This window comes from Zingiber officinale, chromosome 1A (genome assembly GCF_018446385.1).
Source record: "Zingiber officinale cultivar Zhangliang chromosome 1A, Zo_v1.1, whole genome shotgun sequence".
NCBI classification, from domain to species: domain Eukaryota; kingdom Viridiplantae; phylum Streptophyta; class Magnoliopsida; order Zingiberales; family Zingiberaceae; genus Zingiber; species Zingiber officinale.
Genome location: NC_055987.1, coordinates 127,694,335 through 127,766,423, shown reverse-complemented (window position 1 = coordinate 127,766,423; position 72,089 = coordinate 127,694,335). Strand labels below are relative to the sequence as shown.

The window sequence follows — 72,089 nt, the reverse complement described above, 5'->3', positions numbered from 1 at the left end:
TAGAAGAAATTAGAGACAAGGTTGCAGCTCGTCTCACCTCATATCGACAACGAATGAGGCAAAATTATAATAGAAGAGTTATCCCAAGATTTTTTCAAGTAGGAGATCTAGTATGGAAGCGTGTTAAACCTATTGGGGATGTCAGCAAGTTAGCACCACAATGGGGAGGACCTCACAAAGTGATAGAAAAACTCGCATCAGGTTCATATTATCTCCAGGATACCGAAGGAAGAATCCTCGAGCATCCCTGGAGTGCAAATCATTTACAGCCTTACTGAACCCAACAAGATCACATCATCCAAGAATACATCTGAGGGAACAAATCCAAATTATTTGAAGCAAGTTCCCGGCGAACTAAGAACAAGTATGCTTATAGTTTATGTACTCTATTTTCCTTAATGGGTACAATGCAAGACAAAAGTCGCCCGAGAAATAAAGGTGGTTCAGATAGTTTGACAATTATTGGCCGAACCTTTGTGATCTGTTCAAGCAATCAACAAATGGGAACCTTAAAGAAGGACCTATCCAATTTCCTTAAAATAAAGCTCAGAAACATTAAACCATTACAAGGTTAGTGCAAGAACTTTATTTTTGCATAAAAACATAGTCGATCAGGAAATCTCATGGAGTAACTCGGATGGGTCTTCATGGGAAGAACCGGAGACTCTAAACTATCACAGAGCATAGTCGATTGGGAAATCTCATGGAGTAACTCAGACGGGTCTTCATGGGAGGAACCGGAGACTTTAAACTATCATAGAGCATAGTCGATCGGGAAATCTCATGAGACAGCCCGAACGGGTATTCATGGGAGGAACTGGAGACTTTAAACTATCACAGAACATAGTCGATCGGGAAATCTCATGGAGTAACTCGGACGGGTCTTCATGGGAGGAACCGAAGACTTTAAACTATCACAAAGTATAGTCGATCGGGAAATCTCATGAAGTAACCCGGACGGGTCTTCATGGGAAGAACCGGAGACTTTAAACTATCACAGAACATAGTCGATCAGGAAATCTCATGAAACAGCTCGGACGGGTCTTCATGGGAGGAACCAGAGACTTTAAACTATCATAGAACATAGTTGATCGGGAAATCTCATTGAGTAACTCGGACGGGTCTTCATGGGAGGAACCGGAGACTTTAAACCATCACAGAGCATAGTCGATCGGGAAATCTCATGAAGTAACTCGAGCAAGTCTTCATGGGAAGAACCGGAGACTCTAAACTATCACAGAGCATAGTCGATCGGGAAATCTCATGAAGTAACTCGGACGGGGCTTCATGGGAAGAACCGGAGACTCTAAACTATCACAGAACATAGTCGATCGGGAAATATCATGAAACAACCCGGACGGGTCTTCATGGGAGAAACCGGAGACTTTAAACTATCACAGAACATAGTCGATCAGGAAATCTCAAGAAACAGCTCGGACAAGTCTTCATGGGAGGAACCGGAGACTTTAAACTATCACAGAACATAGTCGATCGGGAAATCTCATGGAGTAACTCGGACGGGTCTTCATGGGAGGAACCGGAGACTTTAAACCATCACAGAGCATAGTCGATCGGGAAATCTCATGAAGTAACTCGGACGGGTCTTCATGGGAAGAACCGGAGACTCTAAACTATCACAGAGCATTGTCGATCGGAAAATCTCACGAAGTAACTCGGACGGGTCTTCATGGGAGGAACCGGAGACTTTAAACTATCACAGAACATAGTCGATCGGGAAATATCATGAAACAACCCGGACGGGTCTTCATGGGAGAAACCGGAGACTTTAAACTATCACAGAACATAGTTGATCAGGAAATCTCATGAAACAGCCCGGACAAGTCTTCATGGGAGGAACCGAAGACTTTAAACTATCACAGAACATAGTCGATCGGGAAATCTCATGGAGTAACTCAAACGGGTCTTCATGGGAAGAACCGGAGACTTTAAACTATCACAGAACATAGTCGATCGGGAAATCTCATGAAACAACCCGGACGGGTCTTCATGGGAGGAACCGGAGACTTTAAACTATCAGAGAACATAGTCGATCGGGAAATCTCATGGAGTAACTCGGACGGGTCTTCATGGGAAGAACCGGAGACTCTAAACTATCATAGAGCATTGACGATCGGGAAATCTCACGAAGTAACTCGGACGGGTCTTCATGGGAGGAACCAGAGATTTTATCATAAAAGCATAATCGATCGGGATTATATTGTTGAAGTGAATTCAAAGAAATACAGATTTCTTCACAAAAATCATTTGGTATTCCACGCTAAATCAAAAGTCGAGGTTCGAGGGGAACTCCATATATACATATATATACATTACACTTCCTATCTGGAGGCCTAATCATATGAGGCTTTTTATTTAAAATCATTCGGAGTATTATACTCAGCTAAGAACTTAGAAATCCCATGAAGTTCCTCACATAAAATCGCTCGGGATTACCCGTTCTTCTGAAGTATGAATGATACTTGGCACAAGCCTACCTGAATGAAATTCAGGGAGATTGTGAGAAATTTTACAGCTCAAAAATTATATGGTCAAGGAAGATATTATTAGCAAAGGAGTTTATTAGAACAAAACCTAACTCCGAGGAATAAGGAAGGAATTCTTGAACAGAGTAGCACTTATGCTTAGCTCTCAGAAGCATTTCAAAAAGAAGCAATCTCAAGCTAATACAAGCTGGAAAGAAAACAGGTAAATATCAAACTTTCTTTTGCTATTACAGTCACTTAATTATAGATTTTTCAGTTACAATTCCTTTCATTACAAAGTTTTTCATTGCAAGTTCTTTCATTACCAATTTTTTGAATACATAGCCCTGCTTACTTAAAATGACTCGTCAAATCTTCATGTAATTCTTTGTTTAGTCTGCGACGGCTTATGAATAAAGAAGGGGGTTCCCTAGGTAGATAACCACCCTCTCTCAGTTGTTGAAGAATTCCTGACACAGAATGATTCAAAGCTCCTACAATTTGATGAACATATTCTTTAACAAACGCCGGAGACTTTAGATAAGCTAGGCGCCACTCTTCCCATCGGTTCTCCTCCTGCTCTTTATAACTTTGAAAGTCGGCTTGTAGTTTAGTGTTATGATCTTTTAGAGCATCTCTCTCTAATTTCAGTTGTTCCAATTCCTTTTGGAGCAGCGATAACTCGACATCTTGAGTCTTTCTTTGTTCATGTTCCTGTAGAACAACAAAGTCATGTGAGGCTGAATCTTGAGCCTGCTCAGAAAGAAAGACATTATGAAGCCTCTCTACTTTCTCTAAGACAAGGCTTTTATGAGAAACATCTGAGAGAGCTTTTTCCTTCAAAGCAATTTCTAGTCGAAGACCAGAATGTAATCGGTCCACCTATAGCTCCAAGGTTCTCCTTTCAAGCTCTTTGTCTTTCAATAATTGTTGTGATTCCTGTAATTCCTACCCCAGTACCCTTAGTTGTTGATCTTGCGAGATTACTTTCTCTTGCAACTGAGTCATGTCATTGCGAGAAGGAGGGAGAGTAGCCTTCAACGTTTCTATTTGAGCTTTTATCTTACTGTTCTCCCGGTCCCGAGCCATAAGTAGCTGGTCTATGTGAATACTTGAAGCAAGGAACTAAACAGAACAATAATGAGGATTAGGGAAAATGACAAGTAGGTAGTAACCTATAATTAAGAATACATACAGCAATAGCTTGGCAACTGCGATTGTCAGCCCAATCTGAAATATTGATGTCCCTTAATTGCTCTTGGCTGTGTAACTAAGATTCAGCCAATAAGCCTTGTAACTTAAGAGAACCATAACTAGGGGGATCAGAAGTCTGCCCCATTTGGGAAGGTATACCTAGAGCTTGTCTGAATAAAGGTGAGGGAACTGAAGAAGAAGAAGGTAGGGAGGAAGAAGATGTAATAGAAGGAAAAGAAGTGGTAGAAACAATAGCAGTAGAAGAAGAGTTAAAGGGGATGGAAGATGGTAATGCAAGGGGTGCTGATTCAGTCGTCGAAGCACGAATCACTGAGGGCCCTGCGCTTGGAGAAGATCTCCGGCAAGGTGTTCGTTTTGCTCACGACCCAGAAGCTAAAGGAGGCAAAGCCAGTGCAAGAGGTTGAGAAGATACAGAGGGGATAATAGTCATCTCAGAAGCAGAAGCGGAAGAAGCTGAAACAATAGCAGAAGAGGAGGGGATGAGTAGAGCAGGTCTCATCATCCTAAGAGTAGGATTGGAGATAATATGGGTAGGGGATATTGGTGTCTTACCTCTCTGAAAAGAAATAGGCGCCGGAACAAGAGGAGCTTGCACAAAAGTACCAAAAAGGTCGCTGAAAGGAACATCCTCAGTAAGCCTTGGTTTTTTTACTAGGGTAATGAAGGGTTGTTCTTCTTCCTCTTCCATAGCCGCAACAGCTTCTGCTTCTTGCTCTTCTTTAGATAGTAGACCCAGGGTAGAAGAATTAGGATTAGCTCGGCAAGTTTGCAGCCATTCTTCTCTTAGATTATTCACAAAAGACTTAGTCATAGTAGTGTTCTTGTACATGAAAGCTGGAAGAAGAGCATCAGCTGAAACGAAAAAATTGGGCAACATTATAGAAGAGATATACCAATTGGTAAATGTAATGCAAAATGTTTATACCTACCAAAAGAGTCATCCAGGGGAGTGTCAATGTTGCTTATCCCAAAAGAAAACATCAAACCCTCCACAATCAAATGTGGTAAGCTGAATTTTTCCCCCTTTAGTTTAGATAAAGCAAAAGCAACAAAGGGATCATTGAGAAGATTGTTAGTACTAGGAATGGGAGGTAGATCATATGTCCATTGGATAGGAAAAGGGGGAGGAGAAGGAAGACAAATGAAGAAAAATTTGTGACGCCATTCCCCTTGAGGGGGAATCCGGTTGAACAAAATGGCCTTAGGGCGAGACTGAAATTTGAAGACACCTATGTCTACTTGGCGCAGAACGAAGAAATGATGAAAAAGACGAGGGGATAAAGGAAAATCTAGCAGTTTTGACACTCCAATGAAACTCATGAGGATAGAAAAAGACTGAGGTACAAACTAATTAAGGGGAATATTAAAGTAGATACTAACATCAGAAAAAAAAATGGATGAAGAGGGAATTGGAAACCTTGTAGAACTTGGTCCCGAAAAATAAATATACACCCTAGAGGAGGAAGATGAGGATTATCCTGAGGATTGGGGCGAACTATATAGGAAGGAAAACCATAGCTCAGTTGCAAATCCACCTCCTCTGTCTTGGTGAGGTCAGAGACACACGAAAGAAACCACGCCGGAGGAGAAGTAGCCATGGTAGAACCGTAGAAAGAAGGCGAATCGAGGAAAGCAAGAAAAAAAATCGGGAGACGAAAAAGAACATCTTAAACCCTTGTTTCTCCTTTCGATCCTATGCTAAAACCCCCAAATAAAGGTAGCAGAAGAAGTAGAATAAGGAAGAGTACTTGGAATTCTAACCGTCATAAATAGGTAAGGCCATCAACGGATAAAATCGAATTCAAAAAGAAGGAGGAATCCCAAGAAAAAGATGGTGAGTTGGGTAATCTTCCTCGGGAAACGCGATCGAGTTTCTCCCGATATGGACTTGATTCTTAACAGAATCAAACAAACGAGGAAAATCGGTCAGGTATCAGATTGATAAAATGATTTTAAATTATCTATCTGAGTAAAACAATCAACCTGGATAGGCGTAATACACCGGACAGGATGTGTAGGCATGAGTATGAATCGGTCGATCACGATAAACCGGCCGAGATAAATATTATCTTAATATGTCGATCAGAGGTTTATAATGGTAAGTCAGGTGACACTCGCCATGATAAATCAGAACGAAATCAGGTTAAGCATAATGCGTTAGATGACATTCATAAATACAAATATACATTGATCGAGTATAATAAATCGACCGATATTGAGAGTATTGCGATAAGCTGCACTAAATCGAATGGGACTTAATTAACTATAAAACACCGGACGATACTTGTCAATACTGGTATGCATCTACCGGTCACAATAGATCGGTTGAAATAAAGGATATTATAGTATATTGAGTGGAGTTTTATGGCGGCCAGCCGGGCGACATTCAACATACTTAGACAAAACAAACAATCACCATCAAGAGGAACAGATTTAACAATAAAGCGGGAAGTTCAACTTTACATAAGTTTACCAGGCTGTCACCACGAATCCTAGTCCACCTTACAATGGTTTGAATTCAAGTAAGAAAATCATTCTATTGTCAACTGGGGAAACAGATCAGGAGGCTTGTTATCGAGAAGTTTGCGACGGTTCAAGAAGTTGGGAGGGGGATCGCGAGATAAGAAGCTTTCTTCTCGTAATTGTTGCACCGCCCCTTCAGCTCCAGCAGTGAAGGCTGCCAAGATCGACTTCACGATTGGCCTATTGAACTCAGTAGAGTTAATCATGAGGGTGGCCCTATCCTTGAAGTGAGTGTCTTCATTAGCCTTGTAGACAACCAAAGTCGTTTGGGAAGTGTTCAGTTCGGCTTCTTTGGCGGAGACTTCGGTTTTAGCTGAATTTAGGGAAGTATTCAAGGAAGTTATTTCGTCATCCTTCAGCTGCAAGGCCTTAAGTTTATCAGCCAATGCCGACTCATAATCAGACTTTAACTTGTTGAGCTCAGCCGTCTGTTTTTCCAAATTGGAAGTTAATTCTTTGTTAAGATCCGTAGTTGATTTGAACTACGACTAGAGACTCTCAATTTGAACTTCAAGTTGTTTCTTGGAGACAGGGGAAAGCATGGCAGAAGACAACTCGGTAACCCGTTGTTTCAGTTTTTCGTTCTCAGATTTTAGCTTCTTGTTCTCATCGTATAAGTTGTGCATCAACCGAGACAGACCCATATTCTCTAGTCATCGCTGGGAACATGATAAAGGATCATAAAATAATAAAAGACAGATAATAAATAAATTTTGACTAACATACCTGGGTTTCCTTGTTAGAAAATCGATCAATTGCCTCAAGAGGAGAAAGCTCCCCAAAAAGAGATTGAATTTTTTCCCAAGCATTAGCAAAAGAACCTCCCAGTAAGATAGGGAGAACGGGAATGGCAGAAGAGCCTGTAGAAAAAGAAGAAGTTGGAATAGAAGGGGGAGCAAAAACTAGATAAGAAGAAGGTAAAGAAGGTAAAGATCCAGATGTGGGTACAGACAGAGGAAAGGTGAAAGAAGGGCCTTCAGGAGCAGTGGTACTAGAGAAAGGTGGAGCGGAGAAAACGAGAGAAGGATAAAGGTCAGCCAAAGTAAGTTCATCAGAAGGAAGGATAGTAGAAGTAAAGTCTTCTGAGATCAATTCTTCGGCGGAGAGGATGAGTCTCCTTTTGGGAGGAGGAGCTCTAGTGAGTTTGCGCCCCGGGTGTTTGCCAGGAGAAACTTCAGCTATCGATTTACCAGAGCTCACAGGAGATGTAAGCTCAATGATAGGAAGGGGAGTGGCTGATGAAGGAGCAACAGCCACTGGTGAAGAAATAGTTGGCAAAGAAACAATAGGGATTTCCGCAGGAAGGCCTTCGGGAGCCTCAGGAACCACCTGAGAGCTGGATACTTCAACCAAAGGAGTCGGATCTTCAACTGGAGGCGGCGGAGCAACGGCAGCAAGAAGCTCTTATTCTTTTGCATGAATTGCGTCCTCTTCCAGACGCAGCTCTTCATCGATTAAAGCAGAATAAAAATTGTCCACTACAGAGAGAGAAAAAATGGTTTAGTTAGTAAAAATCAATAAGGGAGAAGCAGGATTTTACCTAAAGAGCCCTGTGTAGCAGGCTTGACGGGGCTCAGACCAAATAAGTATAGAAGATCAACCCTCATCCACTTAGGGATAGAAAGTCGACGACATAATAATTTTTCACAATAAACCAGAAAAGAAGGATGAAGATGAAACTCCCTGACGTCGGGCAAAGGAGGTAAAGAAGATCTCCAGGCATGAGACCAAGGAATGAGCCCTAGAAACTTTATAAAGAAGAAACGGGATTTCCAAGCTTTAAGAGACGAGGGCATATCCTCAAAAAGAACCATCTTAGTCCGGGATTGGAAAAGAAAAACCCCGGGCTCCGAACATTTTGGGTAAGAAAACATAAAGAAATTTTGGGGAGTAGGAGGAATATCTAATAGATGAAATAGCATGTAGGTACCACATAGATAACGAAAGGCATTAGGGGCGAATTGTTGCAAAGGAATGTCAAAATACTGGCTCACTTCAATTAGGAAAGGAGGAATGGGAAACCTTAAACCCCCTATCAATTGATTCTTGAAAAAAGTCACGCAGTTAGCGGGGGGACGATGAGGATGATCATCTGGTTTCGGGATTAAGATGCTATATTCCCTGGGGATTTCATATTGATGACGGATGGAAAGCCTAGCATTTTTATCAAAGGAAGAAGAAATTTGGACGTACCAAGGAGTAATCGTTTCCTCAGCCATAGATCGAAGTAAAAGTTAGTGGAACAACAAGTTACTTACTGAAAGCAAGAAAGGAGATTGCCGGAAAGCGGTGAGCGCGAGGTTTGACCAAAGACTGCAGCAAGAAAAAAACGCTAAGGCAAGAAAGGAAGGGACAAAGTTGATAAGAAGACGAAGGGTTTAGGGTTTGGAAAATACACAACCGTCGTTAGATCAAACCACTTTTCTCTTAATAGACGTTGGGGATTATAGAAAAGGGGAAAATGTTCATGTGACATAGCAGAGAGAGAAGATGTGTGTTACATAACCATAAAGGAGCATTTATGTTGGACGCGACAAATCGAATCATGCTGGGGTTGGTAACACCTCGTCATACGCCTCCAACATTCTCTTACCAGTGAAAAGCCAATCACAAGCAAGGAAATTCTGAAGAGAAGACGTAGTTTACTAGGCATAATAAATGAAGAAGGATTGAGTTTGACTAAATCCACGTTAAGGACAAAAAAAAATGAGGAAAGTTATTTGGGCATAAAGCATGGTCCCGACTAATGTCATTATAAAGCATAAACTAGCATCGATCGAAATAATTTTACTTATAATATCGGTTGGCATAACGTCAGCTATAATAGGTAAGTATAACATCGACCGAGACAACCGTGTTTGTGAAAAACAAGCGAATATCGGTCGGCATAATGTCAGTTATAATAGATGAGTATAACATCGACCGAGATAACCTTTTTGTGATAAACAAGCGAATATCGGTCGGTATAACGTCAGTTATGATAGATAAGTATAACAACGACCGAGACAACCTTGTTTGTGAAAAACAAGCGAATATCGGTCGGCATAATGTTAGCTATAATAGGTAAGTATAGCATCGGTCAGGATAACCTCGTCTATGATAAATGAGAGAAGATTTGTCGAAATGACAATGTTTATGGTATACAAGTGGATATTGGGCAAAGCATCATGTCTATTCTTATGAATTAGAGGGATTCAATAGAGTTACCCAATTCAATACAAAAAATTGTTTGAATTTACATTTAGAATATGATCAAATACATAACATTACATTTCCCTCTCAAAACGTTAAACCTCGAAAGGACAACAAAAATCACAAACATAAGCTCTTGGGACGCTTAGCAAATTTCAATCCCACCAGAGTCAAACTTGCAGGGAGCAGAAGTGGAAATACTTTACCTGGCACGAAGTGAGCTTGCCCGGGCAACAGAAGTGGCAATATTTTGCCCGGGACGAAGGAAACTATGAAGCGGGGTGGTCTCAAGGGCAAGGGGAAGGGGACAGATCGATTCAGGCCCTGGTGCAAAGGTGACTGAAAGAGCCTCTCCCCTGTTTGAGCCCTAGAGCTCTGCTTCCAGAGCAACCAATCCTAGCCCGCGGGTAACATGGGCTACGCATTCGTAGCGACATCCATGGGCTATTGAGTTGGTCCTCCGTGAGTAATGAGAATTCCTCTGAAGCTCGTTGAGTCTCCAGAGCAGTTGCGCCTTCGGTTGGAGATTCTAAATCTCGAGAAACATTATTTTTTAGGATGGTTTCTCGAACCATGGAGTTAGCAGAAGCAAAAACTTGAATAAACTCATGTATAGATCTCGCCTTGCCCAACAAGAGTCGCCCCCAAAAAGGGGGATCTAAGGCCATACTCTTAGCGGGAAAAGCTAGCAAGGAGGGAAAAGAACTAAGGTAGGTGATGAACGAAGAGAGGCTTGTAGACCTATTTAAAGGATCAAAAGACCTAAGGAATCATAGTACTAAGGTTCACAGGATCACTGTACTCAGCTTCACAAGATAGGTGTACAAAAAATTCGTAAGATCACTTCAGTACTCGTAGCAGAGTCACGGGTAAAGAAGAAACAAAATCAAACATGTGTCTAGTCAGTCGGCTACACCTCCTTCGACTAGACTTGAAGGGAAGGCTAGTGATATGGGTTAGGTTTCATGGATCCCCGGGGAGGAAGGTCAATATTGGCCGAGATATACCTCGAAGGAGGAAGGTCAATATTGGCCGAGATATACCTCGAAGGAGGAAGGATAATATCGGTCGGGATATACCTCAAAGGAGGTAGACTAATATCGGCTGGGATATACCTCAAAGGAGGTAGACCAATATCAATCAGGATATACCTCCAAAGAGGTAGGCTAATATAGGCCGGGATATACCTCAAAAGAGGTAGACCAATATCGGACGGGATATACCTCAAAGGAGGTAGACCAATATCTGTTAGAATGTATACTAAAAGCCTAACTTTTGGTATAAAATATTTATCTAGAAATAAAGATCACATTGGTCAAATGTCTACATTTGTGATAAATGTAGTTGTTCAATTAATTTATATTGTAGACAACATGGTGTGTGGTGTCACACACAGAAGATCATGTTATCAGTACCTTATAAATTATAAACAGTAGCTCACGACCATGATGGAAAGGAACAAACTATTGGAAGGTCGTAGTGTAATTAGGTGTTAGTTTATCTTAACTATATAATTACACAAGTACACTAAGAGTGTATTGAGTAGGACCATTAGAGGTCGTTTCTTTTATACTGACTTTATAAAGGAACAAAGACCTCAGCTATTATGGAAGTGTGTGCTCTTAATCCTAATATAATAACAAGCACATATATTTGATATTTATTTCTTTAATTTATCAATGGGTGAGATTTAGTTCGATGAATCAATAAGCCCGATAAGTTGGGAAATGATATCACTTATAGTGTGTGTTATTGATTGTAGAAGGAAACTGTGTCCTAGTAATCTAGGTTGAGAATGTCCCCAAGAGGAGCTCATAAGGATTGCCATGTTAAACCCTACAGGTGGACTTAGTCCGACATGATGATGAAGTTGAGTGGTACTACTCTTGGAGCTAGATATTAATTAAGTGAGTTGTCAGTAACTTACTTAATTAGTGGACATTTGTTATCTTAAACACAGGGAGACTAACACACTCATGATAAGAAGGAGCCCAAAATGTAATTTGGGATTGGTGCGGTAGTTCAATAATAGTTCTCTAGTGGAATGAATTATTATTGATAAAATTAAGTTGTGTGTTCGGGGCGAGCACGGGATGCTTAATTTTATCGGGAGACCAAAACCAATTCCTCCTCTCGGTCCCTATCGTAGCCTCTAGTATATAGAGATTTATACCCACCGCATACCCACCTTCTTACCCATCCAATGGGGCCAGCCAAGCTAGCTTGGAACCCAAGCTAGGGCCGGCCAAGACCAAGTGGATGAGCCATGTAGGTGGTCGGCCAAAGCTTGGGTCCCAAGCTTAGGTGGTCGGCCACTAGAATATTAAAGAGTATTTTTATTAAAATTATTTCTTATGTGGATATCATGATTTTAAAAGAGAGTTTAAAAATTAAAAATTTCCTTTTATAGCTTTCTACAAAAGATTAAGAGAAGAGATTAATCTCTTTCCTTATTTGTAGTTTAAAAAGGATGGTTTTAATTTTTGGTAAAAACTTTCCTTATTTGTAAATCATCTACATGTTTAAAAGAGAGTTTAAAATTTGAAATCTTTCCTTATTTGTTGATTAAAGGAGGATTTTAAATTTTAAGAAAACTTTCCTTTTTAACCATGTTCATGATTTAAAAGAGAGTTTAAAATTAAATATTCTCTTTTATAAGTTTCTACAAAAGATTAAGAAAAGATTTGATATCTTTCCTTATTTGTAGATTAAAAGATATTTTAATTTATAGAGATAACTTTCTTTTTATCCACATGTTTAAAAGAAAGATTTTAATTTATTAAATTTCCTTTTTATAAACCAATCATGAAGGGATAAAATTATTGGAAAATTTTTTATAAATTTCCGGAAGCAAATAAGGAAGTTTTAATTGGTGTTTAAAATTTTATTTGCTTGGAGATATTATTTGTTATGGCCGGCCATTGTAATTTGAAAAGAGAAAATTGTTTTAATTAAATAAATTTTCCTTTTCAATAGCAAAAGAATTAAGGAAGTTTTTATTAAATTTTTCCTTATTTACCAAGACCAAGGATTATAAAAGAGGGGGTAGAGGAGGCTTCAAGGCTAAGGACTCTATTCTATTTTTCTCCCTCTTTTCCTTGGTGTGGTGATCAGCCCTTCCCTTTCTCTTCTCTCCTCTTGTTGTGGCCGAAATCTATCATCTCTTGGAGCTTGGAGGATGTGGCCGAATCAAGGAAGGAGAAGAAGGAGAGAAAGCATGCATCCCTTGGAGCTTGGTTGGTGGAAAATTCTTCATCCTTTGGAAGTTCTTGTGCTTGGCCGAAACTTGAAGGAAGAAGAAAGAAGGTGCCTAGGTGGTTCTCATCTCGGAAGATCGTTGCCCACACAACGTCCGAGGTTAGAAGAGGAATACAGTAGAAGATCAAGAGGTCTTTCTAAAAGGTATAACTAGTAATTTTTCTTTCCACATCATACTAGTTATTTTTGGAAATAATACTAAATACAAGAGGCATACGATTCTAGTGTTTCGAATTTGTTTTCGATATAGTGTTCTTTTGTTTTTCTTTTCCTTGTGATTTGATTGTTCTTTTCGGTTGACCTAAAGTTATTTTAGGAAATTAAATATTAGCTTTCCTTAAAAGGTTTTGTCTAGTCGGTGGTGGTTGCTCCCATATCCAAGAAGGCCATGTGTCTCGCCACGTCAGTACTGGGAACCAATTTTGGAAATTAATATTTAATGGAATTAATAACTTAGGTGATTTGGATCAAACGTGTTAAGTTCCGCAGGAGATCCAAGTCAAAACCTAAAAGAACAAATAGATTAAGTTTTGGATCAAACGTGTTAAGTTCCGCAGGCGATCCAAAATTTAATTTAAAAGAACACATGGTAGCTAGGAAAAGGTTCAGACCTTTGTACAAAATTTTTGTACAGTGGAACCTTTAGGTTTTCCAAGTAGCAACCAACAATATCAATCAGGATATACCTCCAAGGAGGTAGGTTAAGGTAGACCAATATCGATCAGGATATACCTCCAAGGAGATAGGCTAATATCGGTCGGGATATACCTCAAAGGAGGTAGACCAATATCAGCCGGGATATACCTCAAAGGAGATAGACCAATATCAATCAGGATATAACTCCAAGGAGGTAGGCTAATATCGGCCGGGATATACCTAAAAGGAGGTAGACCAATATCGGTCGGGATATACCTCAAAGGAGGTAGACCAATATCAATCAGGATATACCTCCAAGGAGGTAGGCTAATATCGGTCGGGATATACCCTTAAAGGAGGTAGACCAATATCGTTCAGGATATACCTCCAAGGTGGTAGGCTAATATCGGTCGGGATATACCTCAAAGGAGATAAACCAATAACGATCAGGATATACCTCCGAGGAGGTAGGCTAATATCGGCCGGGATATACCTCAAAGGGGGTAGACCAATATCGATCAGGATATACCTCCAAAGAGGTAGGCTAATATCGGCCGGGATATACCTCAAAGGAGGAAGACCAATATCGATCAGGATATACCTCCAAGGAGGTAGGCTAATATCGGTCGGGATATACCTAAAGGAGGAAGGCCAATATCGGTCAAGATATACTTCCAAATAAGTAGGGCACTGCCGACCGAGGCATACCTTGGAAGAGGTAGGCCAATCTAGGCTGGATAATACCTTGAAAAGAATATACCAATATTGATCGAGATTACATACTTAATAACAGACAGTCCAATATTAGCTTGGATAATAATAAATTTAGAGGGGGTACGGATAGATATTGCCCAAGAAGCCTCATGAGAGGTAATAATAATTGACTAAACATAGTTTAAGTTCAGTTTTAACCAATACAAGGAACAATATTATATTAGGTTATCCATGATGTAGCAAAAATAGGAGGGGCAAGTAGGAACGATAGATACACTTGGAAATAACTTGTGAAACAGGACAGAAGTAAACATTTCAAATCAAGTAGTTTAATGAAGATATTCGCAGTGCGTGATTATATAACAGGTTTTACATATTTGGTGGGAAATGTGTTTTTAGACTTTTCTGCAGGTACTAGACGACAAAGAAGGTACATCTGGGGTATAAAAAAGATTCCTTAAAAGTCATTTATCGCAAGTACGTCGCTTACGTCATCTTATAACAAATTCTAACAAACCGGGGTCCACTTCATGACTATGGAGGTTATATGAAGTGGTATAAAAAGGGGAATCCTCTCTGTTGGCCAGGTAAGTTCACATCATTGCGCACATTCATAACCTTAACCCTCAACTACTGTTCATCTTCTTTTTCTTTCTTCCTTCCACACCGAGAGAGATCACTGACTTGAGCGTCGAAGGGCCTAGCCAGGGATTCCCACCCCAGTCTTAGGTCACTGACGATATTGTTGGTTGGTCTCTTGTGCGCAGGAAGCCTCGGAAGCTCCGGATCTGGGTTCTCTTCGGTCGGATTTCTTTATCGCCATTGGGACTTTGCATCAGAAGGATATTCCGGGATTTCATCTTTTTGGATCCGCTTTGGTTTTCTCGGATCGGCGTTCTATAGGTATTATTCTTCATCAGCGGTAGGTTTTTTCTACCAGCTCTCCGTTTTGTCAAGCTTCTCAGACAGGATCAATTTTAAAAGTTAATTAAAATTTGAAATTAATTATGATTTCTAAAGCAATTTTCAAATTAATTGAGATTTTGAAATTAATTTTGATTTTTAAAATAATTTTCAAATTAATTGTGATTTTAAAAATAATTATGAAATTAACTATGATTTTAAAAATTATTATGATTTTAAAGATAATTATGAAATTAATTATGATTTTTTAAATAATTATGAAATTAATTATGATTTTTAAAATAATTATGAAATTAATTATGATTTTAAAAATAGTTATGTTTTTAAAGATAATTATGAAATTAATTATGATTTTAAAACTAATTTTGTAGATAAATATTTTAAATTTTGAAATTATTATGATTTTAAAAATAGTTATGATTTTAAAAATAGTTATGATTTTAAAGATAATTATGAAATTAATTATGATTTTAAAAATAGTTATGATTTTAAAGATGAAATTAATTATCATTTTAAAACTAATTTTGCATATAATTATTTTGAATTCTGAAATTATTATGATTAATTAGATTAAATTAATTTTGGTTGATTTAAATTCAACTAAGTTCAATCTAGATCCATCTCACTCGATTCTAAATTGTCAATCAGGAAACCTTATGTATTTTTGTGAGATGGTTATTTTTTAATTTAGATTATGTATAAGGATTAATTTACATTTGAGTTAGACTTAGGTTTTCCAATTAGCCAATTAAATACATATTTCTAAGATTAGCTCCCAGGCTGTGGCGAGATACTAGGCCTTCTTGGGTATGGGACAGTCCACCACTTCTAGGCAGAGTCTTTCAAAGAAAGTATATATTTAATTTTCTTTTTGGAACCCCTAGATTTAACTAATCAAGTGTAAATTACGCCTAGGTCCTTAATCTAGCCTACTCTAAACATATAATAAAAGTAGAAATAATTACGCAATCATCAAACAATTCTATTTGTTCATAAAGATAGTTTTTTGATTGGCTCCCCCTGAATCATAGCCTCGATATGGTCTATCAAGGTAATGGACTTGATCCTTAGGGGCCCAATAGTGTCCAAGTCTGACTTGATTAGTCAGATTTGACTTGGGGACCCATGCTTGGACTACTTTTCTATTTGATCAATTTACAAGTGATAAATACGACTTGTATTTGTGTTTGGCCTTAAATCCAAGTTCGGATTTATTATAAACAGCTCCTTGTTTTCCAAGAATCAGATCAAGATTCTTGGAACCCAATGCGAACCGTTCCAGCGTGTCCTTGATCTCTTTAACTTGAGTTTTCAAATTGGAGTTTTTTTCCTCAAGTTGTTGGACTTGAGTTGAACTTCAAATTTAAACTGGCTCAGTCAAAGGACTTGAGTTAGTCACTTCCTTAAGGGTTGTTACCTCCTTTTGAAGTGACTTAACCCGGATGTTGGATTTAGCTAATTTCCTTAACAAATAAGAAACTAACTTTTGTAAATAGTTTACTTGAGTACCGACGAATAGAGAATTTACAGTGGAGTTAGGCCCTTCGGAAACGGATACGGATCCGTGGCTTCGCTCGGACTCAGTTTTTGATTCGCTCTCAGTTTTAGACTCGAACTCAGACTCGGTTTCCACAATATTTGCTTATACCGGTAGAGCGAGAAAGCTTGTTTGGTCTTCTTCGTCGGATTTGGATTCGTCCAATGACTCGGACCATATTGCCTTCAACACACTCTTCTTTCTAGCCTCCTTTGTCTTGCTTGTACCTGCAACCAACGCAACACCTTCCTCGGCCAGAGTAGTATTAGTTTACTCAAATAATTCATATATTAAATCATGCTTACTTACTTTCGTATTGGAAGTACCTTCGTGTAGCTCAATCAGCTTCTGCCACAATTCTTTTGCACTTGAGAAGGGGTTGACGTGGTTCAGCTCATCATTGGTTAGTCTGCATTAAAGTGTGTGTGTTGCTTTGGCGTTTGCTTCTACCTTCTTTATGAGTGTTGCATCCCAGTTCTCGTATGGGATAGGTTTGCCAGCGTTGTCAGTTGGAAGATCCAAACCAATTTTGATGAACATCCAGATTTCAAAATGCATTTGGAGGTATGCCTCCATCCGACCCTTCCAGTAGCCGAAATCTTCTCTGGTGAAGAGCGGAGGTCGGGCTGTACTATAGCCTTCTTGGAGTGCCATAAAATCGACGATAAAACTTGCACACAAAATAAACAAAAAACTTGTCCCGGGAATAAATCCTCGATTAACAGTGCGGTTTAAAATAAGAATTAAATATGATCTCGAGTGATGTTGCACCAACTTCATAAAAATTTGATTATGAAAAATCGGATCAAAAGGCGGCAAAAATACCGACTCCGATCGACTCTGAAAAACTGAAATTCACCACGAAAGAATGCTTGATTGGTGGTTGTACTAAATCGAAGTGACTCCACTTTGATACCAATTGTTGAATCGAGAAGCACTAGAGGGGGGAGGGGGGTGAATAGCACTCATGGCTTTCACTTTTCGCATTCGAAAAATGTATGAGTAAAGAGCAGCGGAAATTAAAACAAACACGCACAAAAAGACCCAAGTATTTTTACTTGGTTCAGAGCCTTGGGCGACTCCTACTCCAAGGTCCACGCTCGTTGAGCGTTTACTTTGGGAAATCACTATAATATCACAAAGATTACAAGTATGAAGAAGTACAGCAATGATTTAAATAATACCGAAAATAAAGTTATAGAAATTGAAGCATCGGGTCGTCGAGGTATTGCTACAGCACGTCTGGAACGTCTCTTGGGCAATGCACAACTGAAAGATCACTTGAGAATTGTTGAATTAAGCTGTTGTTCGAATACCCCTTATAAAGCCCACTTAGGGCGCCCTCAATCCCCACGAGGGTGACTCCAAGCGCCAAGTCAGTCGCGCGGATGAGCGCTGAAGAAGTCTTCGCCTATCCTCTTGAAGGTGCCTCCATACACCTTGAAGGCGCCTCCAATGCTGTCCAAGGCACCTCAAGCGACCATGAGGGCGCCTCCAGCCTGCCGTCCGAGGCGCCTCAAGCCTCCATGAGGATGCCTCCAATGTGGCTTCCTGCGCAGCTTCTGCCTTGCACCCGAGGCGCCTCCAAGCTCCATGGAGGGCGCCTCAAGTACTGTTCATCTGAGGCATAATGTGCTCTTTTGTCCCTGCAAGATAGGTTAGTCCACAAAATAATAATATATCCTATAAAATAAAGTTATCACATAAATAACAAGAACAAGAACACCTGACAGCCACCAGACTGTCCGGTTCTGACTTCGAATTTCCGACCGAAAACCCTAGGTCAAACTGACGCCTACTGTTCCCTCCGCGGGGAACGCGCCCTCACCTACTCCACTCAGGAGAGAATACCTGATGCCAGTCCGGTCCTCCAGACCGACTCGACTTTCTGCCTAGGATTACCACCCCCTAAGATTTTTTGCCACCTAGGGTTACCTCCCCCTAGGACCTAAGGTTACCCCCCCTTAGGATTTTCCACCACCTAGGATTTCCACCCCCTAGGACCTAAGGTTGCCGCCCCTTAGAGATTTCCATCACCGAGGGTTACCATCCCCTAGGACCTAGGGTTACCACCCCATAGGGTTTTCCACCTGCCTAACCGCAGTTAAGACTTTTCTTCACCTAGGGTTACCACCCCCTAGGGTTTTTCACCTGTCTAACCACAGCTAGGACTTTTGCCTAAGAACACTTAGGACTTTCCTATAAAGCTCATTCAAGCACATTAGATAACAAGACAACTTAACTTGAACCCTTTGACATAATCAAAACATAAGTTCAATCGTCGGATGCTTCTTGCACCAACATATCCCACCCGACTGGCCCAGACCATCTGTCTGTTGACTGTCTTGACTCTGACCTTCATTGACCTCTACCGTGGCAGCGGGGCGGGGCCCCTCCTCATCACCACATCAGTAATGATATTAATGGTCATTTTCACGTTTAGGACACCAACTCGAGCATATAGGAACTGGTCCAATGTCGATTCGATGTTATTTGGTCCATCAGCCAATTTTGGTTAAAATCGGTTGATAAACTTTAGAGACCTTAAAAATTATAAACTTTAAATATTAATAAAGAGCATGAATGAAGGATCTCAAATAAAAGATGTGGCACATACACTCCCAAAATTAGCATCAAGTATAATAGTTGTACAAAACGTGCCTCGCAAGACATAATAAGAATATTTTTAAACAAACAAAGTACTAGGAGAACCCATATCAATACATCAATCATAACATGAAACATCTATTGTAAGTCCATAGGTGGTTGCTTAGAAGCATCAGTTGCATCACCGCTAGGAGGAAGTGATGGAGGAGGATGACTCGCCATCCATGAGCGCACTAGATCATGCAATGAAGCTATGCTTGTCTGCATATCAATTTGTCTGCCCGTAATATCCCTAAGCTTTGTACGCACCGTAGTCATATCATGTTCATGATCCATTTGTAATTCCTTAAATCGTGTATCGATGGACTCAAAAGCTGCCTGCAAGCGATCGTCTAGATCCTCCCAGGAGTCAAGATCATCTAACACCGTCGGAGCTGCGTGCTCCTCAGCCACACCACTAAGCTGATCGACGTGATAGTCATGGTCAGATTCCCACACCATAGTCCCATCGTGAGCCTCCTTCATCCCAGCCAAGGCAAAGTTGCATAGACGAATCCCATCATACTCAGTCAAAGATTTGATGTTGTTCTTGTCTCTAGTAACATCAAGGCCTATGGATGCAGCCATGCAGTAATGAGGTGTGGAAAAGGCATGTGGATCTTTTTTATGGATGGGTTTTTTGTAATGCACAATGCAATGAAACATGTTCAGACTCACATCTACATCTAACCTATAACGAAATACATAGAACATAAATAGATGACTCAATCTACTAGAGGCTAGAGCACGAGTGACTATCGACAATATGCACCCGACAATAACTTTATAGAGGATATTGTCGGGAGCTGATAGGCCTTGAGTAGATAAAATTCTCTTGTTCAAGGGTCTAGACTGATGGTAAAAGTGTTCGAACATGACATTTATGGTCAAGTGGGCAAGAGGCTCTGGAAGAGGCTCTCTATAGGTAGGATAGAAGATAAATTTGTTTTTGGCCAGATGACAACCTAAAAATGACCTCCAAATATCCAGTGTAAAGTCGAGATTGTGTTTGCCTACGCTAGTTTGGTACACTGGACCATCCCTAACAAGATGCATGTTATCATAGAATTCGGCTACTAGGTCTAGATGGATAGGAGTGTCGCAAAAATTAAAATTTTCTAATTTATAATGGATGACAATTTATAAGATTTCAGGACTCTTGCCACAAAAGAACTCTCTATGTAGATATCAGGCGGGAATGATTTTGAATAAGACTGATCACTAGAACTCTTTCCCTTAGAAGAAGTCCTAGATGGACCTTCACCAACCTCAATCTGCCTACGTTTGGGTCTACATGTATGCATGAATTCATCAATAATAGGATTAGTCACAATGATATGAATCAAAAGATAACATAATTTAACCATGGCCAAGATAATTACCTTAGGCCCATATATGTTGATGGATTAAGTCACTGAAGTGGGCACAGTCTGATCAAGAGACACCGTAGCTAACTAGAGGAGCTTCTGAGAATATGCTGAAACCTTAAGGAATGTGTGTGTGAGAGAGAGAGAGAGCAATGAGGAATAGTAGGGTAAGGGTTTGGGTTGGTAAGGAGAAAAACTAGTGATAGTACTACCTTAGGTCACTGGAGCACTAGGCGTCAGAGGGAAGAGGCACCAGTTGTCGGAGAAGATCGGAAGCGTTTAGGGTTAGGAGGGAGAAAAAAATTGAGAGTTAGTGCAAGCAGTCAAATGGATATTTAAATACACAAGTTAGCTTTAAAAATGTGTGTGACATGAATCGATTCGACTATCATTTCTAGTCAGTTGACTATTTTAGATCTTGATTTTAATAGAGAATAATTGATTCGACTGATTCATTTTATATGGTGTACAGAGATGATTCGATTTGACTGATTTCAGGGATCAATTCGACTGATTAAGTGTAACGCCCGAAAATTCTCAAAACTATATTAGAAATATTCTATAATTATTCTGGAATTTTTAGATATTTTTCCGGAATTTTTAGGATAGCGGAAGTAGCAAAAATAAATAGAAAACGAAAATAGCCTACGCGGGAATTGAACCCGAGACCTAGCGAACCCTATGACTTATAGATAGCTTTAGTAAACCAAGTGAACCCAGCAGGGCCGTGTTGAAAGAAAAGAGAGGTAATTAAATTTATATTAGAGTTGGGTGAAATTACCCACTTAATATAAATAGAAAATTTAAGTGGGGTTTGGTTTATTTTGTTTGGTTCGGCAATTTCTCCTCCACTCCAACCCTCACCGCCGACGCCCCTTCTCCCTCCTCTTTTTCTCTCGGCGCACCAAGCCTAGGGCCCTAGGAGCACCTCCCGGCAACACCAAGTGCACGAGGACGCTCCCCTCCGCGAGAGGAACGCATAGACGCGAGAAGATCGTCGAAAGGATCGTCTCCTCCGGAGACCTAGCGATTTGAATCGTAAGAAATTACGAACAGGAGGTAAGAAACCCCTCACCTGCAGTATAAGTAGCTTCATGTGAATTCCATGTATTAGTTTAGTAATATGTAGACTACCGACACAAAGGATGCGAATTAGCGCATACCAAGTGTTCGTTTTAGTTGTTTGGCACAGAAAAATGCAACTTAGGCATTTTAGTAGCTTAGATAAATGCAGTAGCAGCATTTTATAGTTTATTTAGTCTTGCTCCAGCTTTTACAGGACTAGATGTCCAATGGGTAGGCTCCCACAGTTGCCTCTAGGTTTAGATAACCTAGTTCTAGGTTTAGACAACCTAGTAAAAGCAAGACAAGAATTTATTAGCTCACGTTCAGTATTTTACTTTCAGTGGCACTGTACTGGATTAGATATCCATTGGGTTGGGCTCCCACAGTCGTCCCTAGGTTTAGCTAACCTAGTAAACCCTACTAGATTCAGAATTTGCAACCCCGGGTCTAGTTAGGGATGCGCGCACAGCAAGTACAGTAGCCGGGCCCAAACAGCAGCATGATTACTATTTTCACTTATTATGATAATAGCTTTCAAACTCTTAATCTAGTTATGTGAATATAGTGTTAGCTCAGTTTTAGTTTTAGTTTAGTTCTCCTAGTTGATACCATGAGATAGCTCCATGCTTAGATTTTATTATGCATGCCATGTTTCAGTATTTATACCATGTTTCAGTAATTATGCCATGTAACTTCAGTATGCCATGCTTTAACAAATTCAGTGCATGTTTTTAAATAGCATTCTTTCAAAAGCATATTGCATCGAATGCATGTTTTAGTGAGGTAGATGGTTTCTTACTAAGCGAAAGCTTATAGATACTTTCTTTTCCTTATACTGCAGATAAAGGTAAAGGAAAGATGGACTAGCAGAGGAAGCTGAGGGTCAATGCAGTGATGGTGTGTGTGGCAGGAACCTGGAATGAAGATCCTTAGGGAGTTAGCAAATTAAGAACTTAGTTTTCTTTTCTTCAGTACCTTTATGCACTTTTAGACCTTAGAATGTTAACCCATGGAAGATTTGTTTAAATTGTTAGTAATTATGTCAGAATGTTAGTTAATAGATGTTAGAACTTATTTCAAATGGTTTTAGAATTCTTATATGAGATTTTGGCACGAACTAGTGCTGAAATCAGAGGTCCAGTGCAAAATCAGAAACCCAGATCGATCTACAAATCGATCAGAATTGGGGTTGTGCCACTGGATCGGTCAGCTGACCGATCCAGTCGCGAACAGAGAGTTAGCAGAGAGTACACAAGCTCACTGATCGATCAGCCGACCGATCAGTGAGCCACTGGATCGGTCTACCGACCGATCAGTGTACTCCTGGATCGGTCGGTAGACCGATCCAGCCGCATACAGAAGCCATATAGCCACTGGATCGATCAGCTGACCGATCCAGAGTTTTTACCGTGCCAGTATCAAGCTGGATCGATCACTGGATCGATCCGACAGCTCAATCGATTCATGGATCGGTTGAAATGCCTGGTTACAACTAGCAGGACATCCGAGAGGCATAGATTATCTTCCCCAGCATGTGTACAACTCCTAGGTACACCTAGAATATTAAGTTCAGATTTTACAGTAATCAGTTTAGTAAAATTTTAATCAATTCAGATTTCCGCAATAGTAATTTAGCACAGCATAATGTAGCGATCGACCTTACAGCCTAGTCAGTAGAAGGCGGGTCATTACATTAAGTTTATGTGGTGTACAGAGATGATTCGATTCGACTGATTTCAAGGATTGATTCAACTGATTGAGTATATGACGTGCACAAAGATAATTTGATTCGACAGATATCGGGGATCGATTCGACTGATCCAATTTATGAGATGCATAAAGATAAATCAATTTGACTGATTTAAGGGATCGATTCGACTGTTTCAGTGTCTTTGGTGTACAAAGACTAATCAATTCGACTAAGACTATGTATCACTCAATTGATTCATTTTCTAAAGTGAATAGAGACTAATCGATTGACTGACACTATGTATTAGTGGATTGATTCATTTTCTAAAGTTCTCAAAGACTAACCTATTCGACTGAGATTATGTATCAATCGACTGATTCATTTTTAAACACGATTCGGGTACAATAAATGATGTTGTAAGCTCAAAGTAAATGAAAATTATATGATAATCACTGACCCACACCATATTTGAGATCTTTGAGCTTCCCTCTATGTGATAATCTTAAAATTTTTATTTTTCGGATAGGCGAAGTCCATCAGCCGTTTTGATCCAATGGCCCAAACTACATCGGATCGACATGTGCCCAAATCCTATGTGTTCGGGTCAGTCTCCTGAATATGTAAATGCCCTCAAACCTTATTACGATACAATGTATTTGTTGAACTCCGTGGATGTTTTGATGTGATCAACCAAGTTGGTTAGGTCCTGCTTTTGTATTTGATCCCTGTGTCTGAGTGTGCAGGAGCTTAGGAGCGCAGGAAGTCGAGCGGAAGACGCAGCTAGCGAGAAGGACGGCATGGGAAGGGAGCCAACGGGCTCAGTGCGTCCGAAGGATGAGAGAGCTACGGAAGAGTACACCGGTGGGCGAGAAGGATGTGCGCGGCGTTCGAGGGACGTTAAGCCGAGGAGGAAGGTTGCTTGAGGAGAAGGCCGGAAATTGGGTTCGGGTGAGCTCTATTTCGGTTGACCGAATCACCCAAACTATAGAAGCATCGAAAGCCAACGCAATGGAGCTGGAAAAGAAGCACAAGTGGAAAACCAGTTTGAAGGCGCCTTCATGAAGCATAAAGGTTCCCTCAACATGGAGGCGCCTTAAAGCTTGATGAAGGCGCCTTCAACAGGTCAGTTTTGACGGTTTGCGCTGCGGATAAAACTTTATCCGCTGACCGAGTTGGAGGCACCTTGAACCTTGTTGGAGGTACCTTGGACCCTCAGGATAGACTTTCCAGGAGCTATATAAAGGCCCCTGGAGCTAGGAATTATTCATTCAACTCAGTATTAGATTTCCTAGCAACTGTTGAGCTTTCTAAGTGTGTAAAAGGCTTCTCCGTCTTCAGAGAATGAGTTTTCTTACTGCGCTTTTCATTGCCTTGGATTAACAATCGTCTTGGTTGTAACCAAGTTAATTCCGGGTCTTCTCTATTTCTTTCTACTTAATTGTTTTATTTTATTGTTTCTATTTTTGAGTTGAAAATCCGAGGAGGGTATAATCTTTATTGGCAGGCAATTCACCCCCCTCTTACCTGCCTCCGCTGCACCTACAGTATTGAGAGTTACAAATTTTTTAACATTATTTGAACACAATAAATGATTGTCGTAAACTTAATGTAAATGAAAATTATATGATAATCACTGACTCACACCATATTTGAGGTCCTTGAGCTTTCCTCTACGTGATGGTATTAAAATTTTCATTTTTCGAATAGGTGAAGTCTATCAGTCGATTTTGGTAAAACCCGATTGATAACCCAAACAGCATCGGATCAACATGTGCCCAGATCCTATCTTCAGGCTAGTCTCCTGAATATGTAAATGCTCTCGAACCTCATTACGATACAACGATTTGAGAGTTACAGATTTTTTAACACAATTTGAGCACAATAAATGATGTCGTAATCTTAATGTAAATGAAAATTATATGATAATCATTGACTCACGCCATATTTGAGATCCTTGAGTTTCTTTCTATGTGATGGTATTAAAATTTTTATTTTTCAGATAGGCGAAGTCCATCAGCTGATTTTGATTAAAATCGACAGATGGTCGAAACTACATCGGATGGGCATGTGCTCGAATCCTATGTGTTCAAGCTGGTTTCCTGAATGTATAAATGCCCTCAAACCTCATTACAATTCAACATATTGAGAGTTATAAATTTTGGAACACGATTCGGGCATAATGAATGATGTCGTAGGCTCAATGTAAATAAAAATTTTATGATAATCACTGACCCACACCATATTTGAGATCTTTGAACTTCCTTCTATGTGATGGTGTTAAAATTTTCATTTTTTGGATAGGTGAAGTCTATCAACCGGTTTTGATCAAAATCAATTGATGGCCCAAACTACATCGGATCAACATGTGCCCGAATCCTATGTGTTTGGGTTGGTCTCCTGAATATGTAAATGCCCTCAAACCTTATTATGATACAACGTATTCAGAGTTATAAATTTTTTAACACAATTCGAGCACAATAAATGACTTCAGATTTGACTGACACAATTGTCTTATGTGTTCAGGCTAGTTGACTGACTATATTCATGCCCTCTGACATCATTACGATACATCTAATACATCATAATGAATAACACAACACAAAATAAAAATTTTACACATCATACAATTGATTTAGAACAACACAACACTACAATTTTATACAATTCAATATTAGTCAAATACAATAACAACATAACAATTTTCTACACAATCCGATACAAGCTCTATTTAGAACAACAACACACCACAACACAACAATTTTAAACAATTCAATATCAATCTCATATAAGAACTACTCATCATTTTTAAACACAATCAAGTACAAGATCAATTTAGAGTTTTTATACACAACACAACATTTTTAAACAATTGAATATCAATCCAATACAAGAACAATATATAGATTTTACACACAATCCAGTGCAAGATCAATTTAAAACAACATAATACAATAATTTTAAACAATCCAATACAAAAACAACACAACATAATATTTTAGAAAAATAATAATGAATAAACAAGAATCTACACTAAACAAATTTCATAACAAATAATTAGATAAAGTATAAATTTGCAACAAACAAACATACTTAGAACTTTGATATACAAATTACAAACATACTATACAACACGTCAATTACAAACATACTACAATACGTCATTTACAAACATACTACAACTCGTCAATAACAAATTTGATTATTAATTCTACTTTGAATTTATAAAATTTGTCCCTACTGATTAATAATATAGCTGTAGGAACCCCCGAGGTAGTTTTAATGTGGTCAATTGAGTTAAGTTAGGTCCTGTGTGTATTTGATACCTTATGCCTAAGTGTGCAGAAACTTAGGAGCACAAGAAGTCGAGCGAAAGATGCAGCTAACAAGAAAGATGACATGAGAGAGAGTAGACGGGCTCAGTGCATTCGAGGGGCGAGATACTGCAGAAGAGTAACTTGGCGGATGATAAGGAAGCGTGCGGTATTTATGATGGACGAGAAGTCGGAGTGGAAGCTTGCTCGAGGAGAAGGCCTGAAAATGGGTTCGAGTGAGCTCTATTCTAGATGGTCGAAATCACCCAAGTGAACAAACCCGGAACGGAGGAGAATTTAGATAGTCTCAGGCGCTTGGACCCCTTGGAGTAGCCTAGGGGTGCCTCCTCGAACACGAGGCTAAGCAAGGGTGTCCGTCTTAGTTGCTACCCGGAATATCGCACTGGTTCCCCTGTACAAAAATTTTATACAAGTCCTGAACCTTTCCTAACAACCTATTGTGTTCTTTAGAAATTAAACTTAGAATCACAAACAAAACTTAACATTATTGATTCCAAATTCAACTTATCTGTTCTTAGAGGTTTATACTTGGATCGCAAACGATGCTTAACATTATTGATCCAAATTCACCCATGTTACAAAGTTAATTAAATATTTATTTCAAAGATCGGCTTCCAGGTTAAACATGGCAAGGCACTAGGCCTTCTTGGGTATGAGATCATCCACCACTTCCTAGACAAAGCCTTTCAACGAAATTCAATATTTAATCTCCTTACAATAACCCTAGGTTTAACCACAAAGAACAATCGAATCACAAGATTGAAAAATAAAAGAAACACAAAATCGAAACATAAATTCGATCGTCTAGAATCGTTAGCCTCTTGTGTTTGGTAATTCAAAATTCGTACAAAGAAAACTAGTATGATGCGGAATAAGACAACTAGTTATACCTTTCTTTGTTAACAAAAATCTCTTGATCTTCTATTGTATTCCTCTCCTTCTCTTAGACGTCGTATGGGCAATGATCTACCAAGAAGAAATCCACCAAAGCCTTCCTTGCTTCCAAGTTTCGTCCACCACCACAATGCTCCAAGGGATGCTAGAAAACAATGTCTCCTTTCTCTACTTCTTCTCCTCCAAGCAACCGGCCACCAAGAGCTCCACAAGAGATGATGTCGCTAGCCACAAAGAAGAAGAGAAAGAGAAGAGGAAGGGGCGACCACCAAGGATGGAAGAGAGGAACAATATAATAGGTTGTGTGTCATGAAGGAACCCCCTCCCTCTTTTTTATAATCCTTGGTGAATCCAAAAAAAGGAAAGTTTTATAACAAAAAATAAAACTTCCTTTTATTCCTCTCTATGGCCGGACACACCATGTTTAAACAAACAAGGAAAGATTTTAAACAAAAATTAAAATCTCTCTTTAAAAAATCTCTTTTGTGGTTAGCTATAAAAGGAATGTTTTATAAATTAAAATCTCTCTCTTTTAAATCCTTTTATGGATATCTATAAAAGATAAGATTTAGAAATAAAACTCCTTTTATATCATGGTTACAAAAAAGGAAAGTTTTCTTAAAAATTAAAATCTTTCTCTTAACATTATAGATATCTACAAATAAGGAAAGATATCTAATCTCTCTTTTAATCCTTTGTAGAAAATCTATAAAAGGAAAGATCTTAAAATTAAAAATTCTCTTTTAAAACCATGTGGATAAAAACATAAAAGGAAATATTTTATCAAAATTTTATTTTTAATAAAATCCCTCTTCCCTTTCACACTTGGGCGACCCCTTGCTTAGGCACCAAGCAAGGCTTGGCCGACCCTAGCCTTAGCTCCAAGCTTGGCTTGGTCGGCCCCTTGCTTGGGCTCCAAGCAAGGAAAGGGGTCGGCCCCTAGCATGGGCTAAGAGGCTAGGCTTTGGGTGGATATAAGGCTTTATATAAGAGGCTACAATAGGGACCGAGAGAAGGAATTGGTTATGGTCTCCCGATGAACTTGAGCTTTCTGTGTTCGCCCCGAACACCCAACTTAAGTTCATCAATAATAACTCATACCACTAAAGAGCTATCATTGAACTACCACACCGATCCCAAATTACATTTTGGGCTCCTTCTTATCATAAGTGTGTTAATCTCCCTGTGTTTAAGATATCGAATGACCATTAATTAAATGAGTTACTGACAACTCACTTAATTATTATCTGGCTCCAAGAGTAGTACCACTCAACCTTATTGTCATGTCGGACTAAGTCCACCTGCAGTGTTTACATAACAATCCTTATAAGCTCCTCAAGGGGACATCATCAACCTAGATTACTAGGACACAGTTCCATTCTATAATCAACAACACACAATATAAATAATATCATTTCCCAACTTATTGGGTCTATTGATTTATCGAACTAAATCGCACCCTTTGATAAATTAAAGAAATAAATATTAAGTATACATACTTGTTATTATATCATGATTAAGAGTACGCACTTCCATAATAACAGAGGTCTTGTTCTTTTAAAGAGTCAGTATAAAAAGAAACTACCTCAAATGGTGCTGCTCAATACACTCATAGTGTACTAGTGTAATTTATTAGTCAAGATAAACTAATACTTAATTACACTACAACCACTCCAATGGTTTGTCCCATTCCATCTTGGTTGTGAGCAACTATTTATAATTTATAAAAAATTGATAACATGAATTTATGTGTGTTTCCTCACACCATGTTATCTACAATATAAATTAAATGGACAACTACACTTAGTATAAATGTAGACATTTGACCAATGTGATTCTTTATTTCAAAATAAATATTTACAAAAAGCTAGACTTTTAGTATACACTCTAACAGTCCGGGCACCCAGACCAAAAAAAAGTCTATCATTTGTGAACTGTTGTGACGTAAAGTTTTATCCACATCCAGGCACCCGGAGCCATTCCAAGCGCCCAGGGCTGCCATATTAGCAAATAGTCAGATCTAACTAGCAGGCTATAAATAGAGCCATGGTCTTAGTAATACAAAACATCACTTGTACATGAATTCATTTTCTTTTCTATTCTACTACTTTAATTGTGAGCTGTCAATGCTGTAAGACGCTACGCCACCCGAAGGAGAATTTTAGTGAGCTTTTCATAGTCTTGGATTAACAATCCTCTGATTGCAAACCAAGTAAATTACGTGCCTCGTTATTTCATCAATTAGTTTATTATTTCTTTTTATACAAGTGTGTGTCTAACTTAGTTCAAAAGTTTGAGAAAGGTCTATTTGCATTTTCATGGCAATTCACCCCCTCTTGTCGGTTGCACCATAAAGGGACTTACAATTGGTATCAGAGCCAAGCTCGCTTCAGAAGGACTAACAACCATCCGAAGCAAAAGAAATGGTCGGATCTAGCATCTACCCGCCCAAATTTGAGGGAGACTTCGCAATGGGGGAAAAGCGCATGAAGTTATTCTTCAAGACCAATTTTGAAATTTTGCTAATTATAAAATATAATTTTATAACACCTAAAGATCATCACGGAGCCGATAAAGAAGAGTACACGTGGAGGAAGAAGGAACAAGCCAACTTAGTGGCTAATGCAAAAGTAAAGTTTCATCTGCTTAATGTTCTTCCACCCTAGGAGGTCAGAGAGATCGGAAGCTATGACTCCGCTAAAGATCTCTTGGATAAATTCCTGAAACTTCATAAGGGTACATCGGAAGCCAAATTAGCAAAGCATGACATCCTACTAAGCCAACTAACGAACCTCCAAATGAACAAAGGAGAAAAGGTAGCCCAACTCCATGCGAAAATCAAAGATCTGATGACCCAGCTCAAGAACATTGGAGAAAAGGTAAGAAATCATGACTCTTTAAGGTACGCACTTAACACCTTTCTAAGAACTCAAGAGTGATCAACCTTAGTAGATGCTCACTACATCTCTAAGGATCTCTAGGCAAGTACACTTGAAAGTTTATTTTCTACTTTTCAACTTCACGAGTCTCATTATGTAGATACTAAGGACTTAGATAAATCAAACAACATTGCCCTAAAAGCTAAAAGAATGAATCAGACACTGACACTTCCCCCGACGATGACGAAACAACATTTATGGTCAGGAAATTTAAGAAATTTTTTAGATCTAATAAATTTAATCAAGTGCAGAAGAGAAGAGCAAGGAAGATAAGATGCTATAATTGTAATGAAGAGGGGCATATCTGTTGGGGCAATTTCCCTAGGTCAAGGTTGACCAGTTTGACTAAGCTTGAGTTGAGTCAAGCTTGAGTCAGGATTTGAGTTTTGATGTTTGACAATATAAGGAGATTGCTGGAGTAATCATCCGGTTATGGAATTGGTCAAAGGGTTTACCAGGTTGATGAGAATACAAGTCAAGTAGGTCAAGGTTAACAGGAGACTTGACTGGGAAAGTCCTAACTGGATGTTAGGCATTTGAGAAAGTCCTGGTGAGGAGCCAGGCAACGGGAAAGTCCTAGTGAGGAGCTAGGCAGGAGAAAGTCTTGGTGAGGAGCCAGGCAATTGGAAAGTCCAAGTGTGATCTTGGCAAAGGAGAAAGTCCTGGTGAGGAGTCAGGCAACGGGAAAGTCCTAGTGAGGAGCTAGGAAGGAGAAAGTCCTGGTGAGGAGCCAGGCAGTTGGAAAGTCCAAGTGTGATCTTCGCAAAGGAGAAAGTCCTGGTGAGAAGCCAGGCAATTGGAAAGTCCAAGCATGTGGTCTTGGCAAGGTAAGTCCTGGTATGACTTGGCAAGGAAGACCCCACAACTAGGATGAGACCGAAGGAAGCTCCTGAAGGTAAGGCATGAAGGATAGGGAGATATCCGAGGGATGCAAGGCTGATGGAGGAGGCTAGAAGGCTAGTTCGAGGTTGGTCGAGTGTGGCCAAATGCTAGGTATAGAGACCCAACAAATCACGGTTGACCGGAAGTTGGGTTTAGGACTTTGGACTTGAGTTTGAGTCAAGTTCAGAGTGTTCAATCGATCGGGTGATCGATTGAACAAGGTCCAAATCGATCGAACGATCGATTGAACAGGGTCCAAATCGATCGGTTGATCGATTTGGACTGTGCTGCGATTGTGGGAAGGCCCAATCGATCGGCCAATCAATTGGGATATGAAATCGCGAGCACAGAGACTTTCCCAATCAATCGGGCGATATATGAAGTCAAATATTTACCATGAATCCAGTTGAGCAATATATGAATTTATTATACAACCTATTAGACGAGAACGAGGAAGCTTCAGACGAGAAAGCTTCCCTGAAAAGTAATGAAATATATGCATCAATTACTTTCCCGTCTGTAAATATATTTCTTAAGACACATGTGAAAAAGTCATTTATAGTCAATGAATAATAGTCTTCCTCCCATAGGAAATCAGAAGTAAGTCATCTCAGATTTTGAAGAAATTCTTGTTGGATCGTGAAACGTCGATAGAGGGGGGGTGAATATTGATTCGAAAAACAACGTTAATAAGAGTTAAGCTCAGCGGAATAATAAAAAACTTAGACAAACTGAACACGGTGTTTTTTACTTCGTTCGGAGCCTGTGACGACTCCTACTCGAAGGCCCGTACTCCGTGAGTACTTTCGTTGGGCAATCACTAGAAGTTCGAAAATGATTACAATTTAAAGTACAGGAATGCTAGCAAAATAAAGAAAATACCGACAAGAATTAAAGAAAAGGAAAGGAGCGTATTGTCGGATCTTTGTTAGCGTCGCTGGAGCGCCGAGCAGTAGAGCAAACAGTAGAAGACTTTCTTTTCGTTGTTCTTTTGAAGCTCCCCTCTGACCCTCCATTTATATGAGGCTCGGGGCGCCCTGGATCCCTTCCGAGCGCCCTGGTGGGACGTGGCAGGTCCAACTAGCAAGCTCCACGTGGCGATGCGCGAGTTTGAATAAAACTTACCTCCGGGCGCCCGGACCTCCTATTTCTAAGAACTCCTTCTCCTGCAAAATAGAGTTAGTCCGAGACAAATGTATATCCTGTAAAACAAATTGTTAGCACAATTAAAGTTCAACAAAGTAATAGCAAAGAGTATGACTTAGATTCCGTCTTTCCGAGACCGGAATCTAGTCACGATCTCGACTTAGATATCTGAAATGGATCTAAGCCGGATCGACGCCTAATGTTCCCTTCCTGGGAACGCGTCCTCGCAGTCACTCCCCTCCAGTGACTTACCTCACTTACCTGCCAGACGTCCGGTCAGCCCGTCGACCTGTCTGGACGTCGTGCCAGCTATCCGGTCAGCCCGTCGACCTAGCTAGACTTCTCGCCAAGCGTTCGGTCAGCCCGTCGACCCGCTTGGTCTTCTCGCCAGCTATCCGGTCAGTCCGTCGACCTAGCTAGGCTTCGTGCCAGACATCCGGTCAGCCCGTCGACCTGTCTAGACTTCTCCTACACACTTGATCAAAGTGTCAAACAACAACAAACTAACTTAACCTGATTTGTCATTCATCAAAACCTAGGTTAAATCGTTAATGCTAACCGCACCAACAATCTCCTCCTTTTTGATGGAATGACAACCTGGTTAAGTTAGTGAAAACATATGCAAGAAACAACATGCATTTATGTGGTTTTAAAGGTTAGTTTGTATTTTCAAATTGGTTTAGCTAACTTAACCACCTAACCCTCCCCCTTTGGCATTCATCAGAAATAAGCATGGATTAAGTAAGCATAAACATAGACTTCAGACAAAGTAAGAAATAATGTCAAGTTAATCTAGGGAAGTTTAAAACATAGATTATTTTACTTTTATTTCTTAAATCTTTGAAAAAAAACAAGTCTTGAAAGATAGCTAATTTTTTTTTAAGTATAGTTTTTAAGGTCAAAGTTAAAAATTCAAGGTTTCAAACATAAGTTTTCAAAATCAAAATTTCAAAACTAAGTTTGAAAAAAATCTATTTTTCAAAACTGATTGAAATTTATTTTTCAACACTAAGTTTGTAAACGATTCAATATTCAAAATTAAGAAAAATATTTTTGAGAAGCTTAGTTTATAAACTTAAGTTTTGAAAAATCTAATTTCCACAATTTTAATAACAATGCTAATTTTTGTAAAATTTAACTTTCAAATCAAATTCTCAAAATTAAGTAAAATCAAATTTTAAGAACTAGATTCAGGACAATTTTCAAAGTAAAGTTAAATTAAATTTAAACTTTACTTTTAGTTTTCAAAGGAGTTTGGTAAAAGTAAGATCATATTTTTAAAATGTTTTTGTAAAATTCGTTTTCCAAAATAAAATTTTCAAAGTTCAAGAGTACTAGTTTCAAAACCATGGTTGAAAATACTTGAAAAGTTCAGTTTTCAAAGACTAAGTAAAAAGGATAAAAAGTTTATGAAAAAAAAAATTCACAATTTTAAACAAGTTGTTTTTAAACTTTGATTTTCAAAATTAAGTTTTAAAATTCAATTTAAAAAACTAAATTAGTTTTATTTCTCCCCTTGAACCTGACATTAAATTTTGAAAATATTTGCTAAAAATATTCAAAGTAGAATTTTTTTTTTCAAATTGAGGTAGAATTTTCTAGAGAGATTTTAAAGAGAAGATTAAAAAATAACACTTAAGGAGATAATTAAAAAATAAACCTCCCCCTTAATTTGATACTCCTTTAATTTATTAATCCTCCTTATTTATTACTCCCCCTTAATATAATGCTAAGGTTTGAGTGTGTTAAATTTTAAGCCCTAACACATTTGTCTACCTAAGTGTTCTAGGGGATTTGGTAACACTTATATTATTTACATATTTATCTCTGTATCCTGGATATAATTGTTTATTTGAGTTTTATTAATCAATAATTAATATTAGATTCAGGCGCTTAAGCTTCAGCTTAAGGTTTAATAAGATAAACTTTATTAAATCAATAACAGTTAAGCATTATCAATAATTTATTGATTAGTTTTTACTTGATTTAATAATTTAATACTTAGTGAAATAATTTAAATTTCATATTACTTGATTGAGTTGGTCAATGAAAGTGTTAGTTATAATTATTATTATTATTTTAATTTATTTATTAAAAAAATTTTAAAAAAGGATTTCTAAAATAGCATTTAAAAGGAATTTGAAATGATTTTTATAATATGTTTTATGTCAATTAGCATATGTTTGATTCAGTTTTGATATTAGATTTAAATTAATATTAGTGGTTAATTTAAGTTTAAGTTTAATTTTAAGTTTAAGTTAAAACTTTTAATTTTAATTGTAATTTCAATATTAAGTTTTAATTTAAGATTTAATTTTCACTTGAGTTAAATTAAAAATAATTTTAAGGTTAAAATGATGTTAAAGATTAAAAATGAGTTTAAAGTCAAAATAATAATTTTTAAAGTGAAAATAATCTATAGAAATAATTTATTATTATTACTTTTTTTTTAAGATAACAGAATTTTATTATAGTGAAAAAAATAAGAAGAATTTTTCAAAATGATACATAATTTTTAAAATAGTATTAAAACGATTCTTAAAATACTTTTCTTTAAATGATTTTTAAAACTTTTTAAAATAATTTTTTTAAATAATTTTTAAGTTAAAATGATTTTAAAAATATTTTTTTCAGTTAAAAAAAATAATTTAAAATGTTAAATTATTTTTAAAATAATTTTTAAATAATTTTTTTTTTAAATGAATTTTTAAAATAATTTTTAAATGAGTTTTTAAAATAATTTTTTAAAGATTTTTAAAATAATTTTTTAAAAGAGTTTTTAAATAATTTTTTAAATGAAAAATTTTTTTTTAAAGAATTTTAAAATAGTTTTTAAAGAATTTTTAAAACAGTTTTTTAAAGAATTTTTAAAAGAGTTTTTAACGAATTTTTAAAATAATTTTTTAAAGAATTTTTAAAATAAGTTTTTAAAGAATTTTTTTTTAAAATAGTTTTTAAAGAATTTTTAAAAGAGTTTTTTAAAGAATTTTTAAAAGAGTTTTTAAAGAATTTTTAAAATAAGTTTTTAAAGAATTTTTAAAATAAGTTTTTAAAGAATTTTTTTAAAATATTTTTTTTAAAAAAAATAAATAAGTTAAAATAATTTTTAGGTTAAAATAAATTTTTAATTTAAAATAATTTTTAGATTAAAATAAATTTTTAAGTTAAAAAAAATTAAGTTTAATTTTTAAAATAAGTTTTTAAGTTAAAAAAATTTAAGTTTTAAAATAAATTTTTAATTTAAAAAAAATAAGTTTAATTTTTAAAATAGATTTTTAAAAATTTTAATTTTAATTTAATTTTAATTTAATTTAATTTAATTTTAATTAATTTTAATTTAATTCGAAATTCAAAATTTAATTTGAAAATTTGAAAATTAATTTTAATTTGAAATTCAAATTTTAATTTTAATTAATTTTAATTTAATTTGAAATTCAAAATTTAATTTTAATTAATTTTAATTTAATTTGAAAATTAATTAATTTAATCCTTATTTATCTCACCCGATCTAGATTATCAATCAGGGAATCCTATAATTTTTTGAGATGAATTAGATTTAATTACAGAGTTTGGTTTAACTTGTGTTAGATTCAGGTTTAGTTTTGGTCTCAACAAATAGGCATTCTTCGGATAAACTTCTAAGTTTGGTGAGTCACTTGGACGTCATTAGAAGTAACCAACCTTTCGAGGTTTTCCGAATAGTCCTATCCACGGAGCTTAGTACTAAACCTTGGTCTAACTAGTTAGGATCCATTTAAAGGTAGCTTTGGTCGGTTCCACTTGGCCAAATGCACCAGATTGAAGCCATATCTTTCTAGACATGCGATGCCCAAGCTTCCCCAACGTACTATCATCAAAAAACTTCACCAATACCATGATTCAAGTTAAACTTGAACCCTCTTTAACTAGTCCTAATTACCCTGTCGGGTAGGTTGGTTGGGGTTACCCTTTTCGGGTAGGTTGGTTAGGGTTACCCTGTCGGGTAAGTTAGTTTTGGAGGTGCCAGCTATTCTGGAGCCTCCCCCTGAATTATTAGCCATTAATTTAGTTTTTAGTTCTGAGTTTATTATAGTTAAGTTTTGGTTAAAATTTAATGTTTAATTTGTAATTTAGATTCAAGTTTTTAATTTTGAATTAATTAAATTAGTCAAATTATCTTTCTTTAAGCGAATGTATTTAATATTTAAATTTTCTTTCAATTTCACTTTTATTAGGTTAATTGAATTATCTTTCTTTAATAGCTTATTTTTAAAGTTTAAGTTTTTATTCATTTTTAAATTTGAATTAATTAAATTATTTGAATTATATTTCCTTAAAGGTTTATCTTTTAACCTTTTATTAATTGTTAATTTTGAATTTTTCAGATTATCTTTATTTAATATGTTATTTTTAACATTTAATTTTAATTTTGTTAAATTTAGTTTTGATTTTATCAAAGTGTTTGATTTTATTCTTATATTTTCTTTATTTTTTTAAGTTGATATAATTAGTGGAATTTATTAGATTATTCTTATCGTTAAAATTTAATTTTTTATTAATTAAATTATCTTGGGTTTGGATAGGATTTTCTAGATTAATATTGTCTAGATTATTAAATAATTTATTAATTTTATCTAGATCACCTTGTCATCTCTATCATTTGAGTTTTTAGATTTGTTTAGGTTCAAGTTTGAATTTTTTAAATTAATTGGTTTTGTTTTATCAGATAATATCCTAGGGGTATTTTTACAATTATTGTCAACTACCTTATTTTCACATATATTTTCAGAAATAACCATATCAATGCTCATATTTTTTAAACTACTATTAGCAGGGGTATTTTGGTAAATATCACTAACCTTGAGCGCAACCCCTAATTCAATAGGCTTTTCGATTGGATCTAACTCGAGTTCGGATTCGATTTTTACTTGATCCTCGAGCTCCATCGGCTCCTCGTGAAGTTTGATCAATTGGGTCCAAAGCTCATGTGCATCTTTGTACTTTTCTAATCTGCATAAAATATTGTTAGGTAAAACATTACAAATAATGTTACTTACCTTTTTGTTCAGTTCCGAGTTTTGATAAGGTTTCCTCAAAATTAGCATATAATCGATGTCTACGCTTCCTAAGAAGCATTCCATTAATCGCTTCCAGTAGTTGAAGTCTTGATCGTATGGTGGTGGTTCGTGGGGGTTCCGTCCTTCTTGAAGGGCCATTATTCTTGCACACAGAGAAACAGAGAAAAAAAATTCCCAAGACTTCGTCTTGGATTAGCAGTGCTGAAAAAAATAATATTTCACTATTTTCAGAAAAAAAATATTAATAAAATATTTTTTAAAAAAATTATTTCAAAATTTTGAAAATGTAATATTTTTTAAATACTAAACAATGGTGAAAAGATGGCGATGTATTTTTCAAATACCGTTTTGGAGGGAAAAAATGAAAGGCGTAAGGTTTTATTTAAAAGACAAACAATATCTAATTTTTTTTTTTTTAAATGACCCCCCTTTGCTTGATTGGTGGTTGCACCAAATCAGAGCGGTACCTGCTCTGATACCACTTGTTGGATCGTGAAACGTCGATAGAGGGGGGGTGAATATCGATTCGAAAAACAGCGTTAATAAGTGTTAAGCGCAGCGGAATAATAAAAAACTTAGACAAACTGAACACGGTGTTTTTTACTTCGTTCGGAGCCTGTGACGACTCCTACTCGAAGGCCCGTACTCCGTGAGTACTTTCGTTGGGCAATCACTAGCAGTTCGACAATAATTACAATTTAAAGTACAGGAATGCTAGCAAAATAAAGAAAATACATACAAGAATTAAAGAAAAGGAAAGGATCGTATTGTCGGATCTTTGTTAGCGTCGCTGGAGCGCCGAGCAGTAGAGCAAACAGTAGAAGACTTTCTTTTCATTGTTCTTTTGAAGCTCCCCTCTGACCCTCCTTTTATATGAGGCTCGGGGCGCCCTGGATCCCTTCCGGGCGCCCTGGTGGGATGTGGCAGGTCCAACCAGCAAGCTCCACATGGCGATGCACGAGTTTGAATAAAACTTACCTGCGGGCGCCCGGATCCCTTCCGGGCGCCTGGACCTCCAGGCGCCTGGACCTCCGGGCGCCCGGACATCCTATTTCCAGGAACTCCTTCTCCTGCAAAATAGAGTTAGTCTGAGGCAAATGTATATCCTGTAAAACAAATTGTTAGCACAATTAAAGTTCAACAAAGTAATAGCAAAGAGTATAACTTAGATTCCGTCTTTCCGAGACCGGAATCTAGTCACGATCTCGACTTAGATATCCGAAATGGATCTAAGCCGGATCGACGTCTAATGTTCCCTACCTGGGAACGCGTCCTCGCAGTCACTCCCCTCCAGTGACTTAACTCACTTACCTGCCAGACGTCCGGTCAGCCCGTCGACCCGCTTGGTCTTCTCGCCAGCTATCCGGTCAGCCCGTCGACCCGCTTGGTCTTCTCGCCAGCTACCCGGTCAGCCCGTCGACCTGTCTGGACTTCTCCTACACACTTGATCAAAGTGTCAGAAAACAACAAACTAACTTAACCTAATTTGTCATTCATCAAAACCTAGGTTAAATCGTTAATGCTAACTGCACCAACAATTCTATCAGGTAGGGCACATGTTCTTCTTAGTTTTTCTTTTTAGTTTATTTGAATTTTCCTTTCAAATATTGTAAATAAATCAAACTCAATGTATTTAACATAAACAAAAGACAAATTAAAGATAATGCAATTACTTCAAACAAACTTAAATATATCTGCATAAATGTTAACATACTTTAATAGCACTCAATCTCATAGTCTTCATTTCCTTCTCCCTTGTTTTTATTTTATCAGCCTCATCTTCATCATCAATTTCATCGCCAACTAATATATTTTTATCTTCTTCTTTCATTTCAAAATCAACCTCCCTAGACTTTATCTCCAAGTTACCCCTTCACCGTCCTTTATTTTTTCTCCTAGTCCTCTTCCTACCTGGGACCAATGCTAGCTAATTAGGTGTATCTTTAGGGGTCGACCTCAGGTTATAGTGACTTCTTTCACATCCTCTCCTCTTTAGATTGGTTGAAACAAGGTCGGGATGAGGATCTTTAGTAGGATGGCTAGTTGGATAAGAAAAACCTTCCCTTCCTAGAATGGCAACTAATTCTCGATGAACTTTCAATAAGCTTTCGTTATCAAGGGTAAGCTTTTGGATTAGTTTTTCCTTTTCAATACAATGAGCACATCCAATTTATTCCTCTGAGTCTATGTGAAATTGTGAAGCTGATGTCTCATCTTATTGTGGTGTAGACTCAAATTTAATAAGGAGGGGGTGCCAAGTAAATTTACTTCTTCGGGGTAGAGAGAATATCAACAATAATCTATAAAATCAATAACGATACATAATTAATTAAAAATCATTAACTATATAAGATGAATTTAGCATGAGTTGAAATACACATAATGATTGTTTGGCTGCGTAAGACTTTTGCTAACTTAGCCTTTATATTATTTCTATGAGAATAAGTAGACATCCACTTACTTATCCTTAGTGTTACAATGTTGCCTGCCACTTGAATAGGGGCATGCTCAAGAAACCAAGCCTGTGTCATAGTTCAACAATTAGATACTATTAAATATTTATAAAATATATTAACTAACCAATTACAACTTACAATAAGTAATCCAGCAAATCCCTTCATATAAGGCAGTGAGAGGGTATGCCTAGGAGTCTTCGATGCAAAAGCATTCCCAAATATTGGGAGTTGAGAAGCCATAAAATTATATATATCCTCAACCCAATTATAACTTCCTAGATTGTCGAAATCATTGACAATATCAACAATTCTAAAATATGGCTTATATGTACTAGAAGCAAATAAAACAAAGATATAAAATATAAAATTTATAAAATAGCAAAACATCTGAATCTGAATTGACTCGGATATAATATGTCCTCATTATATTTTTCCAATCTAGATCGATTTAAGTCTTTACTTAGAAAAAAATGTTTTGAATAATGTGCCAGAGACAACATTGGAATCCATCTCGACATGTCTGCCTCTATATATATTTGGGATTCCAAGCAATAATGTTGCATCATTGGTTGTGAAAGATATAACCACGTTGGCGAATTTGAATCTCTTTTTCGCAATCCCAACTCTCAAATATGTTCACCAGTAATCCCCTAAGATGGCAAATTTCTGGTATGCTCAAGAATAATGAAAAGGGCCTACTTATAACATTTGTGTTTTTCATGGAGTATAACTCCTGAATGACCCTTTATCTTTCCTCTTGTAGAAGTTTCAGAATAAAAATTTATAAAATATCTCAACTTGCTCATCCAATGTAACTTGTCCTACAAACCTGATAATTGAATTGTGCTTTCTAAACTTGATGTATTTCTTTTATTTTCCTACCGTATAACAAAATAATAATCAAGATTTATAAAATTCAATAAAATATCAATAGTTAAACTAAATTTAGTCACTAACTCTATACAACGAATGAAAACATAATTAACAATTTGAAACTATAATGAATGCAAACATAAATATCATATAATCTAAAAAAAATATTAAATTTGTTGATAACTTAAACTAAGTAAATGAACTAAGAGTTCTATACACACTATAATCTTAAAAGTATTAAATTTTTTGAATTTGTTGACAACAATATGAGTTCTATACAAATATAAAGTACTCAGTTTCGAGATGATATAACATATTTAAGAAATCCATAACACATTTTATGTATGAAGTATGACAAATATTAAATTAAATTGTGCTTTTTACCAAAGTTAAATAGTATTAATAATTTATCTTGGTAGTATTAACTTATTTAGATAAAGTATGTGTTGGGCAAGTCATCTTGATAGTATTAACCAGTTTAAATATAAAAAATATGTTTTCATAAATCAAGCTGTAAGGAGAAATAATAAATTAACAATTCAAAAAAAAAAACTCACTCTCAATATTTTTATCTTGGAGATGATGATGTATACTTCGACTTTCCCATAGATGTACTGATGTGGTGCGATGGAACAATAAAGAGCTACCGTAGTGAAGAATGTGGTGAAGCTTGTGACAATATTGAGCTAACGTGGTGAAAAAGGTGGTAAAGCCAAACTTTGATCTAGGTCGTGAAGCTTTCGTAAATACAGTAGCCGATGATGATATGATTTGGACTTTACAATTTCTAAAGAATACAGAAGCAAATGACGACGCCCGTGGAGGTGAAGAAGCCAGATATGAGGAGGATCAGTGATATAGGACTTCGTCGATGAAACACTAAAATCTCATCTTCGAAAATAAGCGAAAGCTAGTAGGTGACGTCAGGAGGAGAGGAGTTAGGGTTCAGGATCAAATTTTAGCAAAAGCAGGAGTTCGTGAAATTAAAGTGGATTAGCATGTTTTTTCTTGTTTCAGACAAGCACCTGGGGTGGACGGTGAAATGGACGAGCAACGACATGGATAAGGGATAAAATCAGTATCTCATAGTCATTTTAAAAGCTATGTACGTGAAATGGATATTTTACAAATTTATATACACGGGTCAGTAAAAAGTTATTTATTTGAGAACGCGATTCAACTTAATTCGAAATACAATTAATACGGACAAAATAAAAAAAAATATACGACAAGATAATTTAACTGCCTAAATAAATGGCACGGATTAACATATTTAATAAATTAATTTTGATAAATTAAAAAATATTATCCAATTAACCTATCATGTCATGGATTATTTACCTATTACGAACATATTAGAGCATCACATTTGACGATTAATACCATATTATAACGTGGATATATAGGGATATAAAAATTTGGTAATTCTTGTTGGCCAGAATCTGGTCAGTTAGAATTTTTTATCCTCCAATTAGAATGCATGCATGTACATGCATGTAATTAATGTACACATATGATATTTACTAAAATACTCATATGTACACTTGTATGTATTGATTCTAACTGACCAGATTTTGACCATTTAACATTACCCATAAAAATTTATGCATGAAATATTATAACATGCAAGACCCACAAAAAATATTGAACGTCTCCATTATTTTATTTACACTTTTTTATTCATGGTCTGTAAGTGGGGGTGGACACAAGGTTGGCCCACCCCACATGGGTCAAAAATATTTTTAATATATATATATATATTAAAAATTAAAATAATCTTTCAAACGAATAGTTTTTTAATCTTTCAAAGGATACTTTTAGTTTTTTAACCGTTTTTTCAATGGTTTTTTCAACAGATAGTTTTTTAAAAAAAAATAAAATCTATAAATATTCATCACATTATTTCAATCTTCCAAACACCTAAATATCTCTAAAATTCTTCTCCTATTTTCCTCCAAAATAGATAAAAATAACCAAAGATTTTAAAAATTTTATGAATTACCCCATTTGCAGGAAGAAAATCCTTCTTCTCAAAATTCATAAATTCCACTAAATTATCCATATTTTTCATATCCATCAAATTATCCATATAATTCATATCCACCAAATTCATATGGTCCATATCCATCAAATTATCCATATAATCCATATCCATAAATTATCCATCTATTCCATATGCAACCGGTATGCTTATTATATCTCTGGCAAAAACTGAACAATTTACTCCTACTTTTGTTCTAGAGACTCTGACCGTAAATCCCTAATTGAACTCGCAAATTTAGAGAAGGTGAATTCTGACACTGCGGTTAGAAGAAAGCAGTCAACATGGAGTAAGGTTGAAGACGAGATTTTAGTGAGTTTGTTTGTTACTACCAATGATGATCTAATCATCGGCAATGATCAGAAGGTGGATATTTTTTGGGATGTATTGCAAGCTACTACAATGAGAATCGACCTCTAGGTACACCTAATAGAATTGCTAGTGTCATACAATAGCACTATCACAATACCATACCAAAAAAAAAGGTATATCACTTCAACGCAAATTATAATAGTGTTTATAGTACATATCGTAGCGGCCATAATGACAAGGACATATTGCGATTGCATATGAAAAATATCGCGAGGAAAATAACAGCATTGCATTTAATCTCAAGCATGTATGGAGAATTGCAAAAAACTGTCCAATGTTTACTACACAATCCGTTAATCACCTTGTTCGCACGAAGAAGGCAAGGACCTCGAAGTCAAAGGCAAGCAACATCTCATCTAATCAAGATGTGACTCTACATGTAGACATAAACGAAAAAGAAACTCATCTAATGGGTTAGAAGGCAACATAGTTTCTCCACAAACCCGGTGTATCTAGATCAAATATTTTGAATAGGACTTGGCATGCGAAGAGATTTATTTAGTCGCATAGTTAATGCACTTGAGAGTCATTCTTCTTATTTTTAGTAGAGGGGTGATGCTGTGAGAAGAAAAGGCTTATCACCGCTACAAAAATGCATGGTTGTGATTTACCAATTGTCTTATGGAGTCTCAGCCGACCATCTTGATGAGTACCTACGCATGGGTGAATCAACCGCCATCAAGTATCTTTTCAAGTTCTGCAGTTATATGGTTGAATTATTTGATGATCGATACTAGAGAATGCCGAATGTTGATGATATTCAACGTCTTCTTCAAATGCATGATGAGAGGCACGATTTCCCTGAAATGCTGGGCAGCCTTGATTGCATGCATTGAGAATGGAAAAATTATCCAGTTGCTTGGAAATGCCAGTTTACAAGAGGTTATGGATCACCAACAATCATACTTGAAGCGGTCACACTTCAAGACTTATGGATATGGTATGCATTCTTTGGTACCGCGGGTTCACATAATAACATTAATGTGTTGTACGAATCTCCCATACTCAATAACATCTTGCAAGGAAATGCCTCAGGGATTAATTTCACGGTCAACGAGACTCAATATACAAAGAGGGTATTATCTAACAGATATAATATATCCGGAATGAGATACTTTTGTGAAGGCTTTTCCTTGTCCGGAAGATCCCAAGAGAAGGTTGGTTAAGGAAAGACAAAATACTCCAAGAAAAAATATTGAACAAGCACTTGGGGTGCTCCAAACTCAATGGGCAATTGTCAAAGGTCCAACTTATTATTGGTACAGAAAAAAGTTAAAACATATTATGTTAGCATGTATTATTTTGCACAACATGATTGTTGAAGATGAGGGGGGCATGTGATAAATTGGTATAATGATGAAGGTGATGAATCCACACAACCCATCCAGGTTCAAATTGAGGATTTCATGATTATCTTCAAATAAATTCCGAACTACGTGATAGTTATGTGCATCATCAACTTCGTGCAGACTTAGTTGAACACATTTGACCACAATACACCAATAATCGTGTTGTATTTTAATTTTACATAAGTATAATTTTTTTTATATGTTGTACCTCTTCATTTCACATTTATAATAATATTTTAATTTTAAATAAATATATTTTAATTTTAGGAAAAAAAAGTATATATTTAAAAATATTATCATTATTTATTTTAAATAATAATCATTTAAATTGTGTAAATATAATTGATTTAATATATAATAAAAATAAAGATAAATGAATAGATAACGGGCATTCATAAATAATTAATATTTTTATTAAAACGAATATGAGGGAATAAAAATATTAATATAATATATATACATGTAAATCCCATATTTTTTATTAGGCATCCACCCTTAAAGCTGATTTAGTTAAGTAGAACGAAACCGCTCACCTATATTTAATTAATTTAAGTGCTGCCAACTAAAAGGTCAACTGTGATGCTTGTGATGCATATAAAATCGTCACAACAATGATCTCCCTAGAGTCAGACTCACGTATAATTGGAACTCTAATCTTAAATAATAATATCCTGAAAATCGAATTCTAAACCTTCGTTCATTGGAACTCTAATCTTAAATAATGACATCCCGAAAATCGAATTCTAAATCTCTCGATCATGATTTCATGCATCTTCAACTATCCTGAGGACGTGATCAGTGATCTCCCTAGAGTCAATTCCACATATGATTGAAACACTAATCTTAACTAATAACATCCCGAAAATCGAATACTAATAACATCCCGAAAATCAAATTCTAAACCTTTCGATCATGAAATCATGCATCCTCAACTGTCCTGAGGACGTGAGTTGGATTGCGGCAAAACATTGGCGGATGAATTACGGAAAACATTTTACCCAGTACGCAGAAAAGGTTAATAAATAAAACATATTTCACCCCATTAAACTCTGAAAAAGGAGATTAAAAAGGGTCAAATAAATGAGCTGAGAAATTCATAGCCAAACCCTAAATCAAGATCGTCAGTTCAGAACAAATTGTGTAAACTAAAATATTTTTAAAAGGATAATCTTATCTAAAATGTTACAACTGACAATATGAACAGGCATTTTCAGATATACTCAACTAAACTTGATTTCACGTAGAATACCCTAAACTCTCATGAGATATACGCCCATTGAAACATGTAAAGCATGGGCAATCAATCGAAAGGGTAGACAATCACTCTCCATACAAGATATTACAAACAAACTGAACTCTGGAGCATCTTTTATTGAAAGAAATGAAAAAGGAGAATAAAATCCACTCCAAATGCTTTTGCTGTGAGCTATTTACATCCTCAACAAAAAGATTCCCCCATCTGTCCAAGAATAGATCCTTACCATCAATAAATGCAAACTGCGTGGCTGTGGCGAGGGTGAAGATTATAATTACAGTTAACTTGATGATGGATCAGACACCGCAGCAGACCCATTCTGCAGTTTCAGATTTGACAACGAAGCAAGTTGCTCTTCCAACATGTTGAGGAGATCAAGGTAATCATGGAATGCAGCATGTGACTGGAATTTGATGAACATGTTAGGGGAATTCAAGATTCAAATGAAAGTGTAACACAGAGGATGCAATGTAACCTGGAGTGTCCGGCTGTAGGCATTCCACAAGCGCAAGTCATAGCGGAAAAGATCGACAAGAACCTAAACAAAGCAAATTAAGTTAGATTCTCAAAAGCTCTGCCCCCAAACCGCAATAAATATACTCTGAATTAAATATGAAAAACAAACAGCATTAGTTATAAGAGCCTAAGAACCCAAGAAAAGGAGAGAAACCCAAACTACAAACTCGTGAGTAAACAGAAAGATATAGGCTGTGTTTCCTTAGAAAGATGAAAGAAAAGGGAGAAAATGCACAAAAAAGGGAGAGAGTGGAGCAAAGCAAAAGGAGATTATATATATATATATATATATATATATATATAGAGAGAGAGAGAGAGAGAGAGAGAGAGAGAGGCAATCTGCTGGGGGCCTAAGTGCAGCCGGGTGCCTGGACCATTTCCAAACGCGCTGCATGCACTCAGACGGCCAGCATGGGTGGACACAGGGGCGGCCAGCAAATCATGGCCGTATATATATTGAACAAAAATTGTCTGCTAGGGAGTCACAGCTAACTTTCCATCCGTACCCAATATGATAGAGGGTTAAAAAAAACCTACGAAAGTTCATGCACGTGACTCCTTTGAGAAAAGCTCATGCAAAGCCATTGCAACATACCCTATACTTATACCAAGATAAATCGATAGTGCGATTCCTCATGAGTAAGAGCAAAGTAATCCATGAAACATTTCAATACACGGAAGAAATACTACAATAAGAGAAGGAAAATTCACAGAGCAACTGCACAATGTAGCTTTATTGTTGCATTTGTTTGTTTTCCAGAAAAGACTTGAGACATGCAAGGGGTACACAGATCATGTATATATATTAAAAATGCAAATATAGAAATACCTCTGCACGCCTCAGTAGAGTAGCAAGAACTACAATCCACTCCTTAAATTTGACAGAGCACATATGTGCCAAAAGGAATTCGGCGTCCAATCGGCTTTGGAGAGTATCCATTTGGAGCTGTGGACAGAAAACATGAGGGAGGATGTATTCTAGTAGTTTGATAATTCAATTTAGCCATTTGATTATTAGCTAATTATCAAATGAGGAGGGTTGCGTTAGGTTGTCAGCCAGCGTCAAACTATGGCAAATATTTCATGAATGAATCCATTATTAGCTAATTATCATATTTAGTCACATTTAGGCAAATTAGAAACTCTGAAGCTTATTGAAGTTACATGGGAATAAATTGATCATAAACCAAAATATAAAAGCATACAAGTCATTTAAAAAAATTATGAAACCAATGAAAAGAAAGTACAAGTCATCTAAAAACTGCTAAGTTATTAAATAACTACTCAGACAAGCAATTATCATTCCCTGGGAACTTATCCATAACTACAACAAACTAGCTGCTATGTCGCACATTTCTGAATGGCAACTAATTATACTGCTGATGGTCTTTTGATAGTCCTCAGTTAAATTGTCTCTTCTATGATTCAATTTACAAAGAAAATAATACATAACATACAAATTATATTGTTTATCTATTTTGCTGGGTTAATCTATATTCTGAGCTTCTGTTTCATCCATTTCAATTTCTGAAAATAATGTCAGAAATTATAACAAAAGAGCAGTCACAGCAGCAGAAAACATTAAATACGATTAAGAAAATTGACCTACTCATGAGGGGAGACAAAAAGAAACCCATTAGCAAAACAAAAGTACATCCAGGTGTAGTTCTCCCCTTTGGCATAATAACTCCAAATATAGACTAAATCTGCAAATAAAATGGCAAAGGCCTAAAGAAAACCAGATACACTATATCTGTCAAAGCTAATACCTTTTGCCCAATTAGTTCAAGACCTGATGCAAAATTCTCCAAGCGAGCACTGCCTTGTCTTTCCCGCTGAAGATATTCCTGAAGTTTGGCATAATTTATGTTAAGCTATATGGTGGTTCATAGAAACAAAGTGGGAATTGAAGATAGGGGCTGAAGCTGAGGGACAAACTCACCACAAGATCAAATTGTGTACCCTTAACGAATGCTACAAGCTTCGAAAGTTCCTTTCCAGACATCAAATGGGTGGCATGGCTCTCTAAAATATTCTTAACAGATGCAATATGTGGGCTAAGCTCTTTGAACGAGTTGCTGCTCAGACAAACAAAAAATTGGCATACACCTTTTGGAGGTTATTCCAGATTAAAGAGGAAAATAAAGTCGGAGATACCCCTGTACCTTCTCAAGTCAGATGATTGCTTGTGGGATGTCGAGCGAAAAAGAAAATAACCCAGAAATTTAGGAGACAGCGTGTCAGATTCTGTAGCCAAATTTTCATACTCTCTTCCAGATCTAAGCAAGAACCGTACCTAAGTTTTCATTTTGTGTAAGAACTTTATGCAAGAGCTAAAGTATATGGACAATGGAAACTGAAAGAGGCCATATGTTAAGAAACTGTACCAATTCACCAGCAAGTTCATACAAAGACTCATCAAGTGTTGCCTGCAATATTACAAGTGCATTTAAAGATTCATTTTTTTGTTTTTTTTTTTGCCTATTAATCTAAGGTCTTAGATGTAGATTGTCTTACTTGAAGTAGGCGAAGGGCACAGTACTGGCTCACAGCAGGACCTTCTAATTTAGCTATAACCTAGACAATGTGTAAAAGCATAAACAGATTATAGGAAAAAATTGCAAATGAAAAAGTCATCTAACATTGAACATTGACAATTAAATTGAAAAACGTGAAGCTTCACCATATCACTTCTTTTATAATGCTAGAGTTATTTCTCAGGATAAGTAACCACTTATCCCAAAAGCCTTAACTATTAGGAAAAATGCTTCCAACATTTTCATGTTTTCGAGAAAAGACTAAATCTCGAGTTCATTCTTGCAGATACATATAACCATGGTGGTTTTAGATCACATGGAGATGAAGACCCCAGCCATAAGGTGGCAGCAAATCAAGCACAAGCATTTCAGTTCCACGGCTAAGGCTATTGAGGCAATATCATGTCCGCTTTCTTCCTCTTCTTTTCACTCCATGGTGTCAAACAATACCGCCTCATACTAACACAATCAGAATTGGCACCATTACTCACATACCCATAAGAAACTATGAACCCCCAATTCTCGAGCTAAGAAGTGAAATGAATGTGACTGAAATTTCAGAGCTTTTCCTCACTTGTATGCCAAGAGACTACACCATATTTTAATTTTGTTTCATCTAGCAGTTCAAGCAAGAACTGTTCTGCTCATGTGCCAACACCCAAATCTCATCGAAACAAAGGTATCTCAGCAGAGGTGTCGGATATGATCAAGATCATGTCAAAGGGCATTCATCATTAGCTAAGTGAGAAAGGATTAGCATGTGAGCTCGCAAGTGGGAAAGGCCATCAAACACTCTTCCTCAGTTAACACTAAAGTTTATTGATTTGCCAAGGATAAAACCAGATAAGTCCTCATCTTTGTCATCTTCTTTTTCAAGGAGCAGTCTCCTTTTCCTTTTCCTCACTGAGACATATTCCTCCTTACTTTTCCTCTCTTCTTTTCTTGTTCAGCTTTCTCTCCCTTTTCTTGATTGGTGGGCAACTGAAACTCATATGACACATTGCATTGGCGAGTACAGAAATTGTCTAGTTACAACCAGACATTGCAATCTAGCATTGAATAAGATCTTAAAGCTTGGAGTGGAGTAGATTAATCCAGCTCAACACTTGGATTGACTGAACTTAACAGGGGGCATTCTTTTAGTTACTGATAAGATCCAAACACAATATATACTTTAACATCATATTAAGTTTCATATCACAAGTTAAAGCTATTCAGAAGGAGTCCCATTCCATATTGTTAAATTCTTAAGATAAGGAACTAGAGTAGTAGGAAGTATTGAGATAATTACTAGTAGACAGTTCATCAATTCAGTAGGACGAAAAGAAAGGAAATTGTAACTGAAACATGTACAACACAGATGTTTATTCAAAAAAACTGACAACCCATATTTGATTATTATTACCAGTATATAGCAAGCAGCTGTCCTGTACCATCTTCGTTGGAAGCACTCTTCAAACAACCTTAGTGGATAAAATCAATTTGTTACAGGGTGAAATGGAATTGAAAAATAAATGTGGGGAAATCTGAAATTTATATGTTCATATTAATCAAAAGAAGAAGAAAATAAATAGCCAGGATTTGCTATTTAGTCCAGTATAAATTCTTTGAAATTTGAATAACAACATCCACTCATAAACCATAAATTTTTGGTGCTCTGCAGTTGTTTGCGAGAAGGCATAACAAATATATAAGATAACTTTCAAATATAGCTTGTCAGATGAATAAAACATAAGTTACATTTCATTACTGAAACAATCAGACTTAGTTGCTAACAAACTTAACTGGTAGAAATGCTATTTTATTGTTAATCTGCACACTTCCAGGATTTAGCATTGATAGAAGAGTAAATATCATGGTTTTAAGACTTAAAGAGTACAAACTAAAGATTTCAATCACTGGGTCAGGCATATTGATAGGCCAATTAAGATATATCATGTTATTATAAGAAATCACCTTCATGCCTATACTGCCAAAGAACTATATGTCATATTCCTATTCGAATAACAAGTGAAAGTAAACTTATAAAGAAACGAGGTATGAATAAATAGATAATTTATATGAAGGAAAGAGCAATCTCACATATAAAATAACCAAATTAAGGTATTTTAGTAAATTTAACAATGAAAAGATATCTATAGGTAATATGTGGACATACTCAGTTGATCTTCCAGCAGCAGAGAATAAATCAGCCCAATGGCGACCATCTGTTTTCCGTGCAACACTAACAACAACTTCCAAATATTCTGGAAAATTCTTTATTAATCTGCATGTCTTATCTAAGAGTGAATTGCCTGAAGATGACATCCCTGAGGATAACTGATCCTTGGTTGCATTTTGCCTATGATATTAGTTGCAAAAGTCATAAAATCAAACTCACGACAGAGGTAAAGCAGGTGAAATGCATCATATCTAGATAGTAGAATCTTTATTTTAAAATGTGCTCTGGAAATATTTAAAAAAGTAAGGTATATTGTTAGGGAATAGTATATCCCGTGATGCTTAATAGGCAGAATGCAAGGTGAAGTAAAATTGGAGAATCATAAATTTTAGCAAATATATTACATTTCCTAATATAATTACCACAACCAAAAGAATCATAATTAAAATATTGTAATTAAGCAAACTTTGTCACTGATATTCCTCAAGCACATTATTAAAGTGATATTTTGCTAGTTAATGGTATGTGCATAAACTTGATTGGATTCATTTAACATTTCTCAAATGGAACTATGTTCGGCTTATTAGTTAGTTTATGCAACATATTAGAGTTCTCTGCATATAAGAAAGACTTTTGTACATTTAACGGTTCTTGACAGCATTTGATGAAGTAGACACACCTAGGATTAGAGCCATTAATTTGGGTTGGGCCCGTCGGGTTGGCCCTCCCAGCCAAATAATTTAAGCAGCTTGAATTAAAATTTTATCAATCCCGCACGGGTCGGCTTGCAGCGGGCTTGCGTTGGCCTGCGGGTCGAAAAAAAATAAATTTTCCTCCCAAACTTAAAACTAAAGTGGAAAATTCAATGGCTTGTGGGTTTGACCCGCTTAATCCATAATCCAAATTTAAAATTTTTAATCTTTTCTCTATATATTTTTATTTTTTGTTATTTTTCGGTGGGCTCGTGAGTTGGTCCACCGAGCCCACAACCCACCTTAAGTTGGGTTGGAGATTTTCCAACCTGACAAGATGACGGATCAGCCCACCCCCGCCCAGCTCCGCCAAATGGCCGACCCACCCCACTATGGGTTGGCCCGTTTGATAACTCTACCTAGGATGCAACAAAAAGAAAACTGCTCAAGGTGTGGAAAATATTAAGAGTAGAAAGGTCAACGTGGTAGACTTTAATGCTTCAGACACTTTATTTTTTTCTTAACAGATGATGTAAAAAGGTTTTAATAACATACACAAATCAAATTCTATTATTAGATCTTCAAGACAAACAGCGATTAGGCAGACGAAGGCATTAACTGAAGCAAGGTTTCAGGAAGCAACAAGTAAAAGAAATACTATCAGTAAATTTGCACATAAATGTAATATTATGCAAAACAAAACAACAAAGAAATAAGATATGAAAAACCTAGCCGTGAATAGAAAGGGAAAGTCCAATAATGTTGAGAAAAGTACAAAAATAAGAGGAGAAAATACATTTGATGAGAAATGTCACCTTCATTTAGTTCCAATTTCCCATGGAGAGTCAATGGTTGGGTTTAAAAAAGCTAATGAAGGGGATCTAAAGGTTTAGAAGAGTGGAACACCATTAACTTAGTCTAAATATTTTGAATCAAGAGTTGGGTTTGACAAAGTTAATGAGTCAATTTTATGGAATGAGCAGATAGCAACAAGAAAAGACATCAGCATCAATCACAACACAAAGAAGGAATTTTGAATTGAGAAGGGACAAAAAATTCTCCACTAAGGTTTCTGTTACTTCCCTTTCCTGCCACAACAGCGACAGATCCTCCCCTGCAATCGGTTAGTTCCCGCAAGCCCCAACCATCTCCTGCCTCTAAAGATCTGGTTGCATAAGTTGGAGCACCGTAATTGATCATATGTGGTGATTTTGTGGCATCAAGCCCTAACCACTCTTCCTCGGGAGTTCATAGTGCGAGAAGGCTTCTCCTCCCAAATTATGCACTGGCATCTTGTGGTGTACCTTGGCTTTGCTGAAGCACTCTCTACCCAAAGTCGTGTAAATTTTTAATCCCAACATACCTTAACTATGCTTGCAATGATGTTTCTAATGGACATCTTTTAGTTAGCAATAGAATTCCAACTTCTGGTGTGAGAATGAATTAGTTAATTAACACTAGGCAGGTGGTTGTTTCCATAGTTGAGATGACATCCAAAAGCATTAGGCACATTGGAACACATAAATAAATGAAAACAATGATTAACATGGAAAAACAAGATAGTAGATAAATAGGCACTAAAAAAAACAAAAGATATGAAGTATCAGTGGCACTAAAATCATTGATTAACATATTTCATGAATAGGGATACTATGCAAATGAATTAAAGCTTTGAATAATATCTTAGGCAAAATACTTCAAACTTCAAGACGAGCAAGCAGATGGTATCTTTAATTTTATCTTTAGATTCTCCAGGGACCATCACAAACTACTCACAATAGATTGCAAATAATAGCTTATCTATATTAAATGAATAACAAGCTCCATAATTCTATCAAATTTAGTATATACCTGGATATCTCAGCATCAAATACAGTAAAGAGAAGCCACTCTAGGCAGTGTGAAAAGTGAGGTTTTTCTGCTGAAAGGCATGCCAAGCGCAATGCTTCTTCATTTTTGCCCCTCTAATGAAGAAATGCAAACAAGAAACTCCAATGTGAGAATCTCAATCTCAGGCCTTCTGCATGCCACATTTATTTTAGCTGAATTTTAAATATCCTTCTTCCTTGATTCTAAGCTTGTAAAAGAACATCCTACATCTCACCAATAATTTGACTATTTAACAGACCTACTCGAAGGTTGCAAAAACTACTATAACCTTAATTTTCAATCCAACGGATCTAAATAATTTGAGTCACAATTACCTAGCTGTCTGCTTTCATTGGTCAAGTGATATTTATTACAAAGTCCAAGCAACCTAGCTTGTCAAAATATCAATCAAATACGTTAATCCAACGTATTAAACCCAAATTGAGTTTAAACAAATGCTAAATGCCAAGTTATCAATTCTAGCAACGGAGGTTTAGGTACAACTAGTCAAAATATACACTTTGAATGCTAGCTATACACACAAACTTTCAGAAAAGTAAACTAATTGTTGAGATAAGAAATAGTTAACAGATTGCTAGATTTTTTAATGAATCAAAAACCTGACCTAGATTAATTGCTTTTACTACAGTTTATATCCATTGAAAAGCCTAAAGTTAAACCAAGCTGGGCAATTCACCTAGAACTATTAATGAGGTTTTTATGCATATGGTTCATATGGCATTGCTCTTATTCTATATAGGGGCATGCTGAGAATAGTCATTTCTTTCAAGAGACATCAATTCTTTCTGAAGAATTTTAGATAAGCATTACAATTTTTCTTACCATATAAAGCACGAGAAAATTGCTTATTATTTGGATTTTATTTCCACTTATCATGTGGTAGATGAATATTATCCTTTTTATTTAGCTTGTTGAGATCTTTTTATCAAGTGTTGTACTAAATTATATTAAATTTCGATGATGAAAATTGCATCAAAAAACACTCTTTGTCACTTATCATATGACAAATGCATATTATCTTTTTTATTTGGCTTGTTTACATCTTTTTATATTAGTGCTGCTAAAACAATATTGAATTATGATGATGCAAAATGAAATTGCATCAAAAAGCACTTTGTTCACAAAAACTGTTAAACCTCAACCATGCAGGTTCAACTTGAGAGGGCTATCCGAGTTGTTTTCTAAGACGACCAACAAAAGGATAACTACTTAAAGAATTGACATAGAGATCTGAACACTTTCAATAAGGCTTGAAAGAAAATCAGTACCTGAAGAAGATGGCGTAGGAGACAATGCAAAATGGTTTGAGCTTGAGGTGAAGGCTCAAAGCATGGGAACTCTGAGCAGGCTGAAAATGACATCCTCTGAGACACACCAACCACAACCCCTATGTTTGGAAGAAGGCCCAATGGATAAACCTCTCGATCAAATTCAAGTTCAGGATCCAGCTGCAATGTGAAATAAAATTTTATATATATATATATATATATATATATATATATATAACATAAAATAAAATCAACAAATAAATTACTTGAACCATAATTAACTTGATAAAAAAAATAATCCTTGATTTGACTCAAAAAAACCAAAGGCTGAGTAGCCTAAGCATGAAATGCTGACATCACAAGGCATCCCATAAGAGGTGATTTAAGGGTACTTGAACTATGATGGCTGTTTTATATGGAACACAATTGATATTTAAAATTATGCACAAATTGCATGCTCCTATAATTGGCATTGTTGAAAACAGAAAACGCAGATGCATCTATGTGCCATCAGAAACTGGCTCACCTATTTTTTAAGTTAGCATGTTTAAGTACAATGTGGCAGCATCAGAACTTTTTCTTTGTCCAGCTTTAATTATGCTGATTCAAGGACCTCTAGAAAACAAACTAGAGAAAGAAAAGGTATTTCTCATGCAAGATCTCGCTAATTACAAGATGAAATGAACCAGTGCATTATCATTAAGGCTTATAATCATAAGGTTGTATCTGTGTTCTAAAAATTGGTCTAGGCGGCCGCCTAGGCGCTAGGCGCCAACCAACCGCGCCGAAAACATGCTAGTCGGCCAGCCTAGGCGACCTTGGCTCCTAGGTGGGATTAGATGGCCCTAGGCGCTGACTAATTTGTCGAATCGTCGATTTTCATGATTTTTTTTAAGTTTAAGGTTTTAAATTTAAAACCCAATTAAAAAAAACTGAAATGTAACTTTTTTTTATAAGCCCTAAACTTTAGTCCAATAAGGAAATCGATTTGTTGGCTTGCCCTAGCGGTTAGTACAAACTTCATCTTCATCGTACTGAGTAACCAGAGACGGATAAATTAGAGCGAATAAAGAAGCCCACATTTCTCAAAAATCAGAGAGTTAAAAAGATGGAGAAATTGATTTGAAGAAAAAATTGCTGTCTGATCTTTCCTAGTGACTTGGACGCGATTGAATTGAAGGTTGACCAAAGTCTCATCCTTTGGAACGCCATTTTATCAGACAACCCCGAAGAAGCTCTAGAGTGAGAGAACTTCGTGAGGATGATTTTGCATCCGAAGAAGAAGAGGCTCACAATGATAATATTGAGTTTGTGTCCGATGAAGAACAAGTTGTTGAAAATTATGGAGAAGTAGAATAAATTTGTGATATTTTATTACTTGTGTAATTTTATACTCATTTTAAATTTGATGTTATTGTGTTGGAGTTATAGAATGTGATTTATTATGTAATTTATGTTGATACTTGGAATCCGCCTAGAGGCGCCTAGTCCCCGCCTAAGCGGCCTAGGCGCTAGCCCTTAGCGAATTTTAGAAGCTTGTGTTGTATTGATGCTTGCTGAGTGCCTAAGCCATATAGACTTGAGGTGGAAGGGCATACTTCACAGCTTACAAGAAACAGATTACTATATCCACCAACATCAAGATAAGAACGTACCTGCAAAAAATCTTCCTGTATGAAAGGATCTACTCCAGGTGATGGATACCAAACCTGTAACATAGAGATTAACACTTAAAAGTGCAATTGAGAACAGATACAAGAGGAAACAAACCTATGAAAACACAACCAACATTTGCATCAACTTTTCCAAATGACATACACATGTAATTATGAAATAAACTGCCAAAAACAATTATAGTCCTCATATACCTGCATTCCTTGATGGCCATAGTCTAGCCAGGAAACTTCCTCAATGAGGTTTGACTTCTCTTCAAAATGGCCACCAGTAACCCAAAATAGTTCAACTGAATTAGATAGCAACTGCTCATGTCCATCATCCAAATCAATAACTGAAAGTTCCCCATTTGCCCGCAGTATTAAACATCTGATATGATAAGCAATCACAATTATAAGCTCAGCCTGATCTTAACAAATTGAAGGAAAGGACCATGGACCTTGAGGGTTGTTGTGAATTGTTCTTTTCTGATGTATTTTCTGCTGTGAACTCAGGAATGAATCTCATTGATGCAGGATGGCTCTTTGCGGTCATAATGGAAAGCTCCCTTACAGTAGAAAGCTGTTCTTTATTTGATTATTTCAATCACAAAAGAAGTCTTTATTTCACAGATTGTAAGCTATAACAGTTGCAATCAAAGCTATTGTGATGCAATTAGAAAATAACCAAATTTACTACCTGAAGAATTGGAGTACTAGAAGGTGATAGTTCTCCTGAAATCTTCACATGAAAAATATGAACATCAAATGGACGATAAGTAACAAGTATATAGTCTTGTAGCACATCCATGACAATTGGTTTCCCAAGTAACGTCTTTCGATAAAGTAAAGAGCTCTGATCAAGATGATATCTTGGATAAAACAACAACTCGTACCTACAAAATTATGTAGACCTCTTTTAGAATCTAACTAATTCATAGTAGGATTTTGGCAATTCATGGATCGTCAGAAGAACTTTCTAAATATTATAATGGGGGGTAGTTAAATTGCACTTAATCCTATAATAGAAAATGTTTGGACATATAGCACATTAGTTGTTGTTACAAAAAGTCTTTATATTAATTTGTATAATCTAGGGAAAGAAATATTGTATTGAATATATATTTCAAAAAGGATAATTACATGTATTTATAAACTAATCATACACCCCCAACATGACTAATTCTATCTAAACAAATAGTTTTGTCAATAACTACATGTATTCATAGACTCAACTTAGAACCTCTAACTAATTCTATCTAAATAACTTAATCTATCTAAAACAGTATAAGGTATTAAACTAAGTTATTTATTATACCTGTATATAACATTCCCACTCAAACTAGTGTGTATGTTATCTATGTCCATCTTGTTACACAGACTAAAGAAACTTTTATAGCAAATATAAAGTAGACACAATAATAATGAAATGAGAAGCATGCATAAAGAATTAATGGAGAATTAATGGAACACACAACAAATGATCCCTTTGTCCTAATCAAATGATGAAGCATGCAGGTGACAAGCCTTTCATCCTCGGAGCAATACATAGTCAAATTCAGCTTGATCCTTCACTAGAGTTTAGCAATATGAGAACAAATATTTCTCTATTCAAGTCTCCACTAGCTTTTAAGTGGTGCAACAACACATGAACATAACAATCCAAGAAAAGAAGAAAAGAAATATGACGAAGCCGAAGGAAAAGAAAGGAGATGGTTGTAGAAGGAAAAAAATGAAGATGACATAGCTTGGTTGTGTTCTGTAGAGGAGATGTGGCTGTGGTTGGTGGATTGCCGCTTGAGGCCATAGAAGAAGGTGAGGATGGCTGCTGCAAATGGGATCTGACATCACCATATATAGATTGCAGCACAGAATATGCAAGGCTTCAAGTGGAAAGTAAAGGATCTTGAGGAAGGGTTGCTATGGCTTAACGAGGAAAAAGGCTCATTAGAGACAGTGGGATTCATATTGATGAGAGAGAGGAAGGAAAGAGGATCTAGAGATGAGAGGGAAGTTAGTACCTTCCCCACCCCCAACCAGAAAAAAAAAACAGAAAGAACGAAAAAGGGATACCTCTTCTGGAAAACTATAATGCTAAACAAGTGGCTTTGGTACCATGTATAATCTAAGGAAAGAAATATTGTATAGCGTATGTATTTCATAAAGGATAACCACATGTATTCATAAACTCAGCGCAAAAGCTCTAAATATGACTAATTCTGTCTAAACAACTAATTTTATCTAATACATAGGCAAAACACTAGGTAAGTGTTCTTATATCTTATTTTTATCTAACAAAATCAAAGAATAATATATAACAAACATATAAACATAACAACTGCTAGTTATACATAGCTATCTCAAGTATTTAAAGCCTTGATATGACTTATGTAAACAAATTTGTTCAATTAAATATGATACAAAAAGGGGCAACTTCTCCAATTACAGTGTTTAGTGACTCAATCTCTGCATGCCTATAAGGAAACTCATAATGACAAAAAAAACAATAATAATCAAAAACCTTAGCAACAGAGGCTTACAAACATAAAAAGAAGTTTATCCAGATTAACAAATCTAGGCCAAATTGCTGGATACCCTCTGTTGAGTTTGAAGATATTAAATGATAATGATCATTCATTATCATTCATCAGCAACACTATGAAAAATGAAAATGACAGGAAATAGAAAGGTTAAAGTTCTCACGTGTTGGAAGATTCAATATAGTTACACACAACAATAATCTTGCCAAGCCATAACAAGCCTTTGCACTCAATTTTCTGCTCTTGAGTGACATCTCCAAAGACACGCCATTTTTTGAAACGCAAATCATAGAGGATGAGACCATGAACACCTGCAACTGCCAAGTACATACCATCTTTGCTAGCAACAACATGTAGAACAGGCCAATTTTGAGATATATAAGACACCTGGTTCACAAGTATCAATAGGCTTAGTAAATAATATAACTAAACCATCTGCCAAAGAAAATAATTCAAATAGGACATTACTGGTAGATTAAGGTGCATAATTTTAAGTTCTTCCGTATCATCTGGCTGTATGATGAGAACTCTATCATCCCCGTATATAATCTGCCGAGCATATGAAGTGCCTGAAAGCCCTCTATTAAGGCAGCATTTTCCAAATGAAAAAGCTAAAATCCTCTCCAATGGTCTTTCTTCAATTGCATAAAGTTTGTATCCAAACTCATCCCAGTGAACTTGTGAGGTGCCACCAAATAAAGGTTCGAATTTCAAGTCCTGATTAGGCTTAACCATAGGAGATGAAACTGAACCCAATCCAGTTTGACGAATCGTGCACATAAGACGGCAGCCAGATGCAGACCAAACTGTAACCCCTCTAAACTTCCATCCCACTGCTAATGCGCAATTATCTGGTGTCCAAGCTATACAAGATACAGGACCTGTATCCTCCTTAGAGTACCTGCAACTCATAAAGCAGCTACCTCTCATTTTACTTTTTCATATAAAGGACAAAAAACAATAACCTTCAGATATAATGGACAATGGAACTATAATTTCAGAAAATATAAGCCACTCGATCATTTATGGAACTTAAACAAAAAATTTATCAATTACATGAAAACTATTACTTTTGACAGGATGAATCATGAAGTTTCATACATCTCTTTTTCAGATTGGAAAGGTACTTCTATAATTTTTTTCATTAAGTGAGTCAATCATATTAGTGGATATGTCACGCTGATACCAAGTAACATTGATAGTGGCCACCCATAGTAAGGTAAATAGTCATTTTATAAGTTCCCTGATACAAAAAAATTGAAAGAAAGAAAGGAAGAAAAAACAATTTCTTCTAGTTTGGAAAACTCAACAAAAGACAATGGATGTGTGCACAAAACATATAGCAAAACACAGACACGCACGTATATGCCAAAAGAATTTCCAATGTCTCCATTAGGAAGTGTGCAATCTTCACAAGATTCCAAATTTTAATCTTGAACTTTGTAAGTTATCAAACACTTGCTATGTCATACATGAGTTTATAAGCAAAGTGAAACTCCATGTTTTATATAACAAAGTGAATGAATCAAACCAAAACTTGGGTATAGAAGAAGAATCCACCAGTTGCCAATTATCATCTAGAACACTACTGGACATGCAGATCCGCCCTCCATTTGTTTTAGCAACCTATAAACAAGCTGGTAGCAACAGTAAAAAAGGATTCTATAACCATATTTAGAGATATGGTATTAGTGGCTTTTATCATTCTAAAAGCATGATGAGAATAGTAAAAAATAGATTGAGAAAAGAGAAACATTACAGTCATAGACATATACAAGACTGCAGCATAATACTTTAGACAGCAGGACTATATTATTAACTCCAACACTACCTTCAAGGTGGAGTAGTATGAACTATGGGCATTGCTCTTAGTCGATGCCGAGCTAACGGTACAAATTACAAAAGTAGATCCACAAATAGATAAATAATCCTAGGTGTTTGGAGAAGATATTATATGCTTGGTGGTGCCACAATAGAAATTATGTTCTCCTGAAGCACAATTTGACCAATGACTTCACCAAAGTAATGCCAAATCTCTCCACCACAGCACTAATGCTACCCTGTAGCAGAGCAAAGCAACCACCAAAACAAGAGTAGCTGAGTTATGTCACAACGAGAAGCAAGGTTTATTGGTTGCTCCACCTTGGGCACCGAAGGAGATCTAATGCAAAACAAAAGATAAGATCTAGAAATCACAACACAACAAAATGATGAAACTAGATCGGATGTCTGTTCATACTGCATAGAGCTAAGATGAGCAGATTTGGCCATGGTGGCATGGTGCTATAACCAGCAGTGATCCAGTTTCATGAGAGTATGGGGAGAGGATAGGAAGTTGAATCAAGAAGGGAAGCTGCAATACATCAAACCAGTGGCCTCCCCTTGAATGGGATGAGGGAAGAAATCCTATAAAAAAGAAGCTATCTCTGGTACCAAATAAGCATTTTTAAATTCAGAAAAAGAGAAATATTACACTCACACAAGACTCCAACATAATATTTAATGACCATACTAGCGACTCAGGACTGAATTATACTCTATAACGTGAGACTCCAAAAATAATTACATAATTAAGCAATATAACTTCCAACTTCACAAAATTAAAGACAATTTTACAACTTATTAAAATACATGTGGGGAACAGATATGTATGCAATTAAGGAGCAATCTTGCTCTCAAAACACAATTTCAGGAAACAAAAATCTCAGGGAGAAGAATAATATATCAAAGTAGAAATCTACCCTAACTACAGTATCTGAGTCTTACCCCCAGTCATACAATGATATTGTTCGTAGAAGTGTTGCATTCTCTGCCAGGTCATATAACTCCACAACACCTCTACTACATCCTACTGCAAGGATCTGCTGATCAGAAGCTACAGAAGCACACACTGCATCCTCTGTATTGAACCATCTCTCAGCTTTAATAGACTGTGTTTGCTTTAATCCTTTCTTACTTATAGAACAAAGAGCGATTTGGCAACTGGAGAACAAAACTACCAGCAATCTCAGTTGTGATGATAACTCTAGCTGGATAATAGCTGAACTTCTAGGACAGCACTGAGTAGACTCTTGAACACTAGTCGCCTCTATAAGAGCAGTTGAAGATACATCTGGTACAGCATGTGGTGGTTGGCAACAAAGTCTGAAGCTACTAGGGAACTGGATATAGAAGAAATAGCAGGTAAACAACTTGCATCTAAAAATGGAAATAGAAAGGCAAAGAAACTTCGGATTCATGGAGATAAAGGTTATAAATTACCAAAACATTAAAAAAAGTAATTCAACCACAAATACCTCCCCATTCCATGAGACAAGTTGTATTTGCCCATCAGAAAGTCCAAGGAGCATGTTTTTGCTGTCACATACAAAATTGCAACTGACAGAAAGATGAAAAAAGTAACAAGAATTAAGTTTTTGAATGAGCCATAAAAGGCCTTGGATATTCAGAAATGATATCATACGTTACTAAATTTTTCTCTGAAAAGGGTGCCTTTTCAATGATAACCAGCAAGATATTAGCAAGAACTGGTCCAGGTGTTTGCTTGCCACCAATCACAAGTCTTTTTCCAGAAAAGTGGATTTTATAAATATGTAAATATGATGAAGAAGTCTGCAGTAAAACCAGTAAACAAATAAGAAAATTCAAATAATGGCACTACTAAGAATCCTAAAATAATATTAATTGCACAAGCAGACTTGAGTAACAGGACCAACATGTGAATGCATTAACTCATAGAATGCAATTGCTCAGTTACCAATATTACCATAATTTGAACACAGGACGTTCTATTCTAACACCATGGTAAGGTTTGATCAGTTTACCATATACATTATTTACTTAATATTCTTGAAACTGATAATGGATATCTCACTTCTGTTACCCTTGATACAAAATACTAAGACACTAATGTTCTCAACGTTCATGAAAGTAAATACAATCTAGAGCCAAAAAATCTGAATCCTGAATTCAAACTGTAAAACTCTGGTAATTTCAGTGATGACTAGAGAGTTAACTAAGCCTTGTATGTTAACTTTAAAAGAAGTGGAATATATTGACTGCCAATAGTAGGAATCTGCCTTAATTTAGACACGTGCATAAATATTTTTCAGTTCCTGATGGTATAGAGATGTGCTCGCAGAACATTGACACAACAGCTGGGCAATGCTATGCAAATTCCAGAACCAAAGCAGGCATAAGAAATGACAAAGAGCAGACCAAAGTGTAGGACGTCAAAACCGAAAACATGATTCCGTATTTTACCCATATATTAAGAATGTCAAGTTAGAAATATGGCCCTCAATAAACATCATCGGATACAGGTCAACACAAATCAGTCCATCCTCACTTACAAGAACCGCGATCGACTTGGTATCAGAGCTCCAAATCGCTTGGATATTCTCTCCCTCTCTTTCGACCGAGTCGGCGTCCCTGAAGTACTTGCCCAATCTCACCTTGTGCTGCGGGATCGAGCGCACCCGTCAAACAGAACCGAAATCCAGGCGATGGGAGGAGTGGAGGAGAGTCGAGGCGTACCTGGGAGGCGCTCCAGAGCTCGAGGTGAGTGGAGGAGACAACGAGGAGGAGGCGATTGATGGCCTTGAGGTAGACGACCCGATCGGAGGGGGAAGAGGAGGTGGATGCGTCACTCTCAATGGGGATGGCCTGCGGCCATCCGTAGGCCATGTACATCTTCGGCTCCGGCGACGATGACGACGACGAAGGAGGTGGGCGAGTCGGGCCGCAGTTCAGATCAGATCTGAAGAAGAGAGGTCTCAATCGGGTCGGACGGGAATTAAATAGGGAAAGAATAATAAATCGTAAGAGCATTCACCAGTTAGCCTATCCAGAAATTTTACTGGAAAATTTTATCAGAAATTGACGTGGATGCTCTACAAATTTTACGGTGGATGAGAGGGACGTCAGCGGATCCTACGTCTCCCATTGGCCACGTCAATAATAATCATCTATATATTTTTTTCGTTTTTCGAATTTTTGGATCTGTTGAAAATTATTCTAAGTTTATTTCTAAAATAAAAATGAAAAATTCCAAATTGATCTTAGAGTCACGGTTTTTGTGAATAAAATAGCATTCATGTGACAAAAGGCGATTCGTTCGTCCCAATGCCCCCGTCAATTCGTCCTTAGGTCCACACGGAAAAGATAAATCACGAGTGACTACTAACCATTAGTACAAATGACCAAAATATGAGAAAGGTTATGCTCGATTACGCTGAGTTTTGATCCCAAGACCTCATGTGATAACATCCCATAACTTAATCATCACACCACCCCGAGGGGACAAATGAAATGGCAGTCATACTCCTAGCTACATCAGAATTTTACAAAATCTTTGTCCTTTTATCATTGTCAAATTATTTCTCAAAATTTATTCAATTTTATATATTCAAGTGTCTTGTTCCTCTTCTTTTAAAATATTTATGAAATAATTCCGATGAAAATAAAAAGAAAGACGTTAAAAGACTCTCTCGGTCGAATCTAGACATTCTATGATTCTTTTCCAAATCAACTCTCATTCTGAACTACGTACAACATAAGATGTATAAATATATTCCTCAAGTCACCCGGGCAACGATACAACATAAGAATATCAAATTATCATCCAAACACCAAGAATATCAAATTATCATCCAAACACCCGTGATCCACTCCTTGACTATGGCACATTTGTAAAAAATTTCCTCTAAATAGAATGCGCGCAATCACAATATACAGAGCCTTTGAACCGTCCGCTATAAGCATTTTTTGATTTATCCTATGAAAAATTTTTATAAGACCAGAACGATCATCCCACATTCAGTGTTACTTGATCATTTTTTATAAATATACTCCTCAAGTCTTAAGCTAAAAGCAAAATCATAAATAATTTTGACAGAAAAATTCAACCAAAATCTGTCTCAACTTTTGAAAATCCAATAAAACAAGAGCATGACCAAAATCATATAAGCTTGACTGATTTCTCAAACATTATTTCGGCAAAAAAAAAAAAACATTCAGAGTAAATTCATAAAAAAAAACTTAGAGAAGCATCTTTATTTCAACATGGACATCCTCCATTGCTTCAATGCTGCTGTCCACAAATTTCAGTTCTTAGGCTCAGGTTTTTCAAAGAGCTGCTTCTTCAGCCAGTCAAAAGGCTGCCAAGATAAAAATACAAAATCATTAATTAGACAAAGGTTTTTCATCAAGAGAGCAAATATAAAATTTAAAAACACTAATGCAGCCTAAGCTCATTTAGATGGTCATTGATGATGGGTCAGTAACAAAACATGGAGATCACGAGATGCTTAATGCATTCAGGAGGTACTTAGGAATCAGTTGCCCTCCGAAGCGTGCAATTGATTCGATATCATGAGCTTTCTTATCGAAGTTGCTTGTGTTCCAAAAGCTGCTAGTGCAAAGGAGATACAAAAGCAAGTGGAGGTATCTTATGAACTTTATGCTATAAAACAAGAGTCCCCGATCGTGCTTACCCTGCTTAACTTGCTCCTGAAAGTTAGGTTATATAGAAACTCACTGCAAAATACAAAGTTTGGTTTGGTTGCAAACCAAACCGAAATAGTTTTGGCACAGTTTTAGTTTGGATTCAATACCAAAAATATTTCGGCTTTGGCTTTGGCTTTGGTTTTGGTCTTCATCATTAACCCGATAAATTGAACTGTGCTATACTATGGCAAATATGAGGAAGAGCATCTAATCTGGATCTTTCAAAAATAAAAAATAAAAGCAAAATACTGAACCATAAGGAAATGCTCATTCCTATAGCAAGAGGTGTGGTATTTCTGGGTTTTGTTGTGACAAGGATTAAAACCAGATTCAATCAAAGGTAAAACCTATCAAAGAATGTGAGGTCTTGAAAGAACTATGAAAGTTCACAGGCTTGATTCATTTTAAAGTGAGACCGATAAAAATGTTAGTATTGCTGGAAATCTCATCACAGAGTCTCTGAAGAAGGATAGCTTAGGAAGGCCAAATTCTACACAATGAGCCTTGGAACGAATCAATAAGTCAATGACGACAACTAGTTTTTGAACTGCAAGAGTTTCACAAAATTGAATATTGTTGGATGTGATGCATTACATGTTGGAATAAGGGTTCAGGAAAAGTATTACTCACCTATGACTTGGAATTCTATACTTCTACTTTGATATGATTATTAACATGGACATCATTATTTGGCTAGACGGTTTCAAATGTTGATCGAGGTATCATTCTAAACATCGATTGACAAAATAGTATGCAGTAAGAGTAAACGGCAATATGCTGCCTATCTTGACGATGGATTAGGAGAGCATTCTGGCAGATATAACACGACGGATTTGATCTATTCTTTTCCCAGTATGCATAAAAGGATGTGAATCGATTGACGAAATGTGTTCTTTAAAAAAAAAAATCTTAAACACCACAAAAATACTATTTTCATATGGAAACAACATAGATCTAGTTGAGAGATTATGACAGCGATCAAGGAACCTCCTCCCTACCTGGATGATCCAAACGGCGGTGGTGATAGCCGCGACGCCCCAGGTGGCGGCGGCGGCGATGTCGTCCGACTGCGGTCGAAGGCGTGGCCGCAGGAACTTGAAGAGGCCGGATCCCGTGGCCATCGCTGCTCCCAAATCTTCCAAGTTCGGATTTCGTTGGAGGTGGACCTGTGATCTTCGGAAGGAACGAGGAGAACTGACGGGTTCCCGATCGGAGGTGGAGAAAGGGAATTAGGGATTATGATTGTGCATGTGATTGATTTAAAAGCCCCAAATTCGGAAATAAACCCATGACCTTATTGTAATATAACTTTACACCTTATGTTTAACTAAAAGTCTAAAATATTGAAATTTATAGTAAAAAAATTATGTCAAATTAACATAACTGAAACGATCAAAATATTATTTTTGTTCTTTAAAAACAATCAAAAGTCAATTTTTTTTCTGTAAAAAAATATTACTATTCCCATATTTTTAAAACATAAATGAATATTTTGTTCTTTTAATAAATAAATTTTATTTTATTTCAGTGTCAATGTTTTGTCCATTAATTTTGAAAGTAGGAAGTAGACGTTCTTTCTATCTAATTTGCTTAACAAGTATAACTTATACATACTTAAAAGTTGACGTCCAGAATATTCATTTCTACTGAGATTTTAACTTTAATCTTCTTATTTGTTCCCTTAATCTTACTCGTGGAGACAAATATTTTTTTATTTGTTTATATAGAATATTGATTGGTTGATGAGTGAAGTAGAGGAATCAATATGACCAAAAGAGTTAAGCAAATCGAATAGACTAAGCTGAGTGAACTTGACAAGATATAACTTGGGCAAGTTGAATGTAGTAAGGTGGAAGGGTGAATCGAATCAACTATGATGGAAGATAGCTTAGTCTAATATTTCTATTCTCCATTACATACAAGAATGTCCTATTGAATGAATCAAACTAACCAACAATCATTTCTACTTTGTTCCTCTATTTTCAAACAGAACAGTGGAAGTGAGTATCACAAGCTGCCCGATCGATCAAATACTCACGAAAACATGTAAAAATAATCATTATAAGTTACAAGTGAATGCTAAACTTGTCTCCTGCACCATAATTCTGATCAAGAATCCTTCTTTACTCTCATCTTGAGAGAAGAGTGATCCAGTAGCATCCACTGTTTGATATTGGTGTACACAGTGAAGATAGCAAACTGGGAGAAGCAGAAAGACATAATCAAGGCCTCAAAGAGAAAAGGATATCTCTTTGGAGGCTCTAAACCTAAATAAACCAAATGAAGTGCCGCGGAACAAATTAATCCTACTGTCAAAAGAGCTACTCGTTTTGTTGAAGACTTGTCTACCCTTCCATGCTGCTTTCCATGAGGAGCGTAGAATATAAGAGCAAACAGAGCATGAACAGATCCATATTGCAGTGACAATTTATCGCGACACACGAGAGGGTACATTGATAATAGGGAACAATTTATCAGCCACCCAAACAGGGTAGGTTCTTGGAGTGCTAAGAGGCTCGCAGGTAGAAGAGGTAGTAGAATTGACTTCTCGTGCACTGCCAAAAACCAAGATTGTATAGGTACCAAATCTCTAAAATTGATAATGCGATAATAGCAAAGATGAGGTTTTTATAAACATACCTTGGTAAGAGAACAGGTAAAATGAAAATGAGCTGTTCAGCAAACTATAGAGGAAACCTAGATCACTTGGAGACTTTATCTGCTGAACAAATGACGGGAAAAATGCCAAAATTGTTGCAATAGAACATATAAATCTCATTGTACTTATTGTGAATATCCTCTTCCACTTTATAAGCATTGAGGTGCTACACCAAAAATTGGCAACATAATCTTCAAACACCCCCCTCTCAAAAGGAGCTAATCTGTGAATCACCTGTTTATATCAATGAGAACTTCAAATCATGGAATATATATTTGGGGATAGCAAGATAACAAAGAGTACCAAGAAACCAAGACTCAGGAATGATGTAAAATGTTTTTCAATAGAAACAATGTCAACATGAATATTTACCTCCATCACCGACTGAACAGAATGTATGTAAGGCCACCAAACAAGTGCAAAAATTCCAATAACCACAAGTCCAAGTTTCAAGACTTCAAAGATTGGATTTTTACGTCTGAAGCATTTGCCAAGCAGATGGCTAAAGAATGCAGGTGCATAGTATAAACTCATCTGCAAATCCAAGCATATTGCTAAGCAAATAGTAAACTGAACAATTCTTTGAATAATTATTTCTTTCTAATCAGGTTTTCTTAGTTAAATAACAGTTTTAATTGTATTGTGAGCCATCTAAATTAACTTCCTATCTGGGGCTAATTAGAAGAATTAGTCAATTTTTACTGCTGCTTTGGTCAGCATTCAATTTTGTGTGATGTTAATCATTCAGAAAATGGTTTTATATCAATCAAGTCATAACATCGTCAACCATTAATGATAATATCAACATATAACATGCTAGGATCAATTTTGAAGACACGGCTAATCATATCCACATACATAACTAATCAATAGTCAATGCGAGAAAATTTAGGAATCAAGGCTACAGGCTTTTACCAATGATTGTGTCTTTAAACAGAGATTTATATCATTAGTTTGAAAGTCACTTATGCCCCATGTGGGTCACTTTTAGATAACACAAGGATTTGATTCTTGTTCGATCAAGAATTGAATGATCAAGATTGACTAAATAGATATTTTTATGTCAATTGAAAGGTAAAACAGCAGCAGAATCCGCCAAACAGGACCATAGTTGATGTATTATAGCATTAGATAAATAATCTTTAAATAGAATTACATTTTGCATTACAAGGAAAACAGTACAAGAGGACTTAAGAAAATATACTTGAAAAAGAGGACATGAAAATAGATTGAGCAACCAGCATTAGTTGTTTAGTTTTATACTTGACACAGACAAAAATTTCCATTATTCCATTATTAAATACCTACAACATTGTCATAGTGCTTAATAGTAGATTTCACAACGTAATTACATAAGAAAAAACATATTCGTGATAGAAGGGAAAGTGTCTGCTTTAGCATAGTTAGCATCAGAAAGATACCTGTTTATGATTGATTGCAAGACAGAAGAGAATAGAAGCAGTAATTTCCTTTTGGGACAAAATAGCTGCTATGGCTCCCAGTGTTAAGCCAAGGCTGATGCAGTTGTACTGAACAAAGAAAAAAAGAAGTATTTCTGATACAAATGCTTTAGAATGGTTAATTCACACTTCAATAGGGCTAATAAATAAAAAAAAGTAGAAAACATACAATAGAAGCTAAAGGTATAGTTGAAATAGATGGATAAGTTCACATTTCCACACTAATAACTTCTAGACAAATTTGTGACAATAATTCAAAAGGAAAAACTTGAAAATTATTCCGCCAAATATTCTTTTGTTGTTTGATATTAATATTCTTAAGTGACTTCTAAACTAGAAACATATATATAGTTAATATTAGTTGCACTCTCTAATCAAGAAGAAATCCAGAGATGACTACAGTGGGCGTTTGCAATATATGAATAACTATAATTTGAGTAGAAATAAAACAAGATCAATGAAGCTTGAGCTCCCATCAACAACTGAAAGATAAAAGTGATATTGCCCATAGCAAAGGCCAAGTCCAAAAATGATCCATCTAGCTAATTCCAAATAAATGCTTTACTGAGCATAACAACAAGAGTAGATTTCATTCCATTCCTACACTACTAGTTTATTGCCTTAATGTATACACGCAAGAAAATAGCACCTAGTCAAGTAAGAAGGCACAACATCCTGTATGCATCCATGAAGCGTGAGTTGAAGTGAACAAAAGATGTATCTGCTTAAAAAGCTCGAATTTTTAGTCTTGGAACCTGAAAATGTCCATGATCAATGAGGATCAGGCAAGGATTCAGTAAGATCATCGCAAGAAACCAAGGGGAAGACCGTCCCTTCGCATTCCCGCCAACATTGCGCCGAAAATAAACCGATACAAAGTAGATGGCTGCCGGAAAGAGCACAAGCAAGTCCGAAGACAACACCGTCCACCGCATTGCCAGCTTCCTACACGCGCCATCAAATCGATTTGGGGGTCAAGAAGTCACAAAACAGAAGCAGTCGCGAGCAAAGAGGGTGATCAAGAAAAATTACGATTTATGGGACTCGAACCCGCGGGAGGAAGAGAGGGCAAGAGATTCAGGGATGGAAGCGTTGATGAGGAAGGCGTGGGCGAGACTCTGGTACGCGGTGAGAGGTGGGTAGTCGAGGCCCCAATAAGAGAGATTGTTTGCGGCGGTGTTGCGGTACCACTCGGCGGTCGGCGTGTGGAGAGTGATCTCCATCCAGTGCCTCTGGGCCTCGTAGTCCCCGTACATGGATGGCGTTCCTTGGCCGGAGTACGGGCCGAGCGACACCAGCAAGCGGATCAGCAAGGCGAAAAGCGCCACGGATACCGCCGTGGAGGGCGCGAGAACAGTCGTCGACCAGAGAAAAGACGAGGCAGCTACCCCATCGACGTCGGCCGGAGTATGCCTCCCCGATGCCGCCGCCGCCGATCCACGGGCCTCCGTCTTTCTAGCCATGGGGTGGATGTCGTCGAACATGGCCACACTCCTGTTTGAAACGGTTTAATCAAACCTTCGGACCATGTGACACACGGTTTGGTCCGGTTTATTTCTATTTAAGTAGAGATCGGATAACCAATAGAGCTCAAATAAATTTTAATATTATATTAAAATTTTAAATATCAAATTTAATATTTTTAGTATTTTAGTATATATTAAAATAATCAAATACTAAATAATTTGTTGGGCAATTGGACAAATATAATTTTTTTTCTTTTATGATTCTAGCATATTAAAAATATTAAAATATCGAATAATTTTACTATGAATAGGATGAAATTTATACCATATAAAAAATTTAATATACTAAAATTTCAATATATTAAAAATTTGATAAAATATCTGATGCAACGATTGAGGTGAGGCTCCTCAAGTCGGGTCAAAGTTAGGAGATCGGCTGACATGATGGTCAAAGTCAAGAAAGAGTTAACCCTTGAAGCCAACGCAGTCAATCATCGCGCCCAAAAGGTTATCCGTCCAAACCATCGGGTCGGTCGGACACAAGCCTCTCAATATTAGAGCTGTCAGACGGGTCAACCCATAGCGGGGCGGGTCGGCCCGTGGCGGGCCAACCATTTGGCGGGGCGAGGCGGGGCGGGCTGTCAATTTGGCGGGTTGGAAAATTTCCAATACAACCCAATCCAAGGCGGGTTGCAGGTTTGGCGAGTCAACCCGCGGGCCTATCAAATTTTTAAAAAAAAATTAAAAAAAATAGTTCATATTTTCAATATTTTACTTCGAAAATATTTTATCAATCAAATGTATTCATAAAGAAAAATGATATGCTCAAGGAAAAAAAACTCAAGGAAAAACTCAAGGATAGATACATAAAGTGATGGGGACTACAAAAAGTGAA

At 36.6% G+C, this 72,089-nt stretch overlaps 2 protein-coding genes and 2 long non-coding RNA genes across 4 annotated transcripts; all 4 read right to left on the bottom strand.

Annotated features, from left to right (window-relative positions):
• Nucleotides 1–45,732: 45,732 nt before the first annotated feature.
• On the bottom strand, nt 45,733–63,899 carry LOC122031950 (guanine nucleotide exchange factor subunit RIC1-like). Its single transcript, XM_042591183.1, has 23 exons — nt 63,639–63,899; nt 63,455–63,562; nt 62,566–62,714; nt 62,399–62,480; nt 61,869–62,263; nt 59,571–60,003; nt 59,266–59,489; nt 57,263–57,458; nt 57,024–57,145; nt 56,779–56,953; nt 56,566–56,619; nt 54,911–55,090; nt 53,604–53,716; nt 51,058–51,240; nt 50,305–50,362; nt 48,880–48,939; nt 48,750–48,791; nt 48,528–48,658; nt 48,305–48,440; nt 48,132–48,209; nt 47,192–47,308; nt 46,322–46,384; nt 45,733–46,249 (listed from the first exon to the last, which is right to left on the bottom strand). Exons 1-23 carry the CDS (start codon nt 63,792–63,794, stop codon nt 46,127–46,129), a joined length of 3,378 nt encoding a protein of 1,125 aa, XP_042447117.1. The 5' UTR covers nt 63,795–63,899; the 3' UTR covers nt 45,733–46,126.
• Nucleotides 60,054–61,862, bottom strand: LOC122031959. Its single transcript, XR_006125909.1, has 2 exons — nt 61,342–61,862; nt 60,054–61,263 (listed from the first exon to the last, which is right to left on the bottom strand). It is a non-coding gene; the product is annotated as an uncharacterized LOC122031959 (long non-coding RNA).
• Nucleotides 63,900–65,039: 1,140 nt separating the features above from the next.
• Nucleotides 65,040–66,879, bottom strand: LOC122009755. The gene is made up of 2 exons (XR_006119649.1): nt 66,608–66,879; nt 65,040–65,260 (listed from the first exon to the last, which is right to left on the bottom strand). It is a non-coding gene; the product is annotated as an uncharacterized LOC122009755 (long non-coding RNA).
• A 602-nt stretch (nt 66,880–67,481) lies between these two features.
• On the bottom strand, nt 67,482–71,244 carry LOC122031939 (probable dolichyl pyrophosphate Man9GlcNAc2 alpha-1,3-glucosyltransferase). The gene is made up of 6 exons (XM_042591176.1): nt 70,761–71,244; nt 70,484–70,673; nt 69,690–69,797; nt 68,641–68,802; nt 68,250–68,502; nt 67,482–68,164 (listed from the first exon to the last, which is right to left on the bottom strand). The coding sequence occupies exons 1-6, from the start codon at nt 71,210–71,212 to the stop codon at nt 67,719–67,721; spliced, it is 1,611 nt and encodes a 536-aa protein (XP_042447110.1). The 5' UTR covers nt 71,213–71,244; the 3' UTR covers nt 67,482–67,718.
• Nucleotides 71,245–72,089: the final 845 nt, after the last annotated feature.

What these genes read in the sequence shown, in the direction of transcription:
- LOC122031950 (XM_042591183.1), bottom strand. Translation starts at nt 63,794, where the DNA reads ATGTACATGGCCTACGGATGGCCGCAGGCCATCCCCATTGAGAGTGAC. An exon ending in TTGAACTAATTGGGCAAAAG is followed by an intron (nt 47,309 to 48,131) that starts GTATTAGCTTTG and finishes TTCTGTCCACAG; the next exon opens with CTCCAAATGGATACTCTCCA. An exon ending in CCTACAGCCGGACACTCCAG is followed by an intron (nt 46,250 to 46,321) that starts GTTACATTGCAT and finishes ATCAAATTCCAG; the next exon opens with TCACATGCTGCATTCCATGA.
- LOC122031939 (XM_042591176.1), bottom strand. Translation starts at nt 71,212, where the DNA reads ATGTTCGACGACATCCACCCCATGGCTAGAAAGACGGAGGCCCGTGGA. An exon ending in GGGTTCGAGTCCCATAAATC is followed by an intron (nt 70,674 to 70,760) that starts GTAATTTTTCTT and finishes TGGCGCGTGTAG; the next exon opens with GAAGCTGGCAATGCGGTGGA. An exon ending in TTGCAATCAATCATAAACAG is followed by an intron (nt 68,803 to 69,689) that starts GTATCTTTCTGA and finishes TTGGATTTGCAG; the next exon opens with ATGAGTTTATACTATGCACC.